At 40.0% G+C, this 72,089-nt stretch overlaps 3 protein-coding genes across 3 annotated transcripts; 2 read left to right on the top strand and 1 right to left on the bottom strand.

Annotated features, from left to right (window-relative positions):
- The first annotated feature begins 27,995 nt into the window (after nt 1-27,995).
- LOC147613638 (uncharacterized) lies at nt 27,996-29,439 on the top strand. Its single transcript, XM_086781197.1, has 2 exons — nt 27,996-28,433; nt 28,534-29,439. Exons 1-2 carry the CDS (start codon nt 28,118-28,120, stop codon nt 29,391-29,393), a joined length of 1,176 nt encoding a protein of 391 aa, XP_086637323.1. The 5' UTR covers nt 27,996-28,117; the 3' UTR covers nt 29,394-29,439.
- A 129-nt stretch (nt 29,440-29,568) lies between these two features.
- Nucleotides 29,569-31,194, top strand: LOC147613639 (uncharacterized). The gene is made up of 2 exons (XM_086781198.1): nt 29,569-30,695; nt 30,771-31,194. Exons 1-2 carry the CDS (start codon nt 29,667-29,669, stop codon nt 31,185-31,187), a joined length of 1,446 nt encoding a protein of 481 aa, XP_086637324.1. The 5' UTR covers nt 29,569-29,666; the 3' UTR covers nt 31,188-31,194.
- Nucleotides 31,195-33,531: 2,337 nt separating this feature from the next.
- LOC147613640 (uncharacterized) lies at nt 33,532-36,637 on the bottom strand. Its single transcript, XM_086781291.1, has 3 exons — nt 35,791-36,637; nt 34,935-35,705; nt 33,532-33,535 (listed from the first exon to the last, which is right to left on the bottom strand). The coding sequence occupies exons 1-3, from the start codon at nt 36,420-36,422 to the stop codon at nt 33,532-33,534; spliced, it is 1,407 nt and encodes a 468-aa protein (XP_086637417.1). The 5' UTR covers nt 36,423-36,637.
- Between the last annotated feature and the right edge of the window lie 35,452 nt (nt 36,638-72,089).

Below are 72,089 nucleotides of genomic sequence, written 5' to 3' on the forward strand. Positions count from 1 at the left end.
ACCTAGAACTCTCATATGATTCTCCTCCATGTCATCATTCGCACTTGGTTGTGCCACTGCCTCATGAAGACCATATGTCTAGACATGCTCAATTGTTATATGGCGTTATTGTATATACTAGCCCTTACATTGATCACACACACACATCGAAGTTTTTCTCTCAACCATGCCTCGGAACCAAATTCTGGTCCTTGATAAAGTATGAGCGTATACATGCAAAAACATCTTTAACCTGTCAGACATCTTTAACCTGGCCAAAACTGATTTAGGGTTTATACAAAACACACAACAATATCCAGTACTACAAACAAAAAATTACGCAGGGTTTCGCTGCTAAACAACGACCACAGCAACGTTTTTTCACTCCAACAAAAATCTGCTCCTTAGGCAAAAATTTGTTGCTTACCAGCAATAGGGATATGCATAGCCCTATGCATAAGGCTTATGCATAGCCTCATGCATAGGACTATGCATAGCTATTGCAATAAGACTATGCATAGTCCTTATGCAATAGGACTTATGCATAAGCTTATTACAATAGCCTTATGTATAGGGCTTATGCAATAGGCCTTATAAAATAGGGCTATGCATAGGCCTTATGCAATAGGGCTTATGCATAGCCTTATGCATACGGATTATACATAGCCTTATGCACAGCTATTGCAATAAGGCTATACATAGGCCTTATGCAATAGGGCTTATGCATAGCCTTATGAATAGGGCTATGCACAGGCCTTATGCAATAGGGATTATGCATAGGCTATACATAGCGTATGCATAGGCTATGCATACACTATGCAGAGGCTATGTATATGTTATGCATAGGCTATGCATATCTATGCATAAGGCCTATGCATAGCCTATGCATAGGGCTTATGCATAGTGCTTATGAACTTATGAACTAATGTTTTGATTTATTATGATAAAGTTTTATGTCTATTCAAGCGAAAAACCACCAAGGGTTCCGGCCACGTAGTGGTTCTCATATGGATTCGGCTAGTAGAGGTAAGCCCTCTTTGTTTGTGCTTCTTCTCTTTGTGTTTTTGCACCCTTGGGTGCCAAGGATTAAGTTTAGGTCAAGAGTCTATGGCCCCTATACATAGCCTATGCTGCATAGGCTATGCATACGTTATGCATAGCATATGCAGAAGCTATGCATAGTCTATGCTATACATACCCTATGCATAGCCTATGTATATCCTATGCTTTACCTATGCTATGCATATCCTATGAATAGCCTATGCTATTCATACCCTATGCATAGTGTACATATAGGCTATGCATAGTGTATGCATAGGATATGCATAGGCTATGCATAGCATATGGTTTAGACTATGCATATGCTATGGTTTAGGTCAACGGCCTATGCATACATTATGGTTTATGCATAGAGATATGAGGCATTATTATATGCCATCTAGAATGCTGCTTATGTCAAGTTAGGAGTGGTTATCTCCGAGTAGGTGGTTATAGTGGAGGGAGAGCCCTCAATCTTCTCACTATGCTTCTCTTGTAAAAGAGGAGGTGCCTTTGGCTTTAATAGTGGGGAGAATATGTAAAGATAGCTACATACTAGAAAAATAAAATCGGATACCTTTCTCGTGCATGTTGCCCGACCTGCTTTCGCATTCTCCACTCCTCTTCTGCTTCACGCATAAGTTTAAAGGTCGATCCTCTCTAGCTATGGCATGTACCTTACCCTACTCTCCCTTGTCCTCCCTTGCCCTTATCATGATCTTCTCCCTTCACAAGCCCTTCTCAAGGTCTTCTCATAATCCCTCACCTTCACAAGAAGTCGAGTACAAGATGAAGAACGCGAGATACCACCACCAACTAAACAAGATGAAGGTGTCATAATGAGGAAGGAATTGAATCTGAGCATAATTATGAGGATGATAATGATGTTGAGTCCATTAGCAATGGGATAGATTTTTTTGTTGATCTTACAATGAAACATATGGATCTTGAGATAGACCAATTAGCATGTATGAATTTGATGGTAGATGCAACAAATTTTGGGTTGATCTCACCTTTATTCATTAATCAATTTCTTAATTTACTAGTCTTGCTTTAGTCCATAATTGATTGTATTACATTACATTTTGTACTTCTTCTTTTGTGATATTGGGATATTTTGAGCTCTCTAGAATTTTCTCTAGAATATCTAGATTTCTTTCCTAGTATGCGGCTATACATATAGCTATGCATGAGGATATAGCCATGTGCATAGATATGCACTAGAACTGTGCACACCCTCCACTCATGCTACTGCCCAGGTCCTCATGTGGCTATGCTCCCCATCTCTTGTAGTGTAGTGTACACCCATATGGGTTGCATCTTACCTCATGTACTGCATTAATAGTTATTGTTTGATTTTAACACCTTAAATATGGGGTACTTAAGTTCCATAAGCAAGACTCATAAGCTTAAAAGGGGGTATAATTTATTCTCGAGAGAAACCTAAATAGGGAGTTTTTATGAGTTTTGTGAACCTAGATGACATCCCCTTTTATATGGAAAGTGAACCCCTATGATAGACCAACACTTATCCTTTGATGCTTTATCATAGTGTAGTTGATCTCTACCTTGTTAAAGATTCCTACTCGCAAAGCTGACTAGGAAGTCTAGCTTATGCTAACTGGTTATGCGAAAGAACATCTTGTGAAAAACTTTGAAGCATCTACATGAATATGGTGCATTGACCAATGCTTATTTCAACCCCTCAAATTCTTATTCACACTCATTTGTCCACTCAAATATTATGAAGAATTCGGATAGTATACATGCTACCTCAACATAAAAGATACTGAATTGTCGATAGTACCCCATGTGGCCCATTAAGCGGTGTTGCACTCCCTTGAAGTTTGTGGGAGTTGTTAGTTCCGCAATCACTCGGATCTTACTTTGATCTATAGATATGCCATTCCTATCTCCCAATATCACTCCATCCTAAACCTAGAATTGACATTTGAGAGGATTGAAGGAGATCCTGTACTCTTTGTATTTGATTAATACTTTTTGTATAAGCATTCAAAGTGCTTGTCCCATGTGGAATGCATTAGAAAATGAGTAGATCTCTGGTACAAAACATTCTTATAACCCTAACCCTTATTTCTCTCTTGCACCTAAGCTCATTCCTACACACTTTCACCCTACACAATTTACTCTTGAGCACAGTCTTAATTCTTTTGACATGGTATTAGAGCCTAATAGGAATTAAAGAAGTGGTGAACAACTTGAAAACTCAGAATCGGGAGCTCCAGAAGAACAACTTGTTGCTTAAGCAGGCCTTTGATATTGAATGGGACAAGATGAATGCAGCCAAACAGGATGCACGAAACAAGCAACGACACCTTGCAAGCCTGAAGAAGCTTCTGTTGAAAAAATAGGTAGAGGGAGAGGAGACACACACACAGGAGCAAACCCTAATGTATATTGCAAACCCAAACCATAGAGGGAAGCCATCTCCCTTCTCACATAATGCATAAAACCATAATCCATAATACACACAACACACTATGACTTGTGTCCACACACATCTAACCCTAGCTAATGTCCACACACTATGACCAGCTAGACGCGGTCATTTATGTCTCACACATGTTCCTACCTAACATGCTAGCACATAACATAGCTGGCTCACACTGACATCGAGCTTGAATCTCAACAGCCCCTCTCAAGCTCATGATGTACTGCCATAGATGAAGATGTAGATGAGCTTGGGATATCAAGGCTCTCAACACTCCCCCTCAAGCTCATCCCACGTACTCCCAACATAGTACGGAAGTACTCAAACTTCTCCTTGCTAAGTGGCTTTGTAAAGATGTCTGCCACCTGCTCTCATCAGTCTTCACATACTGTAGATCCACTGTACCATCCAACACTTTCTCTCTGACAAAGTGATAATGGACCTCTATGTGTTTGGTCCGCGCATGAAATATTGGATTCTTGGCCAACTGTATACTGCTCATGTTGACATCACAATGAATGACAACTTTGCCATCAATAGGCTCACCCAAATCTGCCAAGAGACTCTTTAACCAAATTCCTTCACAAGTAGCAATGGCTGCACCTCTGTATTCAGCCTCTGTACTAGATAAAGCAATTGTAGGTTGCTTCTTGCTACTCTAACTCACCACGGCACTTCCAAGTGTAAAGGCATAACCACTAGTAGACCTCCTGTCATATGAGCTACGTGCCCAATCAGCATCTGTGTAGCCATGTATATCCAAGCCTTTACCACTCTCATAAAGAAGACCATAATGTGCAGTGGTCTTTACATATCGCATAATGCGTCTCACTGCATCCAAATGAGGTTTTCTGGGGCTCTGCATAAACTGGCTTACTAGCACCACTGCATAACTCAAATCCGGGCGTGTGATAGTCATGTAAATGAGACTACCAACCATCTTCCTGTACATAGATGGATTATCTAACTCCTCACCAAAATCAGCCCACAACTTTACATTCTGCTCCAAAGGTATACTCATAGGCTTACACCCTGTCATGCCATATTTTGCCAACATATCCAATGCATATTGGCGTTGCACTAACCATGTACCTGCATGGTCTTTGATCACTTCAATTCCAAGAAAGTATCTCAACTCACCCAAATCTTTCATGTCAAATTGCCCACTCAATGCTTTCTTGACATGCATCACATCTGTACCATGATCACCTGTGATAATCAAGTCATCCACATAGATGACAAGTAAAACAATTCCATGATCTGTTTTCTTCATATAGAGTGAAGAATCTGCTGTAGAAATCTGAAATCCAAGGGAGATAAGATATCTACTCATCTTATCACTCCAAGCACGAGGTGCTTGCTTTAAACCATATAAAGCCTTTTTCAATCTACATACATGAGTGGGATACTTTGGGTGTACATAACCTTCTGGCTGTGCCATATACACTTCTTCTTGTAGATCACCATTTAGAAATGCATTTTTCACATCCATTTGATGCATTTTCCAACCATTAGTTGTAGCCATAGCAATGACTGCTCTTACTGTTCCCATCTTTGCCACTGGACTAAATGTTTCATCATAGTACAAACCTTGGGTTTGTGCATAACCCTTAGCTACCAATCTTGCTTTATGTCACTCAATGGAACCATCAGACTTGCATTTCACTTCGTAAACCCATTTACAACCAATAACATTTTTGTCCTGTGGTAATGCAACCAAATCCCATGTGTCATTATAAACCAATGCGTCCATCTCAACATCCATTGCTTTCTCCCATACCTGCTTTCCAATAGCTTCTGTATAGCATGTAGGTTCCACATGCTTCACCAAAGATGTCATATATGCATAATGCATAGCAAAATCACGGTATGTCAACCTGTCACAACTGGATATCTGACCCTTTGGGATCTCTGCAATGCATGCGAATCACTCTGAACACCTGCCACTCTAGCATGTGGTGGCACATATCTATCCTACCTAGCACCAGGTGTGCGTAAAACGAGTATACCAAGTTCCTCATCCAAACTCTCTGAACTTGATGACTCATAACCTATTATTCCAATGCCTTCAACCTTCTTCTTTCCTTTGTCCACAGCACTACTCCCAGTGCTCAAACTCTCATGCCTCAAACGTCCTGACCATGGACGTACAATACTACTCTCAGCCTCTCTTGCTGGCCCAGACATAGAAGTAGAACTAGAACTTGCTTGTGGCAAGTTCACATGCACATCAGCTTCAAGTGACTCAATGACACCCTCATTCTTTGCTTTGTACCAACTAGCAAGCTCATCAAACACCACATCTCGTGAGATAACCACTTGTCTAGTTTGTGGATTGTAACATTTGTATGCCTTACGATCCTGTGCATATCCAACAAATACACACTTTTCTGCCTTAGGATCCAACTTCCTTCTTCTTTCATCAGGCACATGTACATAAGCTATGCATCCAAAAACTTTGAGGTGTCCAATGTCTGGCCTAAAACCTGTGAGCCGCATCTCTAGCGTACTTCCATGTATGGCTACTCTATAGGTGTTTTATTCAGTATATACACCGCGGTAGCACAAGCTTCTGCCCAATAATAATCTGGCATGCTCTTTTCATTGAGCATTGCCCTAGCCACTTCACATATGACTCTATTCTTTCTCTCAGCCACACCATTTTGCTGAGGTGTATACCTGCAAGTCAATTGTCTTCTTATTTCATGCTTTCTCAAGAAATGCGCAAAAGCATTTGAGGTGTATTCACCACCTCCATATGTCCTCAAACACTTAATCCAAGAACCATATTGCTTTCCTACAAAAGCTTTGAAATCCATAAACTTTTCCAACACTTCACTTTTGTCTCTGAGAAAGTATATCCATGTCATTCTGTTGAAATCATCAATGAATGTCACATAATATAAACTGCCTTTGATAGATGGGTTTTGTGCAGGACCCCATACATCATTATGTACTATCTCAAGTGGCCTACTACTCATGTTGCCTTCTCTAGAAAACCGCAACCTCGCCTACTTTCCAAACTGACAGGCTTCACAAACATGCATATTCCCATCATACTTGAATCTAGGCAGCCCACTAACAATGCCTCTTGCCTGCATGTTCTTTAACCTTTGTATATTGACATGTCCAACCCTCTTATGCCACATATCAATGTCCTGTACCACATTTCTGCTTTTAGAGAACATGGCTGATTTTAACTCAGGAATCCCAGTATCCAGCTTAAACAACCTGCCTTCTTTCTTGCCTTTAGCAATGACTCTACATCCATGTTTGAAATCCTCAACGAAGCAACCATGCTCGTTGAAACGAACCTATAATCCCTGTTCCACCATTTGACCAACTGAGGCCAAGCTTTTTGACCAACTGAGGCCAAGCTTTTTGTAATCGAAGGCACATACAATACATCTGACATAGATTTTGTTTAACCATTATGCATAACCAATGGTACACTTCCAACATGTGTAATGGCATGCTGAGTATCATCTCCTGTCTCCACATAGCCTTTCACATCCATAGGCTTCATATGCTCAAATCATTCACCATGACAAGTCATATGGTTTGATGCTCCAGAGTCCATATACCAAGTGTCATCATTTTCAGCATTTGTCATCATAGATCCCACAACATGTTTCATGGCAAACAAGTGATTTGCGCTGCCATCATTACTGCTTGATGCATAATTTCCACCATGTTGTGCATAATTTCTACCATAATGTCCACCACGTTGTGCTCTACTCCCTCTCAAATCATTCTGTTTGCGGAAACAATCACGTGCCATATGACCAAATTTCCCACAGTAATGGCATTTCACATCTTGCATAGATGTTTGTTGGCCTTGCCAACGTTCTCTACCACGAGGATTACCTCTGCCTCTCTGAGGTGTATATCCACGACCACCTCTAGCACCATGAGAAGGCTGAAAATTCTATTGTGGTGACATGTCTTGCCATCCACGACCATTACCACGGCCACGTGATGCGAATCTCCCCCTGCCTCTAAATCCTCTTTGAGAATAGAAAGCTTGATTTTTGCCATTATCATCATGGCTAGTAGATGCATCCTGAAAAGAATCACTGAGTTTGATTTCCTCAACAAGCAAGAGTGAAACCAACTCATCACATTAGGGCCAAAAACGGCTAGAAAAGGGCTGTTTGTTAATCCAAGGATTAAGAAATTATCCAATTGTGAATTGACACGTATACAAAAGTATGGCATTCTTGTCTCCTCCAAATGTCTTCTTAACGGTTCTATTTTAGTGGCGAACGGCTAAAACGGCTAAATTTAGCCGTTTACGATGGCCAACATTAAAGTTTGGGTCCAAAATAGTGACATCATGTTCCATTTTTTATTTCAAAAAATCAAGCATTAAGATACGAAATCCCCTTTTCAGGCCTTGAAAACAACGCTATTAATGACAAAACATCAGACGTCAACTTTCCGCCTTCCTTTCATTTTGGCATATGGTTTATTCTTTCTTCTTTGCACTTTCAAAAGATTCACTATTCAAAAGATTCACTATTCAAAAGATTTACTATTTTTCTCTTATCTGTGAGCTTCTATGGCGTCCTCACGTCGTCCTTCTCATAATATTACTTCTTGTGATTTTCATAACACGAGAGAAGATGGTGTTTGGAAACCCATGTCTTTTCGTGTGAATGATTGGGTAACAATGCTTCCCTCTTGCAAAGGTGCCCACAGGGTGAAAAGAACCAAGCGAAATGAAGTGAAATCCCATTGGAAAGGTCGTGTTCTTGCATTCAAAGTGACCGACAATGGCTGGCTTGCAAAAGTTCAACATGTCTACATGGCCAAAGACATGGTGTTGAACTTGGATGAACATCCAATTCTCCATTCTTACTGTAATTCAACAAACCTTTATCTATTTGACACAACACAATATTTCTCTTTCTGATATATTTGTTGTTTGTTTCATTTCAGTTATCTTTCCGTCAACAGCTGTGGAGTGGCAGCCTGTTGAGAGCTTAAGTGGCACATTCAAGGCAATTCACAAGGGGATTGCAGATGTCATGTACGCAGACAAACCACCTTCATTTTACAAATCAGTGGATTTATTTGTGTATTTTGCAGAATACAGGGTTCCATCAAGAGAAGGTGTTCATGGAGAATTGTATGACATACCTATTCCCACAATAATGTCACTAGAATGGGAAGTTCCTGATCCAAATACCATAACAAGCTTCAAATCCAAAATCAAAGATGATATTCTTAAAGCAATGTCTCCTGGAAGGATTTCAAGAAGGATTAAACTTCAATGGTTCTTGCCTATACATGTCTTTGTGGCATGTTTCAGAACAATGGAATTGGAGAGGACAAGAACGATGTGGCTTAATAGAAGACTATCTCTGACTGATCTGGACACTGTACTTGGAGAAGGATGGAGTACCAAGGAAACTTTTCATATGGGGGACAATATCAGTTGTAGAGTAAGCCCAAATTCTTTGTCCATCTCATACCAACTGTGTCGCCAATCCTTAGTTTTGGGCTATGACTATAGGAGATGGAAAAGCAAGCTTGGTAGTTGGGTCCCTTTGGACTCTGAAGAGAATTGTCCAGAGTTTGAATTTAACATCATAGTCCATCCATTCATAGATCCTAGGAAACTCATAGTAACATCAAACTGGCGACTACAACATGTTAGAGAGTCGCTTGAGTTTCTGGATGAAATATCACCTGAATATAGATTCAAAGTAGATGATATTGTTATCCGTACAAGGATGGAGAGTGTAACCTCATGCATCACATGTCTCCCCCCAAAAAAAGTTGTATTTGAGCCACTTGCAAGGGCAAGTTTGTATAGTTGCAAATGATAATGTAATCAATATATTCTGCTAGATTTCGTCTCGTCTTCTTCACAAAATTTGGCTTCAAATTGTTCGCGACACAAAACAAGGTTTAACAGATTGATATCAAATTATTGATACAGAATTTTACAGAAAATTAACCCAAAAACTGTGTGTTCATATGGACAAAATGAACAAAACAAATACAATATGTGGAATCACTCTGCAAAATCAACTTTCCTTTTGGCATGAGATGACCCTGCATCTTTAGAGAATCTTTCTCTCTTCTGTTTGCTTCGATCAAATTTTGCTGATTGAGGTTCTAGTTCTGGAGTTTTCAGCACTTGAGGTGTTGGAGAGGAAGACTTTAGAGTGGATTCCCCTAATGGTGGTAAGTTGGGCTTCTCTTTTAGACCTTCACGTGTTGGCGAGGGAGATTTGGCAGTGGGGTCTGGTTTTGGAGAAGATTCTTTGGAGGTTGGCCTTGGAGACTTGGCAGTCTTCTTGGGGAACTTGAACAAGAAATTAAATGGAGAGCCAACATTTGCCCTCTTACTACCTTTGTTGGACAAACGACGCTTCTGAATTTTAAATTTCACTGGTGAGTGAAAAGGAAGACCTTTAGCAGCACTCCTCTCTTTGACAGGGGTCTTCTCTTTGATAGGTGTCTTCTCTTGAGCTGGAGAAGAGCTCTTCTCTTTGGTAGGAGGACTAGGGATCTTCTCTTTGATAGGTGTCTTCCCTTGAGCTGGTGAAGAGCTCATCTCTTTGGCAGGAGGGCTGGGGGTCTTCTCTTTAGCAAGTGGGCTAGGGCTCTTCTCTTTAACAGGAGGGGTAGGGATCTTCTCTGTAGCCTGAGGGATCTTTAATTTAGAATGGCTCTTCTCTTTAGAATGGCTCTTTTTCCCCTTGGAAGACTTGCTCTTGGAAGGGCTCTTCTTTCTCTTCTTCTTCTCTTTGGCAGAGGTCTTTTCCTTTTCTTTGCTTTCCTTCTTCTCCCTTTTCCTTTTCTTTGAAGTTGTATCCTTGGATCCAGGTGGGAAGGGAGAATCAGGATCATATGGATTGATGGATCTGCTCAAAACCATGGACACTGCCTTCTCCCTTACCCAACTTACCCAAGAATCTGAATACTCATGCAACTAAGACAAAAGAAAATAAGAAAGTAAGAAAACAGGTCACTCAATGTATTCACTAAATCAATCAATGGTTTTTATTCATGAACTTACAGGAAGTGTTGTCATTCTGAACCTTGACTCAAGAAATCTCCAAGCATTAGCAAGAACCATCCATCCACAAGATGTTGAGTCTTTTTGCAAGGGAACTTCCTGATTGAAGTACTTAAAATCTTCAAGTTTGTAGTCTACATAGGTAGAGGCTAGAAAACTCAAGATAAGTTTGGCAGCACTGCAAACAAAAAATTTTGAAGGTCAACCAAATAATTGAAATCATGCAAGAAATTTGAGGGTCAACACATGGCAAAATTGATTCTTACATTTTACTTCTCCCATGGATGGATGCCAAAGAGTTCATAAAGATCACATCTCTATCCAATAGATTGATAATAATAAGACTCCAATGGCCTCTGTGATAATATGAATACTGAAATTAGTAATGAAAACTGTCATGTCTATAATAGGCAAAAGGTAATTGAGAATGAGTCTTACACTTCAACATAAGGGTACACAATGTAATTGCAGGTAAGCATATCAAAGTTTTTGAGAAAACTTGCTAGATCCCCCTGCCTATTGAAAAGGCACTGTGTAATAAGGGGATCAAGAATTGTCACTTGCACAGCCATTGATTCATGAAGATCCCTCATAAGACATCTGGATACACAAACAAAACATGTCAACAAAATATGGTTCCTGGGAAATTCAACAAAAAAACAAAAGCAAATCCCTACAAACCTCAGGCAGATGAAGAGGACTGTGTCAGATATCTCAATATTAGGATTCACAAGCATGCTTGTGTCCTCAGGGGCAATGTCACAATACACTTCATCTTCTCCAGGCATGGACACATCTACTATCATCTGACCTGTCACATTCTTATAAAGCTCTGAATTGGATGAATGGAGAATCTCAGCTTGCTGAGAAAGAAGTGCATCCTCTGAAATTTTCTCTTGCTCTCTCTCTTTTTCAACTTCTTCTTTGATATCCTGAGCTTTTCTTGTATCATAAGGATGAGAAATATCTTCAATAACAACAGACTGCTTGGGTTGCCTTGCTGGAGGGATATTGAGAATTTCAAAAGCTCTCATATCTTGACTTGGAATAGGCTCCAAAGCTTTGTCAAACTTATATCTAAGTCTGGACACCAGCACAAAATCTTTGCTCATAAGAGTGATCCTATGAGCGAATGCAGCAGCAATGTAGCCATCATTCATAAAGTCAATTAAAAAATCTTCAGCAGCCTCTTGAAGACACATGAGGGCCTGGGTTTCCCATCTTACTTTCTGAAGATATGTGTTTCTCATTTTACCAACCAACCTTTCTGATATATCCCTGACAACCCGTGTAAATGGGAGTCGAGGGATGAGGAGACTTGTAGATTTCTGTGCTGCTCTTATCTCTCTTAAGGACTTCACCTGATAATTCAATCTCTTTCTTGCTGTCGCCCTCGCACGAGGCTTTGGAAGGGGCTTTTCCTGTTCGGAAGGACCTGGCTTGTCTTCAGCTTTTTCAGTCTCCAATGGTGGGTAAACTTTCCTTGCAGTCTGCTTCGTCCTTGCCATTGAAGCTAGAAAAGGAGACCAGATCACGCAATTTGTATTATAGGACAAAAAAAGGAAGTAGCCCGAACGAAGCGATGAAGGGATTCCAAAGATAATGGATGGTGATTATCGCTTGATTCGGGCAAGAAGTAAAAATTCTAAAAATCCCGAACGAAGCGATGATGAAAATCCGGGAGGTTTGGATTTGTCTTATCGCTTGATGTGGGATGGAGAAAAAAAATGAAGACCCGCACGAAGCGAAGTGGGAAATCCAAGTGGATCGGATGTGAGCAATCGCTTGATTCGGGCAGGGAATTGAGAACGCTTGATATGGGAAAAGTGGGGTTGAGAAACAAAAGGTAGCCTGATTTCGCTTGATACAGTGACGGAGAAAAAAATGAATATTTTTAACAATATTAACTATTTATACCTCGGATATGTCGTACAAAGTACCGTTGAGTGCACGTGGTATGTAATCATTGTTGCCACGTGGCATAAACGGGTTTATTTAATGTCTTTTAGTCACGCGCTTTTAAAATTTTTCCCCAATTTTGGACCACTCGTTTGCGTCAGATCAAGCTGTGCACCGTTTTCTCTTCCAAACCCTATTTTGCAAAAATCAGAATTAATTTGGAGACCTTGGAATTGTCAAATCCCGCACCAAGCGATAGAGTCATTCCAATTTTTTTGGACCTTTCATTTTCGCTTGGTTCTGGCACATCAGAATTTTTCAGGCATGAGTAAAGGTGTTGCGGGTCGACATGAGCTTGTTGAAGAAGGCCCAAGTGAGAAGCTCTTGAATGCTATTTTGCAAGATGGTCATGATATGAAGGTATACTTTGATGCAGTGGAGATTTTCAATCCAAGGTTTTCTCTTTCAGATGTTTTGTTGAAGCTCAAGGACATTCTTGAAGATGAGTACAACCAATTTGAAATGTCAATTCAAGCTCATTGTTTACGTGTCGGAGACCATGATTTTTGTCACCTTACAGATTTTACACAGCTATCTGTGGAGAAAGCCAAAGTAACAAAGAGGTTCAGTAGGTTTTCAAATAGAACTTCTTTCACATGCCCTTCATCCATTTCTTGTCCTATCCATAAAAAACATTGCAACCTTGTCCCCAAGGATGTCTCCTTTCTTTTCTTCCTATTTTTGAAAGCAGAAATACAGGATAAAGAGCAACAACCAGAAATTGATGCAGAGAATGAGGAAGAAAACTTAATTGTCACCACAGTTTCAAAGTTAGAGAAATGTGAAATTTTAGAAGAGGAAGATATTGATGTTCAAGCTGAGGAGAGAGAAAGTGCAAATCTTGATGTTGCAGAATTTAGGGCTTCCACTATTACTGAAGAGCCTTCAGAGGTAGCAAGTATATCTGAATCCTCTGTTACTCTTCCAAACCTTCCTTTCTTTTATATCAATGAGAAAGATTTTATTCCTCTTTCCTATCTTCAATGTCTCTTCAATATCAGAGAAGACTACTGTATTGCAGCAATTTCAAAAGCTTGTGAAGTGGCCAAAGACTTTATTGATACAGAAGTAGAGCCAAAGGAAGAGTTTTTGGCACTTGATTTGCAAACATCTGACAACTCATTTATCCCTGCTACTGATGCACTTGCCTTGTGCCTTAAAAAAATGGAAGAGGGGAAACCTTCCTTGAGTGATGAGGATTTTGAGGACAGGCTCATTGAGTTAGGTATTGAGTCTTTTGGCAGAGATTTCAAGCTTCAGGCAGATTCTGATAAAGTGGAAAGGGTTGGCTCTTGCAATTTGATGAAAGACAAAGTAGTAATTGAGGATGAGTTGCAGAAGGTAGCTTCCATTTAATCCTTTGTTTAATGTTATTGTGATTGTAATTTTTTTTAATTGAGGTTTTTGTCTTGCAGATTGAATTGCTTGATAAGGATGATTTCCTGGCAAGAGCTAGAGGCACCAGAGTGAAATCTACAGAAACAAGGTCAAGAAGGCCTTCATCTGCTCTCATGCACTACTTGCCTACATTGGACAAGGCTGTGTTCTGTGCATTCCACATGAACTTCTCTGAAGATGCTGAGTTGCCAATATTTGCCTTCAAGGTGTTGTCAAGGTTTATGGGATATACTCCCCTTCAAATAAATGCTAACAAGGTTTTGCTTCTAGAGAGAGCTGCTGCTCTTAGAATCTTTGGATATGCTGCAGGTTTCAATGCCTCAAGAGCAGGGTACTTTCTTTGCTACTCTAGCTATGCAGCTGCAGCTGAGGTGTCAGATATCAATCTCCTTGGAGGTTATAGAAGGAGAAAATTTTTGAGATACAGAGGTGACATGCCAAGAAGTCCCAAGAGAATCAAATACTAATGTACACAATATTTTGCAAGGACCAACTTTATTTCAGCAAAACTTTTTGTTAAAGGTACAAATGTGTTAGTAATCATTAGTCTCTTTCTTGAGTTGTTGGTGTAGTTTCAGATTGCTGGGTCTTTGATCTCATCCTTTGTAATTGCCTCCTGTAGAACCAATTGAATAATTCGTTTAGTGCATTGCTTCTTCTTTGTCCACCTCCTCCTCTTCGGGTACATCTAAAAAAGGAAGTTCTCGCTTGATAATGAGACTTTTCCAATCCTTGTGTATTCCATGTTGCAAGTGGTCCTTCTGTAGCAAAATATGGTCCATGCAAGTAAAGAATATGCTACAAAGAAAATTTTTGTTAGTACATTTAAGAAATTTCAAGTAATAAGTCTGGACACACCAATATATAACTGTTTTGATAAGTCTGAATACTCACCAAGTAATAAGTTATGTCTTTTTCTCCCCAGGCATCTGTGATAGCTTTGATCAAAAGCTTTATTGCGTTTTTGAAATCATCTGCATAAGTATTTGAACCAACTTGTTGTCTAAGGACTTTGAAAAAATTGTCGAGTTTTTTCCAAACTTCCATACGTTTGTTGGCTACATCTGGTCTACTTTTGACATTTGTGGTGATGACACACAGCTGTTTCCAACAGTTCCACATTGCGTTGACTTGTTTGGTGTCATGGTTGCTCAAAAATCTTCTCGCTTTTGCTCCTCCCATTGAAACATCTTGCAGAACATCACCTGTTCCTCCAGAAAGAACAGGATCTTTTTTAAGATGCACTTCCCCACCATGAAAACCCATTTGAGAGAGCAAGGCTTCGCACTTTTCTATGCACTCATCTGCAAGTTTAGTCGGCTTAATAGAATATGCATAGTCCAGATGAAGTCTGAGCAATTTGTCCAAGATTCTTATCTCTGCATGCAGTGTACATATATGCACATTTTTCAAATGTATTGGTAGAATTGGATCCCATATTTTAACAGAAGTTGGATAATCGACAATATTCACATTATTTCTGGATGGTGGTTTTCCAATCTCATTTTCTGCAAGCCATTCTTTTGTCCCTGTGCTTGCCATGCAATAAAGACATGGATATTTGGTATTTGCTCCTCCACATACACCAAACATACACTTCAATGCCTTGAGGTCGGCACTCAAATGCCATTCCACAATGAAATCACCTATGTCATCAACATGAAGGTGTTCACCGGTATTCTGGCTCTGAATAACTGAAGGAATGTCTGTTTTTGAGAAGAGCCACTTTAATGTTTCATGACTCTCTACTGGTACCTGAGCTGATCCAATCCACCATAGCTCCATTTTTGATTGAGTTTTGTGGTATGGAGAATCAAGCTTACCCTGACTATAGTCCAATGCTTTATTCATTAGGGATATAGATATTCTTTCCATTTTTTGACACTTTTGGATTTGAGCTTCATCTAATTTTAAAACAAATACAAGTTTTCCTTCACAATCTATTTCTCTTATGTTGTAATATCTCACCATAAAAGATTGGACTTTTCTAATGTTCATCCAAATATTATTATAAACGTTGTATTCAAAAGATGATTTTTTTTTTTGTCTCTCATATGGCATTGTTCCCTCAATATGGAAATACTCTCCGAAATGATTAGAAATTTCCTCATTTAACATAGTTCTATATTTTCCAACATTGTGAGGTCTAGGCAACCCAAAAGCTTTGATTTTGTAATACTTAAGGACCCTGAACCAGGTTTTAGAGATGGCTCTGTATCCCTTTCTACTCACTCCCACTGTGTCACAAACTTCTTGCATTTGGGAAGGCTGGACTAATAAGTCCATATCTTTTAATAGATGTTGAAAGACCAGTTTTTTTTGAGTTTGATTTTCAGGAAGTTCTAAAAGTTTCAAGATATCCGACCTATTCATAAGCTCATTCAAAAATCTCACCCTTTCCTGAGCATTAGACATGTCAAATCCTAGAAGGTTAGTAACATGATCTCTTACAAGTTTTAACCTTTTTTTTCTTTGTCCAGATCTCTCTGTTAAGTTAACTACATCCCGCATTCGTTTTACTCGTGCTCTTAATCCTATTGGAGTTTCTTTTAAGGATTTCAATTGATCATTTTCTTGTTTCAAAGACACTATTTCGTTTTCAAGTTCTAAAATTTTTGTTGCATTCAAAGATGAAGTATTTTGAAGATATGTAGTATATTCTGCATAATTAATATGTGATTGAGATAGTCTTGAACTATAACCAAGTAAGCCATCCTCCCCATCACCAACAAATCTAATCAAATCATGTGGTGTGTGAAAAGAAGGATACCTTCCTGTTTTGGGATCCGGTGGATATAGACTTCCATCTGTCCATAGGTCAATATGCTTCTTTCCTTCGTTGCGAAGATGTTGAGCTTCATTTGCACATGATAGGGATCTTTGGTAGACACTCCGTGTAGTTGCATACTCTTGGTTGAGCTTGATGTTCAAATGAAACTTTCGATTAGATGTATCACTCATTACTAACCGAGCAAAAAGTATAAGCAGAGCTATTAGATCATGAGAGACACAGAAGAATGAGAATGAGATGTAGCTTGTGAAATTTTTAGAGAAGCAGAGGAGTGAAATTTTTTTGGAGAATGGATAAGAGCGCGTTTGGAAGGAATGGTCATTTTGCCACGTAGTCACTATAAGAGGACAAATTTCGAGACGAGCCATTAAAGAGTAGCATGAAAACGATCTATTTTTTAAGATTTTAAAATATGCACTTAGTTACGTATTCAGTCAGATAGATACGCTTTAAATACCCAAAACGGCTAAATTTGGAGCCGTTTTGACCGTCAACATTCTACTAATTAGCAAGTTAGCGAAATTCCTTACACAGCCCATTTTGAGACGTTTTTGGCCCTAATGAAACCTGGTAAACCTCCTGTACTCCGAACCGAGATGGATGTATCAAAAGATTTATATTCCTTACCAAGACCACGCAAGGTAATGTCTACCAAATCATCATCAGGCATGGGGGCATTTATTGTTGCCAATGCATCTGCAAACTTCTTTATTTCTTACACATAATCATGGATGCTCCTTCTATTCCGCTTCACATTATGTATCTGTTGTCGCAAATTGAGACTCACGAGCACTCGTGTCTGTATCAAACAACTTCACCAATGTATCCCATGCATCCTTGGGATTCTCAGCATCATGTATGTGTATGAGCATAGCATCCGAAATACATATAGACAGATAATGCAACACTTTAAATGCTCTTTCTGACCATTGCTTATGAGCTATAACCTGTTGCTGTGTAGGTTTTTGGGATAGTTTTGGCTCTCGCTCAGCACCTGTAATGAGATTCCAAAAACCTTTAAATCCCTTCAAAAAACTTTTGATCCTGTACTTCCATGCCTGGAAGTTCTTCCTATCCAGCTTTTCACCAACAATCTGTACTGGATTATCCGACATGTTTGTTCAATGCAAATACACCTTTTGCACAATTCCAAATCTATAAACAAGCCTTCCTCAGCTCAACCACACTCCAATGAGTGTTCCAGATGCTCCAAAGTAGTCAACAATCTTCAATTTTGATGTAGAAAATCAACCTGTATGCATCCAAAATGAACTGGCTCACATAGTCCAAGATACCCTGCTTTGATGCGCTTCCCAAGGCTCCAAATTGCAATGTAGTGGTTCAATAAAGTGTGCATAACTTGCATTGACACCTAAACAACCTGAATGTTGAGTATCAGAACCAACCAACATGTGTACATATCAATTTTATCAAACCCCTTTCTCTGTTCTGAGAAAAACCAGAAAAACCAGTAGTAATTTTGCTCTAATTTCTTCAATCCTTGTCCAAATTGAGCAACCAGGCATTCATTAGCTTAGCAATGATGTCCATTGACTCCATGTAAAAGGAATTAGACCAATTGTTTAAGACCAGTGAGTAATTGATCGATTAATCACACTCTGTTTCTCTATAACCAGTAGAGAAGATAGCCTGTTTAATCAGCTCATTTCCAGCTTAATTGATGATAATTGCTCAATCCAATCATGTAGCCTCCTTCTCAAGTGTATGTAGTAGCCAATTGCTAAACCAATTTTGAAATTAATCAAGCACAAGAGGTGATTTTGGTCCTCCACTTTGTAAAATAGTGTGAAATATGCTCTGTTTCTCTGTCCAGCCTGCGTCGTCTACCCCTGAGGGATTTGGGAGTGATTATAGTGTTAATTGATGATGGAATTAAGTCCCCAACACACCTAGGCATGTGTGCAATCCATCAATGCTTTGATTTTTGCCAAAAACTTGCTCCAAATGCATCAAAATTTGGCTTCCTTTTCTCTGTTTTGTGAGAGCTCAAAAACCAGTAAATTTCACTCATTGAAATGCATCCAAATTGCTCCAAAATCAGTGTAGGGCTTGCATTTGAGTTGCCAATACATTCCTCCTTGTGAGATACATGTGTCTTTGCCAGATTTACATCTATTTCCACCATACATCACCACTTCCAAGCTTCAATGGAAAGCTTTCAAAAACCAAAATTTTTCTTTGCTTTGGGTTGTCCTAATTTGCTTTGTTTTTGCCTGAACCACCTGCAATCCGCTCAAGGATGTTTAGAATACCTTACCCGGTAGGCCAAGCTCTCAGATCTGTGTGCTCCAAGCTTTACAGCATCAATGGCAAGCTTCACAGCTTTTCTTCACAGCTTCTTCTCCCTCTTCTCTCACTCACTCATAAACCCTAATAGATAGCACAAGGCTCTGATACCATATTGAAAAAATAGGTAGAGGGAGAGGAGACACACACACAGGAGCAAACCCTAATGTATATTGTAAACCCTAACCATAGAGGGAAGCCATCTCCCTTCTCACATAATGCATAAAACCATAATCCATAATACACACAACACACTATGAGTTGTGTCCACACACATCTAACCCTAGCTAATGTCCACACACTATGACCAGCTGGACGCGGTCATTTATGTCTCACATGTTCCTACCTAACATGCCAACACATAGCATAGCTGGCTCACACTGACATCGAGCTTGAATCTCAACAGCTTCTAGTAGGCTTTCGACAATAGAAAAGAAAGCGTCAGTCCCTAGAAACCTTGGCAACCCTAAGTGGAGCAAGAAAACGAAGTGTACGAGCAACAAGGTAACTTCTATTCTTGCCATTGTTTTGCAGGCCATTCTGTTTTGTGAAACATATTGATGTTATTTTGTATTTATGTTCCATGTAGAGATATTGCTGGGGGGATATGATGGGATATGAAGGTGGTGCTGAGGAATGTAGAGCAGGCATATTGAAACATGTTGTTAAGTTATCAGATATATCAAAGCTGCTAGAAGATCCCACATGCAAAATAGCTAAGCAAATCCAAAACAAAATTTCTAGAGAGCTGCAAAATATGGTAAGCCCCATACAGATTATGGATGCATGTGATAGTGCTGGTGTCAGTAGGAAGGGATATGAAGCCATTTACAGGGTGTTTACACTAGGTCATCGTGCTAAAGGACTTCTTCGACCCATGCTACCAACTCCATACAGTGTAACCATGGCAAGAAAAAGTGCAAACTCAGACATTGCAAACATGTTAGGTGGCTACCGTCATGTGGAGGATGCTTTGCATGTATGTACTACAAAGGTATTTAAATACAACAAGTACAACAATGTCTTTATTGATTTAAGGACCCTTCAAAGAGCTATGATTTCTTATTATGGTCTAAGCATTGAGGAGTGCCAAGGTTAGGCTATGTTTGTGTTAAAGCTTGATGAGTGTACGAAAATTAGAAAGAGTCATCCTAACACTTATGAACAGGGCTATCAAAGGAAATCTGGAACAGGATGATAATCTTCTTGGCTGTAGTGCACAAGCCTCAAATTCCAACACGGGAAGGCAATCTCAGGGAAAAGATTACTATGGAGTGCAATCAAAAAAGAATATATGGTGGTTGTCAGCATTTGAGCTTCCACAGGAGACGAATGATACATTGCGATGGTACCTTACCCGAACAGGCATCCCAAATGTCATATCATTGCAATCAAAAGGAGAGACTTTGCATGTGGAATATGTAGAAACATTTACAGTTGAGTGGCACATGGTAGGGGATTTAAAGACATTGAAGTGTATGCTAGGATGCAAGCTAGGAGCAAATACTTTTTTTCCATGTATTTATTACTGCCATTCAAAATCAGAGTATATTGAACGTGGCAAAGCTTCAGGCAAGGTTGCAACCACCAAGACAACCAAATCTCATGCAAAGGGCAAGAAAAATGTACAACCACCTTCAATGAGTACAAGGCAAAACAAAGATCCAAAGAAACCTATTGAATGGGTTAATGGCATTATGAATTGTAATACCAATTAATTGTCCGCCTAATCGTGATCAAGAAGATATCTCATGGAGCCCTATATTAGAGATTCCACTTTCCCGTGTTCATATTTGCACGCTTCATGCTAGGTTACGCATAATGGACAAATTACTGAAGTTACATATCAATTATGCATGGAATATGGAGCCTGAACATCTTCGCACAATGAATGCATCAGTAAGCGGGAAGATGTCCTTTCAAGCGTGGGGCTTCATGGTGGTGCTGTAAAGTTAACTCAGGATACTAAAAAGTCAAGACCAGGTCAGGATAATCCAAACAAAATATGCATGGGTGGGTCCAAAGCAAGACACCTTCTCTCAAATTACGAGGGGTAGAATAGTCACACAAAATATGAGATATGGAAGGCCATTTGTGAATGCACCACTTATCGTGGGAATAATGCAGAGCTTGGTCTCAAGCATGCAAGGCTGTGGGAGTCACTTGATAAAATGATTCAATTGCTAGAAAAGGCTCCACTTGTTGCTGAGGAGATTATACAAACTTAAAGATTGCAATACATACATTTACTCAACAAATGGTTGATGCATGGGGAGAAACACATATCACCCACTATATGGTATTTACCTTTCTATCTATTTACTGATATTCATCGCCAAATAGTAAAATTCTGATATGATCTTTGTTGCAGCACATTATATTTGCCCACGCACAGTTTTTTCTCGACCAATATGGTCCAATGGCAATTTGGAGCACCCAAGGAATGGAGCACTCTCATTATCAAGCTAAGGCAGCATACTTTAAGCACACGCGACATTGTGGAGGTGGTAAGGAAAAAATCAATGCCTTGCATGAGATGGTTAATTGGTTTTATCGCAGTTTGGGAGGTCGACGCCGACAAAAACCAAAAGGGCAGGTGTCATTACTACGAAAGGTTGTAAAAAATGTCAATCTACACCGAGCAATTGCATGGTGAGCATCAAGTGCCATGCATGGGATGCGTGAGTGGTTCGGTGCGCGTAGGCGTATCAATCAAAAATGGGTTCCATATTAAAAAATTGTAGCCTTTTTTAAGTTAAAGCTTTTTTTTTTTTAATTTCTAGAGATATTTTTTTTATCAATAAGTTTTTTCAAAAACTATATAAACCTGTAAAAGTCAATGGATGGCTAGAACTAAGCACACTGCACGCAAAACTGAGAACCCAAACGTACCGTCTGGTGCACACAATTTAATACAGGCAGTCGCTGCGGCACAGGCATTTCAACAAGTGCAAAAACGCATCAAAAAGAAGCATACAAGCATGGACAGAGAGGTAGAGACTCGATAGGAAGATGTACAGCTAGATGTGTTTTCAGGACTGGACAATATTGAGGATGTCTCCAAGTAGCCTGGAGACACCGGCTCATTTAGAGCCACGCGTACACCATTCCCCCGACCTCTCTCAGAGGCTGAGCAGCAGCAGCGTGTGCTTGAAGCAGGGATTTCATAAACGTGTTCACAAATTCGTGATCACGTTAACAAAACGTGTTATTAACATTCTAAAACATGTGATCACAACATATATTCACAAGACTTGATCTCTTACCGGCCAAAACTTACTATTCCTGTAAACTCGGCGGGATTCTTTGTTTCTTGGCGGGCCCCGCCGGGAAACAAAGAATCCCGACGGGCATATTTCTTATTAATAAAAGGCACCCGACACCCTCCAGCCAGCTTTTTGGGAAGATTGTCCTTGTTTTGGGGGCGTCACATCTTTCCTTGAAGTGCTTATAGAGCTCCCAGTTGGCTAGGAGCGTCCTCTAGGGAAGAACATCCTTATCTTAGGGACTATTATCTTTCCTTGTTGGCACTCCTAAGGCTACTGAGCCACTAGTCCTCAATTCTTTGAATTGTGGGCAGAGTGTGGTTCGTATCTAATACTCGCGGAGATTTAGGGACAAAGTTGGAGTCACTTCAACTTTGCGTTCGAGCAGCGCAGGTAGTCTACCTTATTCTGCTCTATAAATGGTTTGATGGAGCCAAGAGTCCTCCTTAGGGGCTTGTATTGGTTCTTGATATTTGATATAGTCTTTATTAGACAAGGGTCTATTGTCCTATACTAGAGTGTTGGGCAAACATAGATCTTTGATTTGCTTTGTCAATGTTAGAGTCTTAGAGAAGGTCTTTTGTCCTATACTAGAGTATTGGGCAATCATAGATCTTTGATTTGTTTAAAGTATCCTTAATTGGGTACGAAAGACATCCTTCATTGGGGGTGCAATGTGTATTGTATGCATACTGTCAATTACATGTATCTTAATCTTAAAATACACATTTATGCATTCGTCTTGTCTTGTCGTGACGCTAAAAGTCTAGCAAAAATTAATATCTACGGTTCTGTAAGTTGAAAAATAAAACTCCTATAGGCAAAAAACTTTCAGTCATCCTTTGCAGTTAGCATGAATCGTCATGGATGTCTTTCTCTTTTAAAATAAAAACAATAAACAACATATATGACGATCAACATGTATGACGATCTTTTATTTTTGTCAAAATAGATTCAAACTAGTTTTAGATTTTTGCTTGGCTACATTTTAGCTTTTCAGTAATCACTTGGTTTTTTAAGGCTTCTATGTTTCTGTGGGGTGATATATGTTTTGTAATATGTGAGTGGCTTTGTTGTTACTTCGTTTATGTATTCATTATTGTATGCTTGCTTGAATAGGTTATTTGAGATGGAAGAAAACATTGGACCTAGCGATACTTCTAATAGAGCTCAAATTCAGAATAGCAGAAAAAAAAGGCACGTGGGATAGTGTGGAAATATGCAATTAACATCGGTGACCGATTCATATATTGGGAGTGTAAGCTATGCCACGCAGTAAAATCAAGTGGGGTGCCTCGATTAAGAGAACACTTTTTAGGTGGAGTGAAGAAAAAAGGTGGAGGATGTACCCACCCCTCTGCACCTGCAGTGGCCAAATGTTTAAGAGATGAAATACAGAAGAAAGACGCAAGGAAACAGTTCTCATCTACTGCCAATGTATCGAGGCAGGAAGAACATTGTTGTTCTAATCATCAAACTCTAGAAGCATCGCGGGCTTGTACTCCGAACTTTAAGGTGCAACTAGAAAGTAATCTACCCAGTGCATCTTCTTGCAAGCGTCACTTTAACATACCCATGCGTCAAACTTCATTGCAGGAAAGCTTACGTAACGGTCTGCTCGATGATGCACAGCTCGCCCTTGCTGAAGCGATCTACTTTTCAGGGAGTGCTATGGTGATGGTGGAGAGTGAGCATTGGAAGAGAGCATGGAAGAAAATCGGTGAATTTGGATCAGGGTTTTCGCCGCCTTCGTATCATGCTATGCGAAATGATCTATTGGAGAAATGCTATGCTCAAGCGAGAGAACGTGTACATAGAATAATTCTTAGCAACATAGAGCTTTCTCGATGTAGTATAGTCAGCGATGGATGGTCCAATGTACAAAGAAAACCATTAATTAATATAATGGTTGTTTCACCTAGAGGTGAGACTTTTATGTGCGCCGTGGATTCGGCTGGTGCAATAAAATCTGGGGCGTATATTGCTGGTATCATTGCCTCTGTGATAGAAGAAGTGGGTGCCAAAAATGTAGTCCAAATTGTTAAGGACAATGCAAAAAATTGCAAGAATGCATCCAAAATCTTAAAGCGACAGTATCCAAATGTTTTTCCGTCTGGCTGCAATACTCATAGTTTGAATCTTGTATTGAAAGATTGGTATAAAAGTGATGATACCAAATGGTTTGCCTCAATCGTCGTCGATACTATTTGCAAGCTTGTGAGATTTATGCTCAAGAGACAGAGAGTGTTAGATATTTTTCGGCCTCGCATGTCAGTTATGTTAAAGCTTCCTGCAGAGACCAGGTTTTGCACTCACTTCTATACTTTCGAGTCTCTTCTTCGAAACAAAGATGCAATTTGTGAAACATTTACATGGATGGCAGTTTATGATTGGGAGAGCACTCAGACTGAAAGAGTGAAAGAGAAAATCCATGGTGGCTTTGTCGTGAGTACTGCCGCCCATCCACCACAACTCCTACACTTTCCTCCAAAAGTCATATAACACCTCTAATAAATATCCCAAGGTGAAAACATCGCTCGCAGGAGTGTATACATCTTCCAAGAGAGGATCAAAAATCTCTAGAACTATCCATGGTCGCTTGTTTCGCTCCCTGTCGGCATAAGCTTGAGCCTCTGCCACCTTTTTGGATTTTTACTGGCTTCGAATACAAAATTGAGCGATACTCGCTTTTTGGGCGCTCTCAGCAGAAGGCCCCAGTCAATGATACCAATGCGTGCTTTTAAATCCTTTGTAAAATCTAGCACAACATTGAAGGGATGTAGCAATTGAAGGGATGTAGGTCAGTGTGAATGATGCTAGCCATGTGTGCGGCTGCTAGGCCATCCACCAGGGCATGCATAATGTGAGGCATATTCAAAGCCACCTCCTTTATCTGAGCGAGGTGCACCTGGCTTAATTGTATGTCAGCAGGCGGGGGCTTTTTCCATCCCTGATCCAAGCGGTACATCGCTTTGGTAAATTCACTGTATCTGAAAGAAACCTTCAAGAGCGTGTCACCCAGCAAATATAACGAAAAAATAGTGATCCACGGCAATTCCTTGGTGAAGGCTATGCATTGCACGATGGATGGGTGTAGAACCTGCATGCCCTGCTCTGCCTGAAAGCTCACAAATCTTGAGCTGCCTTCTCCCTTGTAAAGCTTTTCGCAAAAAGTAATGTGCTCTGGAAGAAATGAGATGCCCTGGACCTTATCCTCCTTCACTGTGCCAAAAGCTCCTCACCCTGTTGTTTGCCCCTCAATCAAGGCCTCGTGCGAAACGCCGATAAGGTGTGTACATCGCTCGTTGAAAATGGTACGCATGATTGCGCCCGTCCGTGTCACATCTGGTTGTCCGGACGGTGTAGCTGGGCGATCGCACTCTTTTCGGAAGTGTGTCTGCTGAAAGAACTCTCATACGTTTGCTCTTCACCTTCTGCTCATTCCATGTTGCGTCCCACAGTTGTAACGGCGTAAGTCGGCATAGGGTGGTGCGGCATCTCTGAGATCCTCATATGCCGAACGCATACTCCCCAAGATAGTGCGTATCCTGTGCTGGTAGTCAAAGTCGACTAACTTCCATCTTTCACACAATTCAGCGTTGCCTTCGCATATGAGACGACGCTGTGCATTTTCCCAGATCTGCACGACGAGGTCTCTCATGAGGATATCTGACTCATTAGTCTTTCTGACAGCTTCTTCTGATAATTGTGACACTATGATAACTGCCTCTGTAGCGAATGGCTCGTAGGATGATCTTTCGCTCTTCGATGGAGAGCATGGTGGCCATCGTCGCAAATCTAGAAAATATCTTAAGATAAAGAACAAAAACAGAATATCAAACAATAGTATTGAAAACAACATTAAGCAATACATCAACATGTTATCCATTTACGCTTTACACTAAAACAGGTAAAACAACCGTAACAAGTGTGTCACATTAATTATCATTGATCAAACAAAAGAAGCATCCATTGTTGCACATTCACTGAACTTCTACCACCAATCAAGTAGATCAAGAGAAATATATGAGAGAGAGAGAGAGAGTATCAAGACACAGATAGAGAGGAAAGGTACTGTGAATAGTCAAGCTAAATATTCATTGTCATATATACATATCTTTCTAGCCATAATCACGTGAATCGAGGGAGAGATAGAGCGAGCGAGAGAGAGAGAGAGAGAGAGAGAGAGAGAGAGAGAGAGAGAGATTAAAATTGTTTTATATTCACTGTCTAGCCAAAATCACCTAAGTCAAGACAGTGGAAGGAGGAGAGAAATAGATGGAAAGAGAGATTTTATTAGATGGCATTTTGAATAATTTCAGCAATGTTTAAAGATAGTTTCCTAAATGGTTTCATAAATTCTTAAAGACAGTGCAAAACAATGTTTATAATCCCTTTATGGCATTTTAAATAATTTTTAAAATTTTTAAAGATGAGATTTTAAATGGTTTTATAAATTCTTAAAGATAATGCAAAACAATGTATATGATTGTTTTATATTCATTGTGATCTATACATGGAAATCTAACCATAATCACCTAGTCAAGACAGAGATAAGAGAAGGAAAATAGAGAGAGAGATAGATATAGAGAGAGAGAGTGAATAGTAGAAGACATTTTGAATGATTTCGTAAATTCTCCAAGATAGACTAAAATAGTGTGTAGAATTGTTTTGTTTACATTGTCATCTTTGCATGGACGTTTAGCCATAATCACCCAAGTAAAGATAGAGGTAGGAGAGAGAGAGAGAGAGAGAGAGAGAGAGAGAATGATAGAGAGAGAATATCATCTATTTTTTAGTGTTATTTCGGTTATTACTTTGTTACTTTGATTTTACTATTTCATGAAATGAGACTTGTAGACAATATGATTTAAACTATGATCCATGTGATACTCAAGCCGCGTTACCAACCAAGTATCGCATGTATCACACGCAATAAAAACAACACAGGCCACATTACCGGTAAACCAAACAAATTTACGACATTTTTTGACCGCATTACCGGTCAAATGCCACAATATGCAATCAGAGCATATGCACTCATTAGGGGAAGGTTGAGGTCTATGGGGGCCCTTTAAGCTGCCATGAGATTAAGGAGATGATTAGTGTGAAGGCCAATAGGAAAAATACATGTGTACAAAAACGTTGGGTTGATTAAGACCCTAAATCTTGTGGTCAAAGGTGGAATCTTGCCTTTTTCAGATCTGCCAGCAAAGAAAATCTTCAATATCTTTTTTTTAAATATTTTTTTAAAGGAAAAGTTTCAAAAAGTTACCCCCCCTCACTTCCCTCTTCCCTCCAAAAGTAGGGGCGTGTTTCTCTCTCCTCCCTTTTAGACTAACCCACTTTCCCCATCTACCACTCACTACACCCTCACTTGCAGCCCTATCTTCATCCCCAACTTGAGGAAAGCTCTTTGCTACCACCTACTCAGAGAAAGCTCTGTTATCAGCCTCTTTCTCTCTCTAGAGGAAGCTCTGTTATCAGACTCTATCTCTAGGTCTCTCTCTCTCTGTGTGCAAGCAGGCACCTAATGCAATCTCTCATTAGCTTTCTTTTGAGGAAAGCTCTTTGCTACCAGCTACTCAGAGGAAGCTCTGTTATCAGCCCTTCTCTCTCTCTCTAGAGGAAGCTCTGTTATCAGACTCTCTCTCTCTCTCTCTCTCTCTCTGCATGCAGGCACCTAATGCAATCTCTCATTTGCTTTCTTTTGAAGGTTTAGCTTTCTCTGTGTGTGTGCATGTGTGTGTGTGTGTGTGTATTGTGTGTGTGTGTATGGATTTGCAGCAAACTTCTTTGAAGCTTTAGCTAGCTCTCTCTCTCTCTGTCTCTGAGCAGGTATTTGCTTTTTTGCCATATTCTTAACATTCACTTTCTTTTCATTTGGGCCATCTATGGCTCTTCAGTGTGTACGCAGGCCATCATCCACTATCGAGTCCATGGCTATTTCCACAGTACAGGATGATGAAGGTTATTGGATTCCTACCGTTTTTAAGCGGTTCATGTGGATAACAATGCAGCCCAGTTTGAGGGGTGCACACAAGGTTCCTCGAAGGCACATGGCTTCCACAAGCCATCACTGGAAAGGAAGGATCTTAGAATTCAAAGTTTGCAACAAGGATGGAAAGCGGCTTGCAAAGGTGCAACATGTTTACACCTCAAGCCAAATACATCTTGAAGATGAGAACTCACCACGGTTCCCAACTAACTGTAAGTTTCAGTCCTTGTTTAATGTTTCTTTGCTTTGGAGAAATGCTTGCATGAAGACTATGTGAATATCAAGAACTCCAATGTATTCTATTGTATGCAGATGTTTTTCCTTCAACATGTGTGGAATGGCAGCCTCTAGAATGTTTTACAGGGACCTTCGAAGCATGTCATGTTGATCTAGGTAGGCTTATGTATGCTGGGGAAACAAGTTCCGAACTTGCAAATAGAGGAGTATTTTTCATTGCTGCAACATATGTTGTGCCACAGAGGGGAAGGTTTGGAGCACTTGAGCCAATTTCTCCTCCTGCACTAAATAGCCCGGAATGGCCCATTCCAGACCCCACTACAATGGAGAGCTTTCAGCGCAGGATTTTCCATGACATTCAGTCAAGCCTAAAGGCTGCATATGGATCCCACAGGATAAGTGTATCTCTTTTCATGCCTTTACATGTGTTTATTGCTATTTTCAAAGCAGGCAAGTTCCATCGCACCCCAACAATGTGGATAAGCAAAGATGGGGCCTTTGAAGCTCTAGATACATTTCTAAAAGGCGACTGGACCACCAAGGTGGCAGAACATAAGGGCGATGTAATAAAGTGCTCAGCGGTAATGTCAATGGTAAGATGCAGGTATCAGATAGGCAAGCAAAATCTAACTATGGTGTACCCTATTAGAAGGTGGAAATGCTCGCATGGTGAATGGGAGGCTTTGGACTCTGATCTCTATGCTAGGGAGGAGGTAGAACTTCATATTGAAGTTCACCCAGGAGAGGAGCATACAGTGGTAGTTAATGATGATTGGAATTTTGCTCAGTTGAGAGATCGTATTGTCATGTCCTTTAATGTAAGGAACCAATTCAAGTTTGTTGTTTCTAATCGACCCATGCGTCAAAGGTCAGAGAAACATACACTCTGTGTGTCATTGGAGCCCCCTAGGGCCCTTAGCTTGAAAGACTGTTAAGTTGCAGACTTAGGTAACATTTTGAGTGATTTTGGGCGATAATTTGTAGCGGTGTACTTCTGAATACAAAATTATTGATTGCACCATAGTCCCAATGTCCTCTGTATTTCACTGCAACTTGGATTTTAATATTGTTAAATTTAAAATTTTTAAGTATGTTCTATAAATTTATTAAACTTTATAGTGGAATGCTTTATAAGAATAGGTTTTGCTCTATAAAGCTCATTTCATTCTTAAGATCTTGCAGTTTCTATTTCCCTTCAATATCCCGCCATGGCTTCAAGCTCTAACTCGCTACGCGCAAAACTTGAGAAAATTGGGCTCTCAGCAGGTGCAGGTGAGAACATCGCCATTTTTGAGGGGGTGATCGATATGCAAAAAACTATAGACCTTCATGCAGAGGCTTTTCAAGAGCAGGTCCAGTACATGAATGATGTAGTGGCACAATATGTCGTGCAATTGCCTGAATCCACCACTAAATGGGTTCCAGTGGACTTAATCAGGCATCTGTACCATGGTGACAAGTCGTTCCGATTCAGGCTCAACCGATTTTTGAAAGGGCTTACATCTAGCAATTATAGGGTCGAAGATGATGACACCGTTTATGAATTGCAGGTTGGTAATGTAGGCACCACCTTCCTTTCATGGGATATGACGTTAGCACTGTTTTTGCAAGAAGCCAGGGATACAGAAAAAAAGAAGGGAAAGGCAGTGAAAAAGGAAGTAGCTCTTGTGAAGGAATCCAAAGGCGAGGTGGAAGAGGTTTTCTCAGAAGAAGCTGAAGCGTCCATGGCCTTGGTGCTTCTCCAACAAGGGTCAACTGAGGATGAAGAGCCTCATCGTGACCTCGAAGGGGATGAAATTGTGGAAGAGATCCCTGAGTTGGATGTAACCACTTTGAATCCCATCATCATGGATAACAAGGAATTTCTTTTCCTTGATGACATTTGTAAATCCTTGGGGTTAAGGGAGGATGAGGCCTTAAGCATATTAGCAATTGGGTCTGGTTTCTGCAAAGAAGACACACTTGAGCAACAGCCTGCAGGTGTACAGATTGATTTTGATGACCATGATCTTACCAAAGCGCTAGCATTCCAAGGTTATGATACAGAACGTACAATTGAGGCAACTGTTTCCAATGCTCTTGTTGCTATAGAAAATGTAGCAGCAGAGTATGAAAGTGTCCCTCAAGAAGCATTTCAACCACATAAGCGCTTGCATGTAGATACATCAGTTGAGCAGCGTGGAAGCAGTATAGACATATGCAACCCACGCATTAGCCAATGTGATGATGACATTGAGGTGGGTTTAAATCAAAGTTGTGCCTTCATATTTATAAGTGAGTTATTACTAACACCTGATTTTTTTCTCTTGTAGAAAGCTTATATTTTTGACAAGTTTGCTGCACGTGGAGGTGGAGTTCGTGTGCAATCCGATGGACGAGACACCTCCCTGATTCATTACCTTCCTAGCCTCTCTCCATCATTTATTCGAGTAATCCATTTAGAGTACTCTGAGGAGGCACAAGCAGAGCTCATCAAGTGTAAAGCTCTAAGTGGGGTTCTCACCGAAGATGGGCTAGCAAATAATGCAAACAAATGTATACTTATTAGCAGGGAGGCAGCCATGTACACATTTGCAGGCAACTACACCGGCCACGTGCTAAGCCACTGTGCCACTTCAATCTCCAAAGGTGTAACCAATCCTATTATTATAGCTAATAGCCTAGGTGAGAAAACCACACAGAGTGACGAAGCTAAAGAAGCTCTCAGAAATCTTCTCAGGAACTTGTAATTTTCTTTCTACGAAATCAATACAAAATGTATACTTTTTTAATTGTAATGTTTCTAAGAAGTCTGAACCATTTCTCTTGTTTATTTGATGTGTCAGCACTGTGCCCTCTAAACTTTTGGCAGGCATGTGAATGTGTAAGAAATTTCATTGATAATGATCAAATATTTGTTCTTTGAATGTCACTTAACATCCAGCCGAAATCTGGCAGTACAAAATCTGAACAATTTTTAAAAAATCAAAATTTTTTATGTTTTTTGATATTTGTAAGCATATTTTTCATCAAAAAAGTGCACATACTCTTGGATAGAGTCAAAAAATTAAAAAAAAATGGCTGTGCGCTACGGCGCGAATTTCAGCCTTTCAAAATGCAGGGCAGGCTTAAATTCGCGCCGTAGCGCACAGCCCATTTTTTGATCATTTTTTCACAAAAAAATGCATTGTGTGCACTTTATTTTGATGATTACTCTGCCTAGAACCATAAAAAAAAAGAAAACTGTTGCTTTTATAAAAAATGTTCTATCTAATGCCAGACTTCACCAGGTGATTTTGAGCACCAAATAACTTTTTTTTTGTCCCTGAGCTTTTCTAAGGCCTTATTGAGCTTTAAGCCTTTTTTTCGGACCGAAAATAAATTCAATATAATTTTGTTTCTGCACTATGTAAGGATCCTCTGTTCAGTGCCAACAACAATGCCACGTAAAACAAGATAATGTTTCACAATCACCTTATCAGTAATATAAATTTTGTTCCTGTTTAACTAAGGCTCTTAATACATGATCAACAGTTTCTCTCATTCAAACAACAGTACAAGAAATGAAATGTCTGCTTTTATAACAGTTGAAACAAATGAATACGTTGGTTAACGAGTCATTGACAATATCTTGTAGATTCAAAAAAATGTATTACAATGTCGAGATTACAAAAGGCACAAAGGCCGCCGCCTAAAAGATTAATCCTATCCTATAAAGCCTTCCTTATGGAGCGCTTTATCCTGACGTAAACGTAGTGCAAGTGCCATGTCAACAGGCTTTAGGGTCACCCTTTTGGCGTGAGCATGGCACAGCACCGAATCTTGAAACAGAGAGACCAAAATTGTTTCTGACGCCTCTTGGAGGGCCTCCAGTGCCGTACTCTGTACCCGAGTGACCCTGTCACTGTACTTGTCGATGACTTCTTTTACAACTCTTGCAAAGGGGGCCTTCGCCATGATGGGGTCTGTGCTCTTTTGGTACTTTCTGATTTCTCGCAGAGCCACGGTCCCTGGTTTCCATCTTCTCTTCTTGTTGGCTACGGGGGGTGGTGGTGGATGCGACCTATCTTCCCATGGTTGTCTATCATTTCTAAATTTTTTTCGTCTTTCTTGCTCGGCTGGATCTAGATTTAGTCTTCTCTTACTTGCTTCTGCCTTCTTCTTTTCTTGTTCTTGTTTTAATCTGCGTGCTTCTTGAATTCTTTGTTCCCGTCTTTCCCTCTCCCTTTGCACCTCCTGCTCCAGTCTTTCCCTCTCCCTTTGCTCCTCCTGCTCCAGTCTTTCCCTCTCCCTTTGCTCCTCTACTTGTCGTCGATCCTCATCTTCCATCTCCACCTCTTGCTGCCTGTTTGCACGTTCCTTCTTTCTCTTGACACGAATCTTTATTCTTTGTTTTTTAGGTGGAGACGGGGGCTGACGCCTCTCAAGTTCCTCATGTAGTGTTTGTGCTAAGAGCCTATCCTGCTCTTCACGATGGCTTATTTCCTCTGCTTCATAGAAGTCAGCAGCCTGTTGAAACTGCTCTTGCTCAATACACAGAAGTGCTTCCTGGTCTTCCTCAAATGCGACCCTTAGCTCCTCTTGTAGCTGCTGAGGGAATAGGGCTTGCTGTTGCTCTCTTCTTCTATGCTCCTCCTCATCAATCTGGCGTTGTTGCTCTTCCAGCACACGCTCCTGCTGCTTAGCCTCTGAGAGAGGTCGGGGGAATGGTGTACGCGTGGCTCTAAATGAGCCGGTGTCTCCAGGCTGCTTGGAGACATCCTCAATATTGTCCAGTCCTGAGAACACATCCGGCTGTACATCTTCCTGTCTGGTCTCTACCTCTCTGTCCATGCTTGTATGCTTCTTTTTGATACGTTTTTGCACTTGTTGAAATGCCTGTGCCGCGGCTACTGCGTGTATTAAGTTGTGTGCACCAGACGGTACGTTTGGGTTCTCAGTTTTGCGCGCAGTGTGCTTAGTTCTAGCCATCCATTGACTTACACGACTGAATGAACGTGAAAATGTAATTTTAAAACTCACTTTCACAGGTTTATATAGTTTTTGAAAAATAACTTATTAATAAAAAAAATCTCGACATTAATAAAAAAAGCTCTAACTTAAAAAAGGTTACAATTTTCTAATATGGAACCCATTTTCGACCCATACGCCTCCGCGCAGCGAACCACTCACGCATCCCATGCACGGCACTTGATGCTCGCCATGCAATTGCTCGTTGCAGATTGACATTTTTTACAACCCTTCGTAGTAATGACACCTGCCCTTTTGGTTTCTGTCGGCGTCGACCTCCCAAACTGCGATAAAACCAATTAAACATCTCATGCAAGGCATTACTTTTTTCCTTACCACCTCCACCATGTCGCGTGTTCTTAAAGTATGCTGCCTTAGCTTGATAATGAGAGCGCTCCATTCCTTGGGTGCTCCAAATTGCCATTGGACCATATTCGTCGAGAAAAAACTGTGCGTGGGCAAATATAATGTGCTGCAACAAAGATCATATCAGAATTTTACTATTTGGCGATTAATATCAGTAAATAGATAGAAAGGTAAATACCATATAGTGGGTGATATGTGTTTCTCCCCATGCATCAACCATTTGCTGAGTAAATGTATGTATTGCAGTCTTCAAGTTTGCAATCTCCTGGGCAACAAGTGGAGCCTTTTCTAGCAATTGAATCATTTTGTCAAGTGACTCCCACAGCCTTGCCCGCTTGAGACCAAGCTCTGCATTATTCCCACGATAAGTGGTGCATTCACAAATGGCCTTCCATAATTCATATTTTGTGTGACTATTGTACCCCTCGTAATTTGAGAGAAGGTGTCTTGCTTTGGACCCACCCATGCATATTTTGTTTGGATTATCCTGACCCGGTCCTGACTTTTTAGTATCCTTAGTCAGCTTTACAGCACCACCATGAAGCCCCACACTTGAAAGGACATCTTCCAGCTTACTGATGCATTCGTTGCGAAGATGTTCAGGCTCCATATTCCATGCATAATTGATATGTAACTTCAGTAATTTGTCCATTATGCGTAACCTAGCATGAAGCGTGCAAATATGAACACGGGAAAGTGGAATCTCTAATATAGGGCTCCATGAGATATCTTCTTGATCACGATTAGGCGGACAATTGGTATTACAATTCATGATGCCATTAACCCATTGCATAGGTTTCTTTGGATCTTTGTTTTGCGTTGCACTCATTGAAGTTGGTTGTACATTTTTCTTGCCCTTTGCATGAGATTTGGTAGTCTTGGTGGCTGCAACCTTGCCTGAAGCTTTGCCGCGATCAATATACTCTGATTTTGAATGGCAGCAATAAATACATGGAAAAAAAGTATTTGCTCCTAGCTTGCATCCCAGCATACACTTCAATGTCTTTAAATCACCTGCCATGTGCCACTCAACTGTAAATGTTCCTGCATCTTCCACATGCAAAGTTTCTCCTTTTGATTGCAATGATATGACATTTGGGATGCCTGTTCGGGTAAGGTACCATCGCAATGTATCATTTGTCTCCTGTGGAAGCTCAAATGCTGCCAACCACCATATATTCTTTTCTGATTGCACTCCATAGTAATCTTTTCCCTGAGATTGACTTCCCTTGTTGGAATTTGAGGCTTGTGCACTACAGTCAAGAAGATTATCATCCTGTTCCAGATTTCCTTTCATAGCCCTGTTCATAAGTGTTAGGCTGACTCTTTCTAATTTTCGTCCTTTTACAATTTGACACTCATCAAGCTTTAACACAAACACAGCCTGACCTTGGCACTCCTCAATGCTTAGACCATAATAAGAAATCATAGCTCTTTGAAGGGTCCTTAAATCAATAAAGACATTGTTGTACTTGTTGTATTCAAATACCTTTGTAGTACATACAGGCAGAGCATCCTCCACATGACGGTAGCCACCTAACATGGTCGCAATTTCTGAGTTTGCACTTTTTCTTGCCATGGTTACACTGTATGGAGTTGGTAGCATGGGTCGAAGAAAACCTTTTGCACGATGACCTAGTGTAAACACCCTGTAGATGGCTTCATATCCCTTCCTACTGACACCAGCACTATCACATGCATCCATAATCTGTATGGGGCTTACCATATTTTGCAGCTCTCCAGAAATTCTGTTTCGGATTTGCTTAGATATTTTGCATGTGGGATCTTCTAGCAGCTTATATATGTCTGATAACTTAACAACATGTTTCAATATGCCTGCTCTACATTCCTCAGCACCACCTTCATATCCCATCATATCCCCAGCAATATCTCTACATGGAACATAAATACAAAATAACATCAATATGTTTCACAAAACAGAAAGGCCTGCAAAACAATGGCAAGAATAGAAGTTACCTTGTTGCTCGTACACGTCGTTTTCTTGCTCCACTTAGGATTGCCAAGGTTTCTAGGGACTGACGCTTTCTTTTCCGTTGTCGAAAGCCTACTGGAAGCTTCTTCAGGCTTGCAAGATGTCGTTGCTTGTTTCGTGCATCCTGTTTGGCTGCATTCACCTTGTCCCGTTCATTATCAAAGGCCTGCTTAAGCAAAAAGTTGTTCTGCTGGAGCTCCTGATTCTGAGTTTTCAAGTTGTTCACCACTTCTTCAAGCCTATCAATGTCCTTCTTGTGTTGCTTCTGCAACTCAAGCCATAAGCCTCGGAAATGCAGTCTTGAATGCGATTCCTGAGCTGCAACAAAAGAAAGCCTCCTACAGTAGCCAAATAGACCATTAGCTCCATCACCTACATAACTAAGAAATGTAGTGATATTAACAAAATGAGGTGGAGCATTGGTGAGCGGGTCAATAGGGTATATGAATCCATTCGTCCAGAGGTCAATACATTTTCGCCCTTGTGATCGAAGAGTACCCAATGGCACATCGGTCACACCACTTGATTTTGTGCTGCGGATTGTAGCATACTCAGCAGCCAAATCTACATGTAACCTGAACTTTGGGGCTCTGTTAGATATATCTTCAAGTGGCATTTTCTTTAGGGTTAGGCAATGCTGAAAAGACCTTCTAGTAGAACACAATGCAAGAGTGAGGATAGGGTATTCTGAGGAGAGTGCAATGAAGTTTTGCTGTAAAAAATATTAGAAGGTCATAGATCTTCTGATTAGGTAATAGGAGAAAGGACAAGGAAGATGGCAAGAGGCATAGAAAATGGTAGATTGAGGTTTTGCAGCATAATGCAGTAGAGAGAGAGAGAGAGAGAGAGAGAGATGTAGATTGCAGACAGAAGTAGGGGATATGTATGGTAAACAATGCAAGAATGGAAAATGGTAAGCTTTGAAGCTATGGAGGTTGACAGAGGGATTTTCTGCACTTCAATGGGGGAAAGACATGAGAGAGAGAGAGAGAGAGAGAGAGCAGAAAATGATAAAAAGATGAGGCATGGAGGATGAGAGAGTGTGAGATATCTGCATTTGGAAGTTCAGAGGTTATGGAAGCTTACTAATCAGAGATGCAGAGCCATGGCACACCCAAATGTGAGAAAGGGGAAGAGAGAGAGTGGTAGAGAAACGAGGGCGTCTTAGAGAGAGAATGTAGAGAGAGACGTGGAGGGAAGAGAGGAGGGAAGGCTTTCCAGCCATTTTGAATTTGGGGAAACCAAAAAGTTACCCCCATTTTAGCTCAAGCAAATATATATTTGAAAAAATAGAAATGCAAATAATGAATGCATAAAGATCCCCTTGTTAGGCCTAGTCAAAGTATGCTTAGAGTCCTTAAGCAAAAGTACTTAAAAACATAATATGGCAGCTTAAAGGGCCCCCATAGACCTCAACCTTCCCCTAATGAGCGAACGACACCATTTTGCTGCGTTACCAACAAGATGCCGCCCGAATCTATGGGAATAGGAATTGGATACGGACATAAATTAGCCACGTTACCGACCATATGCCTGCATTTGATAAAGGGAAGGGAAGGTGACATCGTCATAATGATACTATGCTTGTCGTATTACCGACCAGTACCATTACAACGTGCCATACTTACCATAGGACACAACTCGGCCGCGTTACCGACCATGTGCCCCATGATAAGCACCATTCCGAAGAATGGCCTTACACACACACACGCATCTCTCGTGTGGTGGACCACCCACATCTAGCCGCGCACTGTGAGACTGTGGGCGGCTGCCCGCACGAGTACTCACACACCCACACTACCCACATGCAGATAAGACATTACCTGTGTGTAAACAGCTGTCAAGTAATAAATCCCCAAGGGGCCCCGCGGGCTTCATATATATAGAAATATGTTGCCCGGCAGGAATTCTGATGGCCCCGACGGTTCCCGTCGGGTTTTAATTATACCCGGCGGGCCCATTGGGTTTTTTTTGAATCCCGATGAGATTTTGGCCGGTTGCCAGGTAACCAGCAACCTGCTATTTTGTGAACGTGTAATCATGTAAACATGTTATTAACATGTTCACATGTGTTATTAACAAGAAAAAACTTGTGATCACGTGAATATTAAATCCCATGCTGGAAGAGCAACAATGCTAGATTGATGAGGAGGCGCATAGAAGAAGAGAGCAAGAGAAAGCCCTACTCCCTCACCAACAGCTAGAAGAGGATCTAAGGGTCGCATTTGAGGAAGACCAGGAAGCAATAAGGGGGACACCTCATCCTAGATTCACTCCACCTCTTTTGCTTTTCCCACCAGAATATCTCCACATATCCTAGATCTTCTCATGCTACCCTTTATTCTCTCCCAGTAGATACCTCTCACCTTTTCACTGCTACCCACTCTTTTACAGACTCTCTTTTACATCCTCTTGCTAAGGGCTTGTTCTCGCATACACCCATTCACTTGCATCCAATGATATGTTACATGATATAGTTTTAAGGTACTATGGATAGAGTTATCCACGATCCCCCTTTTTGTAATAGAATGATGACTTGGCATTTCTTAGAGGGCCCAAAAATGAGTCCACATTTTTCCTAATGAATGAGTTGGGGAGCATTACATGAAGTTTCCAGGAGGTCTCAAAGGCTCAAATCATGCTCTCTTGGACAACTTTGGCAAAGAAGTATGAAGTCGTTCATATTGATGCTTATGCAAAGAAGTATGAAGTCGTTCATATTGATGCTTATGCAAACCATTCATACTATGGTTTTACTATGTGCATGTTTCAAGGACCAAACATATTCGGGTGGGGATGGTTCATAATGAAGTGGTGGACACATGAGTGTGGACACAAAGTGTACATATTAGTAAGGGCCAACCATAAGTTGAATAGGCCAAGGGGCCAAGAGTAAGTGTGGGACATAGGCTTATGGACCAAAGGCCAAGGAGGGTGGACATTAATAAGTGTGTGTGAAAAGGGGGCCATGGTATATAGGCCAATGTGCATTACTAATCACAATTAACTCATACTTATCAAGACTACAAAAAGCTTTCATGGCAAGGTTGCCCTCCTCTTTGTCCATGGATGGTGCTTCTACACCGATGTTATCATTCCATGCTTTCAGTGGCCAGTTGTAGTTCATTGCAGACAACTTAGAATGATCCATGACTGGGAAATTGACCATGTTTACTTGCACCAAAAACCTGGAAGGTCAATCTCAAAAATTAGAGTTACCACCACCCAGTTAACAAAGCATCATGTAGAGGATAAAGACTTTGCCAACACTAACAAAAGTGAAAAAGAGGAAGCTAAAAGTGTTTATCTTTTTGAAAAAATCCCATTCTGATGATGTGTCATCTGTGGGACTGAACTTTGATGCTAAATATCTTCTTGAGCCTAGAGAAGATGAGAATTGGCTCCACGTCTTAACAAGAACTACCAAACCTTGGTAGTAGCAATACACTTGCCAACCGAAAAAAACCTAACTTGGCCAAAAGGAAATGTGATTCAAGTAAAGAGACTCTAATTACAACTCACCAACCAAAGAAGGTAAGCACCTGATAAGTGTGGATCCCAAAGGTGTTGCTTTTTGCTCAAGTTTATTATGTGGGAAATCCATTTATTTGGATTCCAAAAAGAAACATTTCCCAAACATGCACCATTACTAACCCTCTTTCTGACAAGCCCTTAGGTCCCCTTGGGACTAAACTGGACCTCATCCAAAGTGTTGATAAATTTGTCACACAAGGTCCATTTTCTGATGATGTTATCAATCCTAGTGAGAATTCCTCCCACATGAATGTTGTGTAGTTAGCAAATCACTTAAAAGGAAATAATATGGTGAGATTGGCCTTATTGATCAAACTGCTCCTTTCCAAAAAACTTTCACCGAAAAAGGTAACAAGTTGTTCGCAACTATGCTAACCATTTTGTTTATGGTTGCTAATGTGTGTCATGGACGTGTTGAGACCACAGATTCACAAGAGACGGGCTTTCCTAGAAAGCAAAGATCTTGTTGAGAGCTACTTCTTTGCACATAAAACTTGCTTCCATAAAGATAGTGATGCCATTTCTTGATTGCATGCAAAATAGCAATCATCTCTTGGTCATATATTTCATTTCCATCTCCTTGTCATCAAGTTTTCAGCTTTCATATGCATGTACTCTATGTTCTTGATACAACACGGCACCAATACCTCTTCCACATGCATCCTCTCTAATAGTGAAAGGCTTGGAAAAATTCGGGCATACCAAAATAGGTGCCAAAGTAAGCATCCTTTTTAACTCATCAAAATTATTTTGTGCTATTACATCTAAAAAGAATGCCTCTCGTTCTTCAACTTATCCATCAAAGCAGCTACTATATGTGCATACTTCTCAATGATTCGTCGATAGAATGATGAGAAGCCTAAAACGCCCCTCACTTGAGTAAGATTGGTGGGAGTAGGGCAATTCTTTACACATTCCACCTTTTTGGGCTCCACCTTTATGCCATCAACACAATGTGACCAAGGTATTCCACCTCTTTTGCCATGAATGTGCAAGTCTTGGTTTCTTTGGCATACAATTGGTTGGTAGCCAATCACACCCCAAAATCATATCAATCGGCCCCATATCTAGAACCAACAATTCATCTTTGCAAGTATAATCCTATGAGAGCATCAATTCCACATTTCTACAAATCACTATGCAATCCATATTATCCCCATTTGCGACTTCAACTTTTCTCTTCATTGTTAATGCATCTAGCCTACAACTTGAGATTTGCCAATGATTTGTGGTTCACAAAACTATGTGTGCTACCACTGTCCACCAACACAAATGCATCTCTTCCCTTGACCTTAGCCTTAAGTCTCAATGTATGTTCCCCTGTGTGCAACCGACATAGGGTTCATTGGATATGGAACAAAGAGTAGCATTGTGTTCATATGCATTTGGAGCACCCAAAGTATGAGGTAAGACATAATCATAATCATAATGATCACGAAGAAAACCCCTGGAGTTAAAAGAAAACTCCCCTTCTAGTTATAAAGAATGGTTGGCATCCACAAACTCATATGGCTCCATTTCTTTTTCATTAGTCTCATCCACTATTTCCAAATAAACCATATTAATTTTGACATTGTGGGCTTTGCACTCCTTTCAATGCTCTTTGTGGTACTTCCCACCACATTTGTAGCATTGGTTTTTGTTCCTCATCTCATTGATGTGGTGTTCCCTCACAAATTTGGTCTTGTTCACCCCATAATTGGTTGTCTTTACACCCATTTGTGAAGGCTTTTGAGAAGTATTCCCACTTTTGAAACCTCCCACATTGTATGGTTTGCCACCACTACCAAAGATGGTAGGAAATTTAGGTACATTGGGAGTGGTAAAAGGTGGCTTTGTGAAAGCATTTGACCCATAATCCGGTCAACAATTCACCCATGTATATGTCTTTTATAGTCCCAAGGCCCATGTGTCCTAATCCCACAAGTAAATGACCCTAAGCCCATATGCCTAGACCCATCCCATGTGCATGTGCATCCTAAGAACAATTTGTTTACAAACCATCGCCTCCTAATACGATTTCTTCCTCAAAATCTAAGGGTGGTCATGCATGAAAATACACATACAAAAGGCTATATACAAAAGTTAAAAAAAATCGCACGATCAAGGACATAGATCTCGTGCCACCTAGGTCCAAAGGGTAGGTCGTATCTCCCCTTGCCCCATCAGTGTGCGGCCACCTAGGTCAAACGTGAAGTAATGTCGCTCCACTGAAAGGTGATCTCCGACGATGCCTGGATCAAATGGAAAGGTCAGTGGACTCCCTTCTCAATGATGAGGCTAGATAAGCTCCCTCCTGGATCAAAGGGAAATCTAAGGCACTTTGAATCAAAGACAGTGGTCCTATGATGGTCTGGTGTGAATGGAGAGGCTAAGGAATCACCGTCGATGGGGCGAAGCTAGTCATGTAACCTCACATATCAGGGATTCTTGATACCGATGTCCTGGTAGCACCAAGGTCAAAGGGAAAACTCGTAATCTCATCCACACGACCATGGTGTGAATCCAAAACTCGAGGTATCCACCAAGTGGAATCAACACTCCTAGTAGAAAGAATGTGGAATGGTCGTAGCACAGAAGAACCATCGTGTATGGCATGGCTGAGATGTGCTATAGGTGTATCAAAATGACGTATCACACTAATCAAGAGTTAATCCCCATGATAGTCTAATGCATCAGTATCTCCTAATGCATCACTATGATCCGTTGGATGGTAGGTAGACATAAGTGTACCATCAATCATAATGCTTGAAATCCTCGCTCTGCCATCCCTGCCATCAAGATCATGACCACATGATCTAACTCACACACATCACTCTCACTATCACTATCACATACATCATCATCATGTGCATGTGTCAGTGTCATCATGTGTGCATGTATCACTATCATCATGTGTATGTGTGTGCGATACATCACTATCATCATGTGTATGTGTGTGTGATACATCAGTATCATCATGTGTATGTGTGCACGATACATCATCATGGATATGTGGGTGTGATACATCATCATCATCATCATCTGTGCCGATGTCGATGTGGTATACATCCTCAGGAACATAATCATGACTACTCAAGAATGTAGGACACTCAAATAAGCAACCATAGGAGTCATCCCAACTGAGAAAAATTGGTCCATCTGCCTCTAAGAAATATCTCAATGACCAACAGTCAAAGGATCACTGAAGATGCCAATCTCTCATCCCATAAATGAGGAACATACATGTATAGACAATACACTCTGCAACTCCATCATCCATCTATGGCCTAAATGGAGTATCTCCTCATCACGTGAAATAGATGATGAAGAATCCTATGGTTGAAGTCTAGATGTCCCAAATGTATGCACACATTCACCAAAAGTGATGTATAATCTGATCATGTCAGGTAACCCATGATACTGCGTACGAAGAATCCCCACTAAAAATCTAGCATCACATGCATCCCCAATCATCGAGAGTCACAAGATAATGTCATTGCCAAAGGAAGAGAGGACCATGGCAAGTAGTAGAGGGGTAATAGTAATAAACCATGGCTGTGTGTGAACACTACCCGACGCTCAAAGCGTGTGAACAAGGGCTACAATGCACAATGAACTCACACCGTATGTGAATGCACCCAAATTAAGTGCCAATATGTGTGAAAAGAATAAAGCCCACAATGTGCTAATGCATGTGAACACGCCCCATAAAAGCCCTAAGCATGTGAACAATATCCAATGAAAGATTAGAGCAAGCGAACATCTCACACAAAAGGACTCATGTGTGAACAAGTCTCACAATGCGTTAAAAGAACATGTGAACAAGCCCCAACAATCCCAAAAACATGTGAACACACTCCACAAATGACAAGTGTATGAATCATGAAACAAATTATCAATGAATTCCAAGGCATGTGAGTAAGATTCACAAAGCACTTATGCACACAAATATGCCCCAACAAACCCTGAAAGTGAACTCACATGTAATAAACAACCCCATCAATCTCCATGCATGCCCATATCTCTCAAGGAGTGTATGTATGTACCATGAGTATAATGTAAATGAAAAAAATAAGACAAGGTAGCAAGGTATATGGAGAGACGGAAAACTCTCTCACTTGTAGCAAGAGTAGTATGATCCACGTGTAGCTCAATCCAATGGGATTTGCATCCCTTTCGGAGCTAGGGATTCAACCCGTACCGGTGCACAAAAGCTTATCCACAAATGGAGAGAATGCTAAGAACACCACTACCTTGACATAGACTTAACACACACACAAGCTCAATCTTGCCACAACTCATTCACTCATCATCCCACTCATTCATGCATGCAATACAAGAAGAAAGCTAAGCTAATGTATACACAAGCTCAAAGCATACTTCATTCTCAAGCACTTACTTCCCTAGCATGCACACAGCTATCAACAAAGAAACATGCACACTAGAGAATAGACATGAGAAGAGAGACAAACATCATCTCATTGCATTGAATTAAAAAAAGAACATTGCTCATACAATAATGTAGATGGGGAGAGAGAAGAGCTTGCACCTCTATGAAAAAAAGAGGGAGAGCTAGTCTCAAGAGAGCTCAAACATGAGTTTAGCCCAATGTGTCCATAAGCTCTCAAATAAGCCACTTTTTATACAAAAACTCTAAAACTCCCAAAACTTCCCATGTGGGATTATTCTCAAGCCCACTCCCACACTCATCTACAACTTGGAACTCTTTACAAGAGCCCTAAATAAGAATGTCACTTGTTTTCCTGCTTGCATCTTTGTGTTGCATCCTTGCATTGATCACCACTCGTCACGCAACACTCCCCCCTTCCTATTTTGCGCACGTCCTCGAGCGCGGTAGAAGCAAAAGCTGCAAAAAACAATGGATACAAGTAAAGCCTTTTATTGAAAAAAAAACCAGCAGTGACAATCTCACACGTGAGCATACAAGTGAAAGGCTGATTAGAGTTCTAAAGAGTGCTAAAAGAGGTGAGTAAAGACTAGTCAAAGTGAGACTAAGTGGTAGATAGTGCTATGCAAAGGCAAGTGTGCTTGCACACCACAGGTTATGACCGTAGTCTCATTGTCCTACAAGTGTTTAAGTTATTCCTAAGTGGCAACCTGACTCCTAAATATGAGCAATGGTGATTGGACCTCTTTTTTTTTTCTTTTTTCTATTTTCTATTTTTTCTTCTTCTTCTTCTTCTTCTTCTCTTTTTTTGGTGTGTGTGTAAAAGATGAATAAAGAGGAAGGTTCCATCCCAATGAGACCCAAGCAATGGCCAAGAGACCTCCACCAAGAGAATCTAAAGTCCGCTAAGTATCTCAAGGGCGACAGACCCTTTTCTTTCTTTTTGACATAAGGAGTACCCCATGAAGATGAGGGCATCGGTCTCGAGGGCCCATAATGTACCCCAGAGTCCTACCAACATCTATCAAGGCGATAGAGTCCTTGAAGGTCTTTCTTAGCCTTTTAGACGTCTGTGTTCACCCCATGGAAACCAAGGCATCGGCCCCAAGGTGCTAAGACAACCCCAAGTCCTACCAAGCATTCCACATGGCTGTAGACACGTCATGTCTCGATTCTGGCATCATTTTTAACTGTAGCCTTTGCCTCTACCCATTTGGTCAAATAGTCAGTTGTGACTATAATATATTCGGCATGCGTGTGACGAGCTGGAGGTTTAATGGGACCGAGAAAATCAATACCCCATTTTGCAAAAGCACATGTGCTTAACATAGGCCGCAATGCTTTGCATAGAGATGTGTATGCAGTGTTAAATTTTTGAGTTCTTTTAAGAAGAGAGAAATTAATCGACTCTGGGTGGGCTTCTCATCTTCTAGGCAATGATTAATGTACTGCTTCATCCTATTTACACAATCTCTAACACTCTCAGTCTCGCCTTGCTTGAAAGAGTAGATATTTGCGACCGTGTCATGTTGATTCCCCATCAAGGAAAAAGCAGCAATGAATATCTCTTCCAAAACTCGTAAAGAAGATTTGTCTGAAGCCTCTAGTGCCTGAAACCAAGCAAGGGCCTTTCCCTCAAGAGTGAGCCCAAATCCTTCAATTTGCGTATGCTTGTCAGTCACTTGCTCAGCTCGAACTCCTTCAATTTGCGTATGCTTGTCAGTCACTTGCTCAGCTCGAACTGCTTGCCTAAATGCTCAGCTCGAACTGCTTGCCTAAATGCTGCTTCATGGTCATATGGATCTCCCGACCCTTCGTACTTCTTTACCAGTTTCTGAAGAGTTGATAGCCTTACTTGTCTTGAATATTCATCATAGGGCCTACGGTCTCTCACTCTCAGTGGGAATTGTTCCTCTCTTTGGTGAGATGGTCCACATGCATCCCAAATTGGTGTGGGTCCCCTATTACTTGCCTCACCAACCCCCTCCAAAGATCTTGTTACCCGCATTTCAGGAGGTGCATTTATGGGAGGCCGAGTTGGCTCCCCTACCCTCCGATTGTCATAGTGAGAGAAACGTTGTTGTGGTGTGATCTATGGTCGCACTTTTGGTGTAGGATAATATCTTGGTGCTAGAGTTCGGCTACTTGCAGTGGTCCACTTTGATGTTGAGGGTCCCTCTCTAATGAACTCTCGTAGGAGAGAAGCGACAGTTTCTTCAAGAAAGGCTGTCTCTCCTGGTTTAGCTGTATTTGTTGAGAACACTTCCATGAATAATGGTTGTCCTTTCCACGTGAGCTCCCAAATCTCCTTCCAATCTAAGGTTCGGTATTCATTGGCCCATTTATCAACGATTCGGTTCTTGTATTCTGCAAGCTTCTCGACTACCACCACAAGTGCTAGAGGAAGATCTAGCTCTGGCAATCTAGTTGTGGCATAATATCGTTCTAAAGAGTCCTTATAGACCTCTTGAAGTGGGTCATCCTGTAAGACCTTTGTCACTGGAATTTGTCGTACAAACTCCCATTGGTTCTCAGCCCCCTGATCCATTTTGCTCTTGCCTTTCCTATCCCTTTCCAAATTTAGATCTACAAGAAGTAAATCATCTATGGATGGCTTTGAGGACTGGGCATTGGATGGTCCAGGCATGTCCGGCTCAATGAGCCAATCATCTCTAGACTCCCTTGCTCTGGAAAGCTTTGATAAGTCTAAGAACTCGCTTTTGGTGGAGAGCTCCCCTAATTTGTCTACATTCGCTGGATGATAGGTGACTTCGCAGGCGAACACCATCTCCACCCATGTACATGTTACCCTGGTCATTGACTAGAGGTGCTCTATCAAATTCTGAGAAAAAGTCTGCGATCTTAACAAGATACCGTTGTTGTGGATCCCTAAAGATCTCAGCTCCTTGAGCATTCGTGTAGACATATTGAAGTCTCACATTGAGTGGTAACCCCATGGTGTCGGCTTCAAATGGATTAAAAGATCTTGTGGGTGTCCTATTTGGGGCTAAGGGATGACTATTTGATTGTCCATGGACAATGAGCTAGTTGTTCTAGAAAGGGTATCAGATTGGGATTTGGAAAAGGTTTTAGCAATATCTGCCAAATTTCCTACCGATTGGGCCCCACTTTCCTACGTAGGTACTCTAAAAGGTGCCCTAGGCCCTATGGCAGTGTCTATATGACGTCCCGACCGCAAGTGCATAAGGTCAAATTTTAAGGTTTTATATATATATATATATATATATATATATATTTATGTATATATATATATATATTTTTAAACCCTACCTAACCACTAAATGCAACTAACATGAATATGTGTGTAACTATCTATATTATTTTTTATTTTTTTATTTATTTCTTACTAATTATATAAAAATTATGCACAAAATTACAAAAATTTAAAAAAATGCAAGTTACACTAATTATGCAAAAAAAATTTAGAGAAAATTAAAAAAAATACAAATTATGCAAAAATATGGACTCAAAATAAAACACATAATTTTTTTTTATTTTTATTTTTTTACTAATTACACAAAAATACTAATTATGCATAAAATTACAAAAAAAATAAAAAAAATGTAAGTTACACTAGTTATGCAAAAAATTATAGAATTTTTAAAAAAAATAAAAAATTACAAAATATGCAAAAAATGTGAACTAAAATTACAGAATTTTTTTTTCTTTTCTTCTTTTTTAAATATTTTTTTTTATTGTTTTATTGTTTTTTTCTTTTTATTTTTATTATTTTTAAAAAAATGCAAAAACATGAAAATTAACAAAAAATAAAAAATAAAAAATAAAAAAAAGTACTAACCTTATCTTTCTGCCGCCTCCGGATCGTGCGCCGTTCCCGGATTTCCTTCACGTGCCTCCTCGCCTGCAGCCCCATCTTATCTCCAGTCGCTTCCTCAGCTCCTCGCTTCCTTCACAGCCTTCGCCCGGCCTCCACTCGCCTTCTGAAGCTCCCTTTCGCCTCTACGTCCGTGCGACCGAGTTGGTAGCCCCTGCTACGGACGTAGCCGTTGAGAAGCCCAAGCCCATCGGCCCTCCTCGCCTGACTTCTTCTCTTTCTCCCACCGTCGGCGGCCTTGGCTTCACCTTCTTCCGCCAGCTGCTGCCAGTCGCCTCCACGCAGCCCTTCAGCGGCCAGGTGGCTTTTTATTTTTATTTTTCACCTCCTTGCCGTCACCGCCTCTGCTGCCGGCCACTGCCTTCGCCTCTTGCTATAGCCAGCCATCCCCCCACGGCCTTAGATGCAGCCGGCTAATATTGCATTAAGCATTAATCTATTGCATTATTGTAAAATGCATTAAGCTTAAGCCATAACGCATTAATACATTAAGCACAAGTTTAATGCATAATACATAAGCTCACACATAATGCATTGAGCTTAATGTATTATTCAGATTTTCGTTTCTAATCTATGAACAAAAAATGAACACAACGATGAAAACAACCATGGAAAGCATATACATGAATGAGAAAACATTAGCGGGAGTAGATCTCAACCGCACAAGTAAGTACTAATCTACTTTTTCTCTTCTAATCACTAGCTCCGAGATTCCACACTCATGCTAACCCTAAACCTAAAAACAAAAAGAAATAGTGGTAGTAATGCAAGCTTCTCAACCGGTTTTGAGTCTTCTCCCCGGCAGCAGCAGCGGCGCCAATGGAGAGACGAAAAACTCTCTCACTTATAGCAAGAGTAGCATGATCCACGCGTAGCTCAATCCAATGGGATTTGCATCCCTTTCGGAGCTAGGGATTCAACCCGTACCGGTGCACAAAAGCTTATCCACAAATGGAGAGAATGCTAAGAACACCACTACCTTGACATAGACTTAACACACACATTGTCAAGCTCAATCTTGCCACAACTCATTCACTCATCATCCCACTCATTCATGCATCCAATACAAGAAGAAAGCTAAGCTAATGTATACCCAAGCTCAAAGCATACTTCATTCTCAAGCACTTACTTCCCTAGCATGCACACAAACCTTGAAGCTATCAACAAAGAAACATGCACACTAGAGAATAGACATGAGAAGAGAGACAAACATCATCTCATTGCATTGAATTAAAAAAAGAACATTGCTCATACAATAATGTAGATGGGGAGAGAGAAGAGCTTGCACCTCTATGAAAAAAAGAGGGAGAGCTAGTCTCAAGAGAGCTCAAACATGAGTTTAGCCCAATGTGTCCATAAGCCCTCAAATGAGCCACTTTTTATACAAAAACTCTAAAACTTTCTGTAAGATCCCTGTTCCCACCGAGCAACGGATTCACGATACTGGCAGCGGAAGTAGCACTTCTCGCGCGGGACAGGGGTCCCACATTCAGGGCCTCGCCCACCACGGATATCCGGACAAGAGACTAATCCGTCGGTTTGTCCAAAACCGAAACCGGAAAAACTTCCTTTACCCGGAAAGCATGGGCGATTCCACCAGGATAACTCTTTACTCTAACGTAGTCAAGATCATTACGAATCAACTGATCTGACTGCACCTTTAACGGTACTTGGTCAAATCAAGGAAGAAACTTGCACTTGGATCATTGGGATCAACGCTTTTTTCCCCATCAAGAGGCACAGCCGTTGATTCCTATCCATAGAACAATTTCTATCCGGGATTTACTTCATCTATCGTAATAATAGAAATTAAATCTCGATTTATGGATCCATCAGTCCAGCCTAACCCCATCCGATCCCATGGGTTAGCCAACCACCCAACCACTGTAGTGATGGGATCCAATTTGGAATTTGGTTAGGTTTTGTCCCGGGTACCAAGGAAAAGAGTTCCAAGGCCCCCTAGCCGGAAGTTCATGCAAACATAAAACTAGCCACACCACTTACACACCCAATATGAAAATTGCCTTTTCTTAGCATTAGCTAACTTTAAAACAATCCTTTAATGAAACCATAGTACCACTGATCACGATCTTCCAATTTATCCAGTTGATTCATAATTTCCCATCATTCCTTCATCAGAGTATCTATGGCATCATTGGCAACTAGAACGTTCACCACCTGTCCACACAGGGGCCTTTTCAATAGTTCCTAGCCCATAATACTCGGCAATATAATCACTTATAAAAATCAAGATGGACTCTCGTTGAAGATCAGCAAGATCAACCAACAGATCCATATAAAGAGCCATGGACTCATCCATTGAAGACCAGCAAGGTCAATCAACCAGATCCATGCCCGGTTTCACAAAACAACTCTTACTCCTTGTTCCAATATCTTCCTCGACGCACGCGTGGGTATCCTAGGCGACCCAGAGCCCGAGCACCGTATGGTCAGCACCCTCTAGGATCCTTCGCAGGTGACCTAGCGCTTCACTCATAGGCCGCTTCCTTGGTCCCTCATCCACCGTACCGGAAGCTCACCATTTTAATCGAACCGAGGCTGGTCAAGACCTCGGCCGACCTTGCTACGTGAGACGTCCTCCATTGACTCTCCGTCAGCAGTTGCAACTTTATCAGTTAGGTCTCCACGACCTTAATCACAAGACGGTCAAAATGCTTTCCCAGCATTCTTGACATAAAACAGCCATTTACAGACAGCATTTACAAACAGTTTACAAATACAATTTCTATGTTAACTCTCATTTTTCCACATTATCCCCCATACAATCCACATTACTTATTCCACATTTCATTTATATGTGTACTCATCCAATCACATCATTTTCCATCTCTTCACTTCAGATTCCTTCACATCACATATCATATATTCACATCCATATCCACATCCATACATCCACATCCACATCCACATTCACATCCATACATCCACATCTACATGCTTATCTCCATTTTCACATCCTCATTTATACATCCACATCCCATATCCACATTCATACATACACATCCATATCCGCATTCATACATACACATCTATATCCACATCCACATGCATACATTCATTATCACGTCCTCATTCATACATCCACATCCACATACATACATACATCCACATCCACATTTCCATTCACATCTATACATCCATATCTACATGCACATTCACATCCATACATCCACATCTATATCCTCATTCACATCCATACATCCACATTCATGTATCCACATCTACATGCATACATCCATACATACACATCCACATTTACATCCATGCATCCACATCCACATCCTCATTCACATCCATACATCCAAATTCATACATCCACATCCACATCCACATTCACATCCATACATCCACATCTACATGCTTATCTCCATTTTTACATCCTCATTTATACATCCACATCCCATATCCACATTCATACATACACATCCATATCCACATTCATACATACACATCTATATGCTCATTCACATCCATACATCCACATTCATGCATCCACATCTACATGCATACATCCATACATCCACATCCACATTTACATCCATGCATCCACATCTACATCCTCATTCACATCCATACATCCACATTCATACATCCATACATCCACATCCATACATCCTCATTCACATCCATACATCCACATTCATACATCCATACATCCACATTCATACATCCACATCCACATCCACATTCACATCCATACATCCACATCTACATGCTTATCTCCATTTTCACATCCTCATTTATACATCCACATCCCATATCCACATTCATACATACACATCCATATCCACATCCACATGCATCTTATCATATCTTATCACTTCCCATATCTTTTATGCATACCTCTATGCATGAAATTCAATTATGCTAAAAGTAACACTTTTATAATAAAATGTTCAACTTTTATGCATACCTCTATGCATGAAATCCAATATGATAAAAGTAACACTTTTGATATAAAAAAATTATCCTTTATGCATACTTCTATGCATGAAAATTAAAAATGATAAAAGTAACACTTTTGATATAAAAATTTTCCTTTATGCATACTTCTATGCATGAAAATTAAAAATGATAAAAGTAACACTTTTAATATAAAAAAATTTATCCTTTATGCATACTTCTATGCATGAAAATTAAAAATGATAAAAGTAACACTTTTGATATAAAAATTTTTCTTTTATGCATACTTCTATGCATGAAAATTAAAAATAATAAAACTAACACTTTTGATATAATTTTTTTTTTCCTTTATGCATACTTCTATGCATGAAAATTAAAAATGATAAAAGTAACACTTTTGATATAAAAGAATTATCCTTTATGCATGATATTAAAATTCAATTTCTCCATGATTATAATGAAATTCTTTCAATTAATCTAGGATGATAATTCCTACAATATGGTAGGAAGTCCTCTTTTTATGCTTTGAATGAAATTATTTTATGCATATTTTTTATAAAAATTTTGCCATAGCTCCGCTGCTATGACTGATAAATCTCAATTTTTTCTAAGGGATAAAGCTTATCATTAAGGAAATAATTAAAATGATCTCTAATTGGATCATTAATCTATAATGGATTGAATCATCAATATGCATAAACTAAAAGCATATGAAAAAGCCATTAATTTGGCCTCAAGCATAGCTTAATCTTGGATTAAGGAAAAGCTTTATGAAAAGCCTCATGTGGATTGAGAATGGGTCATGAGTATGACCATTTCTTGAGTGAGAGAGAGAAATTACATAAAAACCATTAGAGTTTAAACATAAATAAAAATTAACTTCAATAGTATTTATTAAATTATGTAACTCTTCACTACTATTCACCAATTAACTTTAATAGCATTTAAAAAAACCATACCAATTAAGCTTCTCAAGCTTGAGAGGGGTTGAGAAGAGAGAAACATTGAGAAATTATAGAAAAGAGCAATATTCACTAATTACCTTACAAATTGCTTGATTCTTTGTTCACGGTAGAGGCCCCCAACCAATCAATTGGTTAAGTATGTTGATGGAGCCACTAATGGGGATTGAAGAAAGAGGGAAGCTCCAAAAACTAGTGAATTATTAAATGAATTCACAGTTCTTGGCTTAGGTGGAGTAGAGTAACGATGCATAAACACTATATATTTTTCAACAAGGGGGAGGCTTCTATTTATAGGAAAATTTGAGCTCCTAACCAAACAAACTGATTCTAGAATTTTTCAAATCAGTTTGGTCAATTTTTGACCATTTTTAGGTCAGTTAAGCTAATTTTTTGGAACTAGACTTGAATGAGGAGAGAGGAGAGATGAAATATCTCAATTTTTATGAGTTTAAAACTCATTCAAGCATGTGAAATATGCACCTCCTTTAAAGAACTCCCCTTCCTTACATATGTCATATTTTTAATATTGCTCATAGTTTTTTACTAATAAACCTTGTACATTTTCAACTCTTCATCTTATGTGAAATATGCACCTCCTTTAAAGAACTCCCCTTCCTTACATATGTCATACTTTTAATATTGCTCATAATTTTTTACTAATAAGCCTTGTACATTTTCAACTCTTCATCTTATGTGAAATATGCACCTCCTTTAAAGAACTCCCCTTCCTTACATATGTCATACTTTTAATATTGCTCATAATTTTTTACTAATAAACCTTGTACATTTTCAACTCTTCATCTTATGTGAGCATTTACTCATTTTTGGGTATCTTCTTTTACAAATAGGATTTATCTCCTCCCTACACATGGATTGATGCTATTGGCCCATAGGAACCTTAATTGGACCATAATCCAAAAATTTCTAAAAATCTAGACCCTTAGGCTAAGGTCCTTTATACCCATTTCTAATTAATTCCAATTGCACATTGGAAAGTTCTTTTTGAATTTCTGTTTCAAGGGAACTTATTTTAATAAGATGAGATAATTTTCTATCCAAAAATATTTAAAATCTTAATATTCTCTCTCTAGAATATTTTCTCTCTCTAGGTTAAAACAGTTAGAAACAAGTCTTTTATATTTCTGAAGAGGGATTGATTATAGGAGAAGATGCTGGACATTTTGAGAGGCTGGGGAGGAATCTTACACTCCCAAAACTTCGCATGTGGGATTATTCTCAAGCCCACTCCCACACTCATCTACAACTTGGAACTCTTTACAAGAGCTCTAAATAACAATGTCACTTGTTTTCCTGCTTGCATCTTTGTGTTGCATCCTTGCATTGATCACCACTCGTCACGCAACAGTATGTATGTACCATGAATGTAAATGAAAAAATAATGACCAGGTAGCAAGGTAATGTGAGAAGGGAATTATTTATAAGAGGGAGATCAAAGAAAGTGTGGTCTAAGGTTAAAAAAATGGGTAAAGGTATATGGAACAAGGGAGTGTGAAAGCATTAGACGAGGTGTGGATGTGGACTAATTAAAGAAGGTGTGAAAAAATAAGAACCCTAAAAAAAACCTCACTTCACTTAAGATCAGGTTGGTGGCTTCTTTTCACCTTGAGCTTCTTCATCAGCCAATTCTGGTAATGAGATGAGAGCTCTTTGGTTAATCATTTATGCTCTGTATAGCAAAGCTCTCTTACTTTTTCTGTTCTAAAATTCTTTTTCAATCATCTTAATTACAAGATCACTTATATATTGAAAGGCCTCAAGGAAGTTGGCCAAGTAGAGGTGTCTTCTAAGAGTAAAACTAAACAAAGCAAAGTTTTTTCCACATGGTCAAATTCTATAGAAGACATCTCTTCAAAAGCCCATGATATGAATTATCAATTGGCCACTTCCACTATAATAGGTCCATGATGAACCTATGACCATGTCTACATGAAAATTGGCATTACAAATAAACCTTTCATTGTGGCATGAGAGTATGGATAAAATCCATGCTCACCTGTGTTTGATTGTTGCATGAAATTATAGCTAAAATCTATGAGCGCCTAGCTTACAAAGATGGTTCTTTTTGTGTTCTGAAATTGTATATGGATCAAGATCACTTGTATATGGAAAAGCCTCAAGGCTAGGTAGAGACTCCTTCTCATAGTAAAACTAGAAAGAGAAAAGTTTTTGCCATATGGTCAAATCCTATGCATGCATATTATAATCATAACACTATTGAATAAAGTTTTGGCCATGTGGTCAAAACCTAATATTTATATGCAATATCTTGCCATATGGTTAAATTCTAACTTAAACCCTTTCTATGATGATATTTGGACATACATTGGTCAAATCCTATGCATGCATATGGTAATCATAACACTATTGAGTAAAGCTTTGGCCATGTGGTCAAAACTTGAGATTTGTTTCTAATATATCTTATTTTTTGTACTTATGTAGGTTTATTCAATGCAATATCTTGCCATATGGTTAAATTCTAACTTAAACCCTTTCTATGATGATATTTGGACATACATTGGTCAAATCCTATGCATGCATAGGGTAATCATAACACTATTGAGTAAAGCTTTGGCCATGTGGTCAAAACTTGAGATTTGTTTCTAATATATCTTATTTTTTGTACTTATGTAGGTTTATTCAATGCAATATCTTGCCATATGGTTAAATTCTAACTTAAACCCTTTCTATGATGATATTTGGACATCCATTGGTCAAATCCTATGCATGCATATGGTAATCATAACACTATTGAGTAAAGCTTTGGCCATGTGGTCAAAACTTGAGATTTGTTTCTAATATATCTTATTTTTTGTACTTATGTAGGTTTATTCAATGGCAAAGAAATCTACTTCAGCAAGGAAGGAGAATCAAATCATTGATGGAGTTAGTGGGGATTTTCTGTGGCCTTGGTTTATGGATGTTTATGACAAAGAAGGAAAAAGGACAAACAATGTCCTTTTATATGCTTCAAAGCTTGAGGATTCAACATATGATCAAGTTGGGATCATTGAGGGGTTGATGGATGGATGTGCTGGGAAGAAAGGGATCCCGTGTATTGTAGTAAAGATCAAGGGAAAGAACATTGAATATGTAAGATTCCTCCCCAGCCTTCGAGGTATACAGGAGTAAGAATCTCCCTTTCTGATCTTATAATTATTCCCTCTCTAAAATAAAACAAAGTTTCTGTTTAAAAAAGGAAGACCCTTTCCCTAGAATACTTCTCAGGAGTCCCACCCGTTTTAAGGATTTAGAACAATGAGTTCAGAAGTGAGAATCGGTATTTTGGATACCAAGGTTTTGGTTTTCATTTGAGTACGGCCCAAAAGAAGTTCTTTATCTCTTGGGGAGTATAAGAAGTTATCCCCCAGATATTGTGACCCTTATATCTGAATTCAATGAAAGTACGTGACTTAGCCTACAAGCTTCTTTTATCTCCTCATCTCAAAATTCTTAATGCCTTTTATAGAAAAATGTGTCAAACAAATCATGGAAAACTTCAGTGGTTGGCAAGTTACCGTTGGCTTCTAGGTTACGCTAGCTCCTTCCTTTATATAAGTCGTAACTTTTACTTGTCGCTCACAGTAATCTTACTCCCATCAATCTCCTTTCTTAATCTCCTTCATGGCTTGGCAACAGGAATTAGTTTTATCCATGATGATTTCTCACCTTCAAGACGCAAGAGAGTCTGTGAAGAAAGACTTTATAGAACAGTATGAGCGCTCACTTTTTCCTCACCTAGGAACTTCTGTAGCTCAGACCAAATGGCGGACCTATCAAAACATAACTAGGGTAACACCCTGGGGTCAGCAGCACTTTCGTAACAATGTCCGCTTAGCCATGGTTATTGAAGCTTTGGGTTTGGGTCCCCGATACTACTGCGTCATGAGATCAAGGCATCTTGGGTTTTCTGAGCGGGTCTTCTTACTGGCGTGTTTTCTTCCTCATGAGAAGATATGCCTTTATCCCGTTTTTGGCTTGTCTCTCAGAGGTCCTTTTGTTAGATCACCTCATACCACTGAGATAGGTGCGGCAATAACCAGCAGAATCATTCCCATAGATGAGTTACCCTATACTTGTGCAGCTTCTGAGTACTGCTTTTGTGACCATATGATGGACGGGCTTATGGAAGTGTAAAGAGTTCTTCTATCTTTACTGTATAAGTTCTGAGAATGAATAAAGTTTAAATCTTGTTCTTATTTTGAATCTTACTCTCTTTAAGACTTTTCTTGGGGTTAATCTTGATTAAAATTTTTCTCTAAGTCTCATATTCGTGCATCTTGCGAAATTATCCCAGTTTGCGAGATGAGGACATCTCGCATTTTTTAAGTGGGGTAGAATGTAAGATTCCTCCCCCAACCCTTTTTGATGTCTAGCATATTCCCCTGTAATCAATTCCTTTTCTGAGATATAAGAGATCTTGTTTGTGGCTGTTTTAACCTAGAGAGAGAAAATATTCTAGAGAGAGAATATTCAGATTTTGAATATTTTTGGATAGAAAAATATCTCATCTTATTAAAATAAGTTTCCCTGAAACAGAAATTTAAAAAGAATTTTCCAATGTGCAATTGGAATTAATTGGAAATGGGTATAAAGGACCTTAGTCTAAGGGTCTAGATTTTCAGAAATTTTTGGATTATGGTCCAATTAAGGTTCCTATGGGCCAATAGCATCAATCCATGTGTAGGGAGGAGATAAATCCAATTTGTAAAAGAAGATACCCAAAAATGAGTAAATGCTCACATAAGATGAAGAGTTGAAAATGTAGAAGGTTTATTAGTAAAACACTATGAGCAATAAAATTATGACACATATGTAAGGAAGGGGAGTTCTTTAAAGAAGGTGCAAATTTCACATAAGATGAAGATTTGAAAATGTACAATGTTTATTAGTAAAAAACTATGAGCAATAAAATTTTGACACATATGTAAGGAAGGGGAGTTCTTTAAAGAAGGTGCATATTTCACATAAGATGAAGAGTTGAAAATGTACAAGGTTTATTAATAAAAAACTATGAGCAATAAAATTTTGACACATATGTAAGGAAGGGGAGTTCTTTAAAGAAGGTGCATATTTCACATAAGATGAAGAGTTGAAAATGTACAAGGTTTATTAGTAAAAAACTATGAGCAATAAAATTTTGACACATATGTAAGGAAGGGGAATTCTTTAAAGGAGGTGCATATTTCACATGCTTGAATGATTTTTAAACTCAAAAATAATGTGATATTTTTATCTCTCATCTCTCTTGAACCAAACCAAATCAAAATGGAACCAAACCGAATCAAAAAGTAACCAAACTAGGTCCAAATCTAGTTCAAATTCAACCAAACTGACTTAGAAAATTCTAGAATCAATTTGTTTGGTTAGAAGCTCAATTTTTCCTATAAATAGAAGCCTCCCCTTGTTGAAAAAAATATAGTGTCTTATGCATTATTACTCTACTCCACCTAAGCCAAGAACTGTGAATTCTTTAATAATTCACTAGTTTTTGACACTTCTCTCTTTCTTAAATCCCCATTGTTGGCTCCATCAACATACTAAACAAATTGATTAGTTGGGGGCCTCTACCGTGAACAAAGAATCAAGCAAATTATAAGATAAGTATAGTGAATTTTGATCTTTTCTATAATTTCTCAATGATTCTCTCTTCTCAACCCCTCTCAAGCTTGAGAAGCTTAATTGGTATGGTTTTTGGAAATGCTATTGAAGTTAATTAATTAGTGATAGTAAAGAATTACATAAAATTCTATTTATATTTAATTCTAATGGTTTTTCTCTCTCTCACTTAAGAAATGGTCATACTCATGACCCTTTTCAATCCAAATGAAGCTTTTCATAAGGCTTTTCCTTAATCCAAGATTAAGCTATGCTTGAGGCCAAATTAATGGCTTTTTTCTATGCTTTTAGTTTATATATATTGATGATTCAATCCATTATGGATTGATGATCCAATTAGAGACCATTCTAATTATTTCCTTAATGATAAGCTTTATCCCTTAGAAAAAATTGAGATTTATCAGTCATAATAGCGGAGCTATGGCAAATTTTTTATAGAAATTACGCATAAAATAATTTCATTCAAAGCAAAAAAAGAGGACTTCCTACCATATTCTAGGAACTATCATTCTAGATTAATTAAAAGAATTTTATTATGCATGGAGATGTGTGTTTACATGTAGATGTAGATGTATGGATGTGAGTGTGAATGTAGAGGTGGATGTATGCATGGAGATGTGGATGTATGCATGTAGAAGTAGATGTATAGATGAGGATGTAAATGGAGATGTGGATGGATGCATGTAGATGTAGATGTATAGATGTGGATGTGAATGGAGATGTGGATGTATGCATGTAGATGTAGATGTATAGATGTGGTTGTGGATGTGGAGGTGGATGTATGCATGTAGATGTAGATGTATAGATGTAGATGTAAATGGAGATGTGGATGTATGCATGTAGATGTAGATGTATAGATGTGGATGTGGATGTGGAGGTGGATGTATGCATGTAGATGTAGATGTGGATGTGGATGTGGAGGTGGATGTATGCATGTAAATGTAGATGTATAGATGTGGATGTGAATGTGGAGGTGGATGTATGCATGTAGATGTAGATGTATGGAGGTGAATGTGAATGTGGATGTGGATGTATGCATAGAGATGTGGATGTATGCATGTAGATGTGAATGTACGCATATAGATGTGGATGTATGGATGTGAATGTGCATGTAGATGTGGATGTATGGATGTGGATGCATGAATGTGCATGTAGATGTGGATGTGAAAATAGATGTATGGATGTAGATGTGGATGTATGGATGTGAATGCGGATGTGGATGTGGATATATGTATGGATGTGAATATACGATATGTGATGTGAAGGAATCTGAAGTGATGAGATGGAAAATGATGTGATGGGATGAGTATACATATAAATGGAATATGGAATAAGTAATGTGGATTGATGAGGGATAATGTGGAAAAATGAAAGTTAAAATAGAAACTGTATTGTAAACTATTTGTAAATGCTATTTGTAAATGACTGTTTTATGTCAAGAATGCTGGGGGAGCATTTTGACCACCTTGTGATTAAGGTCGTGGAGACCTAACTGATAAAGTTGCAACTGCTGACGGAGAGTCAATGACGAACGTCTCGCGTAGCAAGGTCGCCCGAGGTCTTGACCAGCCTCGGTGCGATTAAAATGGTGAGCTTCCGGTACGGTGGATGAGGGGCCAAGGAAGCGGCCTATGAGTGAAGCGCTAGGTCACCTGCGAAGGATCCTAGAGGGTGCTGACCATACGGTGCTCGGGCTTTGGGTCTCCCAGGATACCCACGCGTGTGAAAAGATGCAGGGGGGAAGAGAGCTTGAGCTCTTGCAAGCACACACACACACTCACAAAACCCTAATAGAGAACACACAAGGTGAGAGGCTGAAAATCTTCTTCTTCTCTACTCAACACTCAACACACCATATACAAGAATAAGAGTACACACAATATGAAAGGTACTCAACCAAATACATACACGGGTTCTCTATAGTGTGAACCCGACTAAATGAGCTGGCGCTATAACTATGCCAGTCTCTAGAATGGCTGTCACACAGCCTGTCATCCCACTGGCTGCATATCACCCAAGATCTCACCAACCATGCCAGTGGTGTAAGTGCGGGGCCTATCCCCCAGGCGGGTCATCAGTGTCCACCGCCTCACTAGAGCTCGATATCTCAACACTCCCCCTCGAGCTCAACTCCATCTCATGTACACCAAGCGAAGCCCTGAATCTGCGGAGCTTCTCTGTACCCAATGCTTTGGTGAAGATGTCAGCTACCTGATCCTCTGTGCTGACATAAACAAGGGCAAGGTCTCCTGCCAAGACCTTCTCTCTGACGAAGTGGTAGTGGACCTCTATGTGCTTCGTACGAGCATGGAAGACTGGGTTCCTGGCCAACTGTATACTGCTGATGTTGTCACAGAAAATGACAACTTGTCTATCCACAGATAGACCCAAATCTGCAAGTAGCTTCCTCAACCAAGCTACCTCACATGCTGCCATAGCAGCTCCTCTGTACTCGGCCTCTGTACTCGATAGAGCAACCGTAGGCTGCTTCTTGCTGCTCCAAGTCACAGCAGCACTCCCCAAAGAAAACATGAATCCACTGGTAGATCTTCTGTCTGAGATACTACCAGCCCAATCAGCATCTGTGTACCCATGTACACATATCTCTGTCCCAGTCTCATAGAATAGTCCACAATGCAAAGTAGACCTCACATACCTCAGTATGCGTCTCACTGCATCTAAATGCGGTTTCCGTGGAACCTGCATAAACTGACTCACCAACCCAACAGCATAGCTCAAATCTGGTCTGGTGATCGTCATGTAGATCAAACTTCCTACTATGCTCCTGTACATAGTAGGATCCTCCAAGATCTCTCCTGAATCTGCACTCAACTTGCCATTCTGATCCAATGGCACAGAAATAGGCTTACAGCCTGTCATACCAAACTTGGACAACATGTCCAAGCCATACTGTCTCTGCAGTAATCCAATACCATGTGGTGACCTAATCACCTCAATGCCCAAGAAATATCTGAGCTCCCCCAGATCCTTCATCTCGAACTTCTGTCTAAGTAAGATCTTTACATCAAAGATCTCTGCATCATGGTCCCCCGTAATGATCAAGTCATCTACATAGATGACAACAAGCACGACCCCTCTATCACCATGTCTTACATACAATGAGAAATCTGCATTGGCTACATGAAAGCCAATAGTGACAAGATATTCAGAAATCTTGTCAGACCATGCTCTTGGTGCTTGCTTTAAGCCATACAAGGCTTTCTTCAACCTGCAAACATGCTCGGGGTGACCCACATCCTCATAACCAGGTGGCTGCAACATATACACCTCTTCTTGCAAATCCCCATGCAAGAATGCATTCTTTACATCCATCTGATGTAAAGACCATTGCTTTGACGCAGCCACTGCTATCACAACTCTCACCGTTGCCATCTTGGCAACTGGGCTGAAAGTTTCCTCATAATCAATCCCATATGTCTGCGCATATCCTTTGGCTACCAATCTAGCCTTGTACCTGTTTATGCTTCCATCACTGTTATGTTTAACTTTGTACACCCACTTGCATCCAATGGCTTTCTTGCCTTCTGGCAATTGCACTAAATCCCAAGTTTCATTTCCATATAGTGCATCCATCTCCTCATCCATAGCTTTCTCCCAATTCACATTTCCAACAGCCTCATCAATGCATGTGGGTTCAACAACCTGCACAACCTTTGCCATATATGCATAGTGATGTGCCACATAACCATCATATGTAAATCTCTGCACAGGGTTCTTCACTCTCCCTGATCTTCGCAGCTTTTCATTCATGGCTTCCATAGCCTTCTTTACACCAGGTGTTCTCATAGCTGGGATCCCAAGCTCCTCATCAAGGCTCATATCTGAGCCACTAGACTCTCCATCAACATGAGAATGCCCTGCAGAAATGTCAGGCATACCAAGGGGCTCAACCACTTTCTCTTTTCCTTTACGTGATGTACTAATCACATTTGCAGGACTGGTATTATGACGCAGCCTGCCACTCCATGGTCTATCAACAGACCCACTAGATGAGGACTCTCCTGGTCCACTCAAAGACTGTGATTGCTGACCTGCATTCTGTGCAACCACACTTCCACTCACATCAGCCCCAACAGCTTCTTTTTCAGCAGCATACCAACTGCTCATCTCATCAAAGACAACATCCCTGCTTACCCTCAACTCACGTGTAGCAGGGTTATAACACCTGTATCCCTTTTGCTCAAGGGAGTATCCAATAAACACACATTTTTCAGCTTTCGGATCCAGCTTAGTTCTCAGCTCATCTGGCACATGCACATATGCAATGCATCCAAAAACTTTCAGATGAGACAAATCTGGTTTTCTGCCAGTAAACCTCTCCTCTGGAGTTGCATCATGTATGGCTGCAGTTGGAGTCCTGTTCATGATGTATACTGCTGTAGAAACAGCCTCAGCCCAATAGCAATGCGGCATATTCTTCTCTTCCATCAATGCTCGCGCAATCTCAGCAATGTGCCTGTTTTTCCGCTCAGCAACTCCATTTTGCTGCGGAGTGTATCTGCATGTGAACTGTCTCCGAATACCATTCTTCTTCAAAAATTCAGAGAACTCATTGGAGAAGTATTCTCCCCCTCCATCTGACCTTAGGCACTTGACATATTTTCCTGTTTGCTTTTCAACCAAAACTCTGAAATTCTGAAAGTGAGTGAAAACCTCACTCTTCTCCTTCATGAAATATACCCACACTTTCCTTGTGTGGTCATCAATGAAAGTGACATAGTACCTGCAGCCTCCCATAGACACGGTCTTCGTAGGACCCCATACATCTGAATGCACAACATCTAGTGCATTTCTGCTCACATATCTGTTACGTGGAAACACATGCTTTGTTTGCTTCCCAAATTGGCATGCTTCACATATTTTCTGCATACCTTCCACTTTAAATTTTGGCAGCCCTGTCACAATTCCTTTTGTCTGCATAGACTTCAATCTCTGCACATTCACATGTCCAATTCTTTTATGCCATATGTCTGTGTCTGCAACAACTCCTGAACCATTTGCAAACATTGCAGCACTCATTTCAGGCATGTCTACATCCAACGTAAACATTCTGCCCACTCTGTTGCCTTTTGCAACCAACCTGCACTTGTCTTTGAAATCTTCAACATAACACCCATCAGGGTTAAACCGAACCTGCAAACCCTGCTCAATCATCTGGCCAACTGAAACCAGATTCTTTGTTATGTTCGGTACATGAAGTACATCTGCAAGGTACTTCACTTTGCCATCCTGCATAGACAATGGAACATCTCCAACGTGGGCAATTGGATGAGCAGTGTCATCCCCTGTTTCCACAAAACCTGGTCTTTCCGGGTTTTTCATCTCCTTGAACCACTCTCCATGACTCGTCATGTGGTTCGAAGCGCCTGAATCCACATACCATACATTATCTTTTTGTGCTGTATCAACATTTTCAGACATGGCATTCACAACATGCTGCATAACAAACAACCTTTCATTATCCTCATTATTTCTGCTTGAGGATGCATAGTTGTTTTGCTGCACTTTCCCATTTTGCATGTCAGCCTGCTTCTTATAACATTCAGACTGCACATGTCCAGGCTTACCACAATAGTAGCATTCACGTGCATCATTATATTGCCTTTGCCAATTTCCACGGCCTCTTTGACTCCCCCTGCCTCTGAATTTGCCTCTTCCACCTGCGTGTTGTTGTTGTTGTTGTTGATTCTGGGACTGTTGTTGCTGCTGCTGCTGGCCATAATTCTGATTACCTGTTCGGCCACCTCCTTGACCGCGTCCACGGCCTCCTCTACCACGTCCTCTTCCTGAACTCGTGTAGAAAGCCTGTTGCTCTGAACTGTTTTTACTTTGTGAAGACTGTTGGTCTTCACCCAAGCTCTTCTCTTCGATAATCAGCATAGACACCAAATCTGTAAAGTTGGGAATGTTTTCCCGAGTCTGAATAGACGTCTTAAACGCCTTGTATTGTGGCCCGAGACCACGTAGACAGACTTCCACCTTGTCATCATCATCTACTGACACACCAATAGATGCAAGGGATTCCACAATACCCTTTATCTTCAACGCATAGTCATTCACAGACATGCTCTTTTTCTCCACAGTATGAAGTTCATTCTTCAACTGTATCTTACGTGCCTTGGTATTTGTTTCATAAAGCTTTACCAAGGTGTCCCACGCCTCCTTGGGGGACTTGGCATCCTGAATGTGCCCAATCATGGTGTCCTGTATACTAATGGAAAGCCAATACATTACTTTCCTGGCTCCTTGGTTCCAATCTTTAAACTCTTTCACATCTGCAGCAGTCGGATTTATATCCGGTATCTCCGGTGCCTCTTCATGCTCACCTTCTATGTAGTCCCAATAACCTTTTCCCATCAGGAAATTCGTTAACCTGAACCTCCAAGCATGGAAGTTATTCTTGTCCAGCTTCTCAGCCACAATCTGTGTTATGCCATCATTAGACATCTTGCCAAACACACAATTTTACCAGAACCTGCACTCTGGTTTTTTTCTGCACAACCTGCAGTATGTTCTGCACAGCGGTACTGTAGTACTCAAATGTCACAACCAGTGACTTCAATGTGCATACATACACCCAATGGCAACTGTAGACCTCTTTGCAGCACCCACAGTGTCTGCACAGTCAATCTGTCTTCCTGCAGTTCTTAAAACAGAGTTCTGCAGAGAATCGATGACTTACCTGCAGTGCTCGAAATCGCCTGCTTTCTGAAAAACGGAGGTCCAGACGCGCCAGAAACGCGTTTTCGGCCCGAAAATTTTAGTCCGTAGGACTGTATAGTTGCCCTATAGCTTCACTCCCGCGAAGAAAGCTCCTCAATCGGAGATCGTTTGCCGGTGCCTCCCGTAGAGCTCCCGACAAGGGTGTAGTCACCAACACAATAGGGAAGAGTAGTTGAAGCTCTTACCCTTGTACCGCTTCCTATGGTTCTCTTGCTTGCAGCTCAGCCCTTAGCACGAACCAGGCTCTGATACCATGAAAAGATGCAGGGGGGAAGAGAGCTTGAGCTCTTGCAAGCACACACACACACTCACAAAACCCTAATAGAGAACACACAAGGTGAGAGGCTGAAAATCTTCTTCTTCTCTACTCAACACTCAACACACCATATACAAGAATAAGAGTACACACAATATGAAAGGTACTCAACCAAATACATACACGGGTTCTCTATAGTGTGAACCCGACTAAATGAGCTGGCGCTATAACTATGCCAGTCTCTAGAATGGCTGTCACACAGCCTGTCATCCCACTGGCTGCATATCACCCAAGATCTCACCAACCATGCCAGTGGTGTAAGTGCGGGGCCTATCCCCCAGGCGGGTCATCAGTGTCCACCGCCTCACTAGAGCTCGATATCTCAACAGCGTGCGTCGAAGAAGATATTGGAACAAGGAATAGGAGTTGTTTTCTAAAATCGGGCATGGATCTGGTTGATTGACCTTGTTGGTCTTCAATGGATGAGTCCATGGCTCTTTATATGGATCTGTTGGTTGATCTTGCTGATCTTCAACGAGAGTCCATCTTGATAAGTGATTATATTGCCGAGTATTATGGGCTAGAAATTAGGAAACAGCCCCTGAGTGGACAGGTGGTGAGCGTCCTAGTTGCCAATGATGCCATAGATACTGTGATGAAGGAATGATGGGAAAATTAAGAATCAACTGGATAAATTGGAAGATGGCAATCAGTGATACTATGGTTTTATTAAAGGATTGTTTTAAACTGGTTGAATCTGTGAAAAGGCAATTTCATATTGGGTGTGTGAGTGGTGTGACTAGTTTTATTTTTGCATGAACATCCGGCTAGGGGGCCTTGGAACTCTTTTCCTTGGTACCCGGGACAAAACCTAACCAAATTCTTAATTGGATCCCATCACTACAGTGGTTGGGCGGTTGACTAACCCATGGGACTGGATGGGGTTAGGCTGGACTGATGGATCCATAAATCGAGACTCAAACTTTTGTTTTTACGATAGATAAAATAAATCCCGGACAGTAACTGTTCTATGGATAGGAATCAACGCCTGTGCCTCTTGAATGGGAAAAAAAGCGTTGATCCCAATGATCCAAGTGCAAGTTTCTTCCTTGATCTGACCAAGTATCTTATAGATGTAATTGGATCAGCTCGATCAGAAATGATCTTGACTACGTTAGAGTAAAAAGTTATCCTGGTGGAATCCCCCGTGCTTTCCGGTAAAGGAAGTTTTTCCGGGTTCGGTTTTGGAACAACCGACGGATTAATCTCTTATCCGGATATCCGTGGGTGAGGCCCCGAGTGTGGGACCCCTGTCCCGCGCGAGAAGTGCTACTTTCGCTGCTAGTATCCCGAATCTGTTGCTCGGTGGGAACAGGGATCTTACAGTTGGTATCAGAGCATTTGGTAAATAAAGATCAACTGAGAAGACAAATATGTCAGAAATTTATCTAGAAAGACAAAAAGGTTATAATTGTGTGATATAATTCATACAATTTGATATTCAAACTGAAACTCGTAATTTGGTAATTGGGTCTTCAAATGGAAGTACCGCAATTATATAGAATCCTTGACTTGCTTGAGGCCTAGACATGATGGTATTTACCTTATAATTCCAAGGGCCGTGACTACCGTATATACCGAGAGTATAACTGCAGCTCTTTACTAACAGTATATACGAGTAAATCTAAGACTTGAAATTATAAGCGTTAATGCTATCCAGATGATGATTTCGAATGTGATTGATATGATTTTTAATTCTGTTTGAGAATTGATGAATTGATTTGGATTTTGATTGAAAATTCTGATTGAAAAATGATGATTTTTAAAAATTAGTTGAAATATAATGAAACCACAATGAGGGGGAATGGGACGAGTCCCTGTGATGATATTCATAACTAGAATGATGATAATGAATTCAGCAAATCACTATGAGATTAGTGGGTTGTGCTGTCAGATTGCTAGTGTTAATACTTGACCGGTAGATTAAGTTAAGGGATGTCAAATTGAGAACTTGCTTGACTGAAATTTCCGTGGAGGAATGTTCCGAAGGAAACTTTTCGGTCTAATGGACCATTATCATGTTAAAGATATGAATGATATGATCTGAATGAATTGTTATTTAATGATGAGTTCTATATAAGGGATATTTATCCCAGTGTTCTGTTGGGTTGACCAGAATATAAGGAACCCCAGAATAAAATTGGATCTTAAGAAAAAGAGCTGTCCTCTACCTTGCGAGATGAGGACATCTCGCACTTTTTAAGTGGGGTAGAATGTAAGATTCCTCCCCAGCCTTTGAGGTATACAAGAGTAAGAATCTCCCTTTCTGATCTTATAATTATTCCCTCTCTAAAATAAAAGAAAGTTTCTGTTTAAAAAAGGAAGACCCTTTCCCTAGAATACTTCTCAGGGGTCCCACCTGTTTTAAGGATTTAGAACAATGAGTTCAGAAGTGAGAATCGGTATTTTGGATACCAAGGTTTTGGTTTTCATTCGAGTACGGCCCAAAAGAAGTTCTTTATCTCTTGGGGAGTATAAGAAGTTATCCCCCAGATATTGTGACCCTTATATCTGAATTCAATGAAAGTACGTGACTTAGCCTACAAGCTTCTTTTATCTCCTCATCTCAAAATTCTTAATGCCTTCTATAGAAAAATGTGTCAAACAAATCATGGAAAACTTCAGTGGTTGGCAAGTTACCGTTGGCTTCTAGGTTACGCTAGCTCCTTCCTTTATATAAGTCGTAACTTTTACTTGTCGCTCACAGTAATCTTACTCCCATCAATCTCCTTTCTTAATCTCCTTCATGGCTTGGCAACAGGAATTAGTTTTATCCATGATGATTTCTCACCTTCAAGACGCAAGAGAGTCTGTGAAGAAAGACTTTATAGAACAGTATGAGCGCTCACTTTTTCCTCACCTAGGAACTTCTGTAGCTCAGACCAAATGGCGGACCTATCAAAACATAACTAGGGTAACACCCTGGGGTCAGCAACACTTTCGTAACAATGTCCGCTTAGCCATGGTTATTGAAGCTTTGGGTTTGGGTCCCCGATACTACTGCGTCATGAGATCAAGGCATCTTGGGTTTTCTTAGCGGGTCTTCTTACTGGCGTGTTTTCTTCCTCATGAGAAGATATGCCTTTATCCCGTTTTTTGCTTGTCTCTCAGAGGTCCTTTTGTTAGATCACCTCATACCACTGAGATAGGTGCGGCAATAACCAGCAGAATCATTCCCATAGATGAGTTACCCTATACTTGTGCAGCTTGTGAGTGTTGCTTTTGTGACCATATGATGGACGGGCTTATGGAAGTGTAAAGAGTTCTTCTATCTTTACTGTATAAGTTCTGAGAATGAATAAAGTTTAAATCTTGTTCTTATTTTGAATCTTACTCTCTTTAAGACTTTTCTTGGGGTTAATCTTGATTAAAATTTTTCTCTAAGTCTCATATTCGTGCATCTTGCGAAATTATCCCAGTTTGCGAGATGAGGACATCTCGCATTTTTTAAGTGGGGTAGAATGTAAGATTCCTCCCCCAACCCTTTTGATGTCTAGCATATTCCCCTGTAATCAATTCCTTTTCTGAGATATAAGAGATCTTGTTTGTGGCTGTTTTAACCTAGAGAGAGAAAATATTCTAGAGAGAGAATATTCAGATTTTGAATATTTTTGGATAGAAAAATATCTCATCTTATTAAAATAAGTTTCCCTGAAACAGAAATTCAAAAAGAATTTTTCAATGTGCAATTGGAATTAATTGGAAATGGGTATAAAGGACCTTAGTCTAAGGGTCTAGATTTTCAGAAATTTTTGGATTATGGTCCAATTAAGGTTCCTATGGGCCAATAGCATCAATCCATGTGTAGGGAGGAGATAAATCCAATTTGTAAAAGAAGATACCCAAAATGAGTAAATGCTCACATAAGATGAAGAGTTGAAAATGTAGAAGGTTTATTAGTAAAAAACTATGAGCAATAAAATTATGACACATATGTAAGGAAGGGGAGTTCTTTAAAGAAGGTGCAAATTTCACATAAGATGAAGATTTGAAAATGTACAAGGTTTATTAGTAAAAAACTATGAGCAATAAAATTTTGACACATATGTAAGGAAGGGGAGTTCTTTAAAGAAGGTGCATATTTCACATAAGATGAAGAGTTGAAAATGTACAAGGTTTATTAGTAAAAAACTATGAGCAATAAAATTTTGACACATATGTAAGGAAGGGGAGTTCTTTAAAGATGGTGCATATTTCACATAAGATGAAGAGTTGAAAATGTACAAGGTTTATTAGTAAAAAACTATGAGCAATAAAATTTTGACACATATGTAAGGAAGGGGAATTCTTTAAAGGAGGTGCATATTTCACATGCTTGAATGAGTTTTAAACTCAAAAATAATGTGATATTTTTATCTCTCATCTCTCTTGAACCAAACCAAATCAAAATGGAACCAAACCGAATCAAAAAGTAACCAAACTAGGTCCAAATCTAGTCCAAATTCAACCAAACTGACTTGGAAAATTCTAGAATCAATTTGTTTGGTTAGGAGATCAATTTTTCCTATAAATAAAAGCCTCCCCTTGTTGAAAAAAATATAGTGTCTTATGCATTATTACTCTACTCCACCTAAGCCAAGAACTGTGAATTCTTTAATAATTCACTAGTTTTTGACACTTCTCTCTTTCTTAAATCCCCATTGGTGGCTCCATCAACATACTAAACCAATTGATTGGTTGGGGGCCTCTACCATGAACAAAGAATCAAGCAAATTATAAGATAAGAATAGTGAATTTTGATCTTTTCTATAATTTCTCAATGATTCTCTCTTCTCAACCCCTCTCAAGCTTGAGAAGCTTAATTGGTATGGTTTTTGGAAATGCTATTGAAGTTAATTAATTAATGATAGTAAAGAATTACATAAAATTCTATTTATATTTAATTCTAATGGTTTTTCTCTCTCTCACTTAAGAAATGGTCATACTCATGACCCTTTTCAATCCAAATGAAGCTTTTCATAAGGCTTTTCCTTAATCCAAGATTAAGCTATGCTTGAGGCCAAATTAATGGCTTTTTTCTATGCTTTTAGTTTATGTATATTGATGATTCAATCCATTATGGATTGATGATCCAATTAGAGACCATTCTAATTATTTCCTTAATGATAAGCTTTATCCCTTAGAAAAAATTGAGATTTATCAGTCATAGTAGCGGAGCTATGGCAAAATTTTTATAGAAATTACGCATAAAATAATTTCATTCAAAGCATAAAAAGAGGACTTCCTACCATATTCTAGGAACTATCATCCTAGATAAATTAAAAGAATTTTATTATGCATGGAGATGTGTGTTTACATGTAGATGTAGATGTATGGATGTGAGTGTGAATGTGGAGGTGGATGTATGCATGGAGATGTGGATGTATGCATGTAGAAGTAGATGTATAGATGAGGATGTAAATGGAGATGTGGATGGATGCATGTAGATGTAGATGTATAGATGTGGATGTGAATGGAGATGTGGATATATGCATGTAGATGTAGATGTATAGATGTGGATGTGGATGTGGAGGTGGATGTATGCATGTAGATGTAGATGTATAGATGTAGATGTGAATGGAGATGTGGATGTATGCATGTAGATGTAGATGTATAGATGTGGATGTGGATGTGGAGGTGGATGTATGCATGTAGATGTAGATGTGGATGTGGATGTGGAGGTGGATGTATGCATGTAGATGTAGATGTATAGATGTGGATGTGAATGTGGAGGTGGATGTATGCATGTAGATGTAGATGTATGGAGGTGAATGTGAATGTGGATGTGGATGTATGCATAGAGATGTGGATGTATGCATGTAGATGTGAATGTACGCATATAGATGTGGATGTATGGATGTGAATGTGCATGTAGATGTGGATGTATGGATGTGGATGCATGAATGTGCATGTAGATGTGGATGTGAAAATAGATGTATGGATGTAGATGTGGATGTATGGATGTGAATGCGGATGTGGATGTGGATATATGTATGGATGTGAATATACGATATGTGATGTGAAGGAATCTGAAGTGATGAGATGGAAAATGATGTGATGGGATGAGTATACATATAAATGGAATATGGAATAAGTAATGTGGATTGATGAGGGATAATGTGGAAAAATGAAAGTTAAAATAGAAACTGTATTGTAAACTATTTGTAAATGCGGTTTGTAAATGACTGTTTTATGTCAAGAATGCTGGGGGAGCATTTTGACCATCTTGTGATTAAGGTCGTGGAGACCTAACTGATAAAGTTGCAACTGCTGACGGAGAGTCAATGACAGACGTCTCGCGTAGCAAGGTCGCCCGAGGTCTTGACCAGCCTCGGTGCGATTAAAATGGTGAGCTTCCGGTACGGTGGATGAGGGGCCAAGGAAGCGGCCTATGAGTGAAGCGCTAGGTCACCTGCGAAGGATCCTAGAGGGTGCTGACCATACGGTGCTCGGGCTTTGGGTCTCCCAGGATACCCACGCGTGCGTCGAGGAAGATATTGGAACAAGGAGTAGGAGTTGTTTTCTGAAATCGGGCATGGATCTGGTTGATTGACCTTGCTGGTCTTCAATGGATGAGTCCATGGCTCTTTATATGGATCTGTTGGTTGATCTTGCTGATCTTCAACGAGAGTCCATCTTGATAAGTGATTATATTGCCGAGTATTATGGGCTAGGAATTAGGAAACGGCCCGCGTCTTAGTTGCCAATGATGCCATAGATACTCTGATGAAGAAATGATGGGAAAATTAAGAATCAACTGGATAAATTGGAAGATGGCAATCAGTGATACTATGGTTTTATTAAAGGATTGTTTTAAACTGGTTGAATCTGTGAAAAGGCAATTTCATATTGGGTGTGTGAGTGGTGTGACTAGTTTTATTTTTGCATGAACATCCGGCTACGGAGCCTTGGAACTCTTTTCCTTGGTACCCGGGACA

Source organism: Cibotium barometz, chromosome 43 (genome assembly GCF_041138505.1).
Source record: "Cibotium barometz isolate CiBa-2024 chromosome 43, ASM4113850v1, whole genome shotgun sequence".
Lineage (NCBI taxonomy): Eukaryota > Viridiplantae > Streptophyta > Polypodiopsida > Cyatheales > Cibotiaceae > Cibotium > Cibotium barometz.

Bases quoted from the DNA above. Each gene is read 5' to 3' on its own strand.
- LOC147613638 (XM_086781197.1), top strand. From the start codon at position 28,118: ATGGCTCTTCAGTGTGTACGCAGGCCATCATCCACTATCGAGTCCATG. The intron at 28,434-28,533 runs GTAAGTTTCAGT...TATTGTATGCAG, and splicing joins ACCACGGTTCCCAACTAACT to ATGTTTTTCCTTCAACATGT.
- LOC147613639 (XM_086781198.1), top strand. From the start codon at position 29,667: ATGGCTTCAAGCTCTAACTCGCTACGCGCAAAACTTGAGAAAATTGGG. The intron at 30,696-30,770 runs GTGGGTTTAAAT...TTTCTCTTGTAG, and splicing joins AATGTGATGATGACATTGAG to AAAGCTTATATTTTTGACAA.
- LOC147613640 (XM_086781291.1), bottom strand. From the start codon at position 36,422: ATGCCACTTGAAGATATATCTAACAGAGCCCCAAAGTTCAGGTTACAT. The intron at 35,706-35,790 runs GTAACTTCTATT...TGTTCCATGTAG, and splicing joins CGACGTGTACGAGCAACAAG to AGATATTGCTGGGGATATGA.